The sequence below is a fragment of the Cryptomeria japonica genome, chromosome 5, assembly GCF_030272615.1.
Source record: "Cryptomeria japonica chromosome 5, Sugi_1.0, whole genome shotgun sequence".
NCBI lineage: Eukaryota > Viridiplantae > Streptophyta > Pinopsida > Cupressales > Cupressaceae > Cryptomeria > Cryptomeria japonica.
Genome location: NC_081409.1, coordinates 46526181 through 46598269, shown reverse-complemented (window position 1 = coordinate 46598269; position 72089 = coordinate 46526181).

Below are 72089 nucleotides of genomic sequence, written 5' to 3'. Positions count from 1 at the left end.
CTAGAGGTAATATCTTTCATTTGAATAACAATGAAAATACATGCTTAATTGTACATATAGATGAAAGTTAGTTATGGCATAAGAGACTCTGTCATGTAAACTTTGATTGCATGGTAAAGATCAGTACTACTAAGGCAGTTAGAGATTTACCTAAAACTGTCAAACCTCAGAATACAGTATGTAAGGAGTGTCAATTTGGAAAACAAGTTAGAGCTAGTTTCAAAAGTATTCTAGAGAAATCCAATAATGCTCTTGATTTGATTCACATTGATTTATGTGGTCCATCTAGAACTAAAATCTTACAAGGTGATAGATATTTCATGCTAATTATTGATGACTATTCTAGAATGTGTTGGGTTACTTTTCTCAGAGAAAAATCAGAAGCACTTGGAAAGTTCAAACTATTCAAAGCAATGGTAGAAAATGAAACCAGTAAGAAAATCAAATGTTTAAGATCAAATCAAGGAGGTGAATTTACATCTAAGGAATTTAATACATTCTGTGAAGTGAATGGAATCAGAAGACAGCTATCAGCATCTTAGACACCACAGCAGAATGGAGTTGTTGAAAGGAAAAACAAAACTATCTTGGATGCAGTAAGAAGTATGTTATCAGAAGAAAACCTACCACATGTATATTGGAGAGAAGCAGTCAGTACAATGGTCTATACATTCATCAAAGTTCACATCAAAGGTGAAACCGGTAAGACCCCTCATGAACTATGGTTTGGTAATACTCCCACTCTTAAGTATTTCAGAATTTTTGGAAGTAAATGTTATATTAGAAGAGATGAGTATATTGACAAATTTGATCCTAGAAGTGATGAAGGAATATTTCTTGGTTATTCATCTAAGAGCAAGGCATATAGATGTTTTAACAAAAGATTGCAGAAAATTGTTGAAAGTACAAATGTAAAGATTGATGAACAATTCAGAGGAACTTCAAGGTATATAGACTCTGAACCGGCAACAGAAATTTTGACAAATGAACCTACACTGAATCCACCAGTACAAAATGAAGATCCAATTACCCCGGTATCATCTGAGGATTCCACAGTAATTGAGGAACAACAACAAACCAAGACACCTCGGTATGTAAGACTGAATCATTTTGAAGATCAGATAATTGGAAACAAGTTTAAAGGAGTTATGACAAGAGGAAGATTGACAAATGAAGAGGTATGCCTTATTTCTTAAATTGAACTATCATCTGTTAATGAGGCATGTGAAGATAAATCTTGGATTAAAGCTATGGAAGAAGAATTAGAACAAATTGAGAAAAAAAACACTTGGACATTAGTTCCCCGGCCTAAAGATAAAAATGTAATTGGAACCAAATGGGTATTTATAAAAAAACTTAATGAAGATGATAAGGTTGTCAGAAATAAAGCAAGACTAGTGTGTAAGGGATATTATTAGAAGGAAGGAGTTGATTACAATGAAACCTTTGCGCCGGTAGCTATAATTGAGGCAATCAGATTATTTTTGGCTTTTGCAACACACAAGAACTACAAAGTTTATCAAATGGATATTAAATGTGCATTTTTGAATGAAGATCTTGAAAAGGAAGTATACATCGAACAACCTGATTGATTTTCTTTGACAGATGACAATAATATGGTTTGCAGGCTAAGGAAAGCTCTGTATGGACTAAAACAAGCTCCAAGAGCTTGGTATGCAAGATTGGATAAGTATCTTTTAAAGATTGGTTTTACTAAAGGAAATGCAAACAACAATTTATATAATAAAGTAACTAATGATGACATCTTGATTATAGAAGTATTTGTTGATGATATAATCTTTGGAGGAGAAGATGGACTATGTAAAGAATTTTCTATTAAAATACAGCAAGATTTTGAAATGTCTATGATTGGAGAAATAAAATTTTTTTTAGGATTGCAAATTTCATAGACTGATAAAGGTATATTCTTGAGTCAATCCAAATACTTAAAAGAGTTACTAAAGAAATTTGGGATGGAGAACTCTAAATCGGTAAGAACACCTATGACAACAAATGACAAATTATCACAAAGGGATGAATCTACACCTGTTAATCCAACTAGATACAAATCTATGATAGGAGGTTTACTATATTTGATACAAATTAGACCTGATATTATGAATGCAGTATGTATTGTTTCAAGATTTCAAAGTAATCCTAGAGAAAATCATGAATCAACAGTAAAAAGGATTTTCCGGTACTTACAAGGCACTATAAATCTTGGATTATGGTATCCTAGAGATGAAAACTTTGAATTATGTGCATACACAGATGCAAATTGGGCAGGAGATGTGGATGATAGAAAAAGCACCACCGGCGGAACATTCTTTCTTGGAAACATATTAGTTTCTTGGTTGAGTAAGAAACAAAGTTGTACATCTTTATCAGTAGTAGAAATAGAATATTTTACAGTAGCAACTAACTGTACATAGGTACTATGGCTTAAGAAAATGTTGAAAGACATAAAGGTAAAATGCAAGGAACCTATTACTACCTATTGTGATAACACTGCAACAATTGATATATCTAAGAATCCGGTATTACATTCTAAAACCAAACATGTTTCTATCAAACTGAATTTTCTAAGGGAAAATGTTGAAGCAAAGGAGATAAAATTGGTTTATGTGAATACTAAAGAGCAGATTGCAGATATTTTCACTAAACCTTTGTCTAAGGAGACTTTTAAATATCTCAGAGATTAGCTTGGAGTCATACCACCACCGGTAGAGACTTAGAAAGTTGATGATTGTCATCAACCGATAGAATTAACAGAGAAATCTTTATTCCAGTCTTTGATGGGAAGCTACTTCTCAGGGGGAGTAGTTGGTATACTGAATTGATTGGTATTTTGTATATGAACTTGGTTTTATTGTAACTTTGGCATTTGATGTCAAAGGGGGAGAGATTGGTATGGAAAAACTTTGAGAAACACAAGGAAAACACATGTTGCTCCAAGGTTGAGAGATTGTTGTTACTCTCTGTATCTGTATTTTAATTTCTGGTTTTGATCTTTTTGGAGATTGTTGGTTTTTGGTACTTGGCATTTTTGTTTTGGCACTTTGATAGTTTTTCCATCTCGTGTTGCCATCAATGCCAAAGGGGGAGATTGTTGGTATTTTGTTACGGTTTTGTCATTGATGTCAACACCTACTAAACTCTTATCAACTCTGGCACTTTGGAGAATCAACAACATTCACCGGCAAGCAAGTGACTCATGCACAGTCACCGGTATCTGGTACACTAGAAAGATATAATGATCACCGACACTTGGAATGATATGGAAAATACATGGCTATGTCGAAGACATCATTTGGACATCTTGTCCTGGAGTTTTGTTCATTGGTATATTCATAGTTGCATATTTGCTGTTACCAGCAAATAGGTCTAGGGTTACACCGGCAGGTTTATCTTTTCCAGATCAACATGGCATGCTATGGAGATGATTAATTATTGTTGTAAATGCATTAAGATGACATGTTCAATCGGTTATTGCATCAGATATTATATTGTTTGTAAAATGTTTTTATTGTAATATCTTGTAGAGCCGACCTACTAAAATTGGTCTTAGGTTATGGTATAAATGTAAGATCTTATTTGTAAGATCAAATATGGAATGCGAAGAAGGTTTTTGTGAAGGTATATGCGAGATTAAGCAGAGTTATACATGCAGACATCATTTGAAAGTGAAGCTAGGTTTTTGTGAAGACAATCAGCATTACACTAGTACTGAATCCAGCATATGAAGATGCTATTTTGAGTAGTACATTCTTATTGGATTTAACCATCCAATTGTAGTCAGTGTGACTCCCATTTGTGTTTGAGCAGTGAGCTCTAGGCGCTTGGCCTTTCTGCATGTGCAGACCCCATTTATGTACACTTACTATTTGCAGTAGTATCATCTGATTGTGGGTAAGGTTTCCCACCGTGGTTTTTCCCCTTACAGGGTTTCCACATACAAATATTGGTGTTATGTGTTGTGGATGACTTTGTGTTTATGTTTCATGCACTGATCCTTACTGGTATAGCAATTAACTATTAAAACTGTCTACCGACATATTGAACTGGTTTACTGGTATTAAGCATTAAGTTGGTTAAGTTGTTTTTGGTTTGAATTTATATGACAACTGATTCACCCCCCCCCCCCCTCAGTTGTCTCTAGGACCTAACACCCTCAAGGTGTGTGCCAATGTTGATCTTGCCAACATTTCCATCCACTCAAGCACACTTCTTCCAATTCCCTATCCATTATCCAATGCATATTTTCCTTCCTTTCGTCCCTCTGATAGAATATTTTGGACAAATCCTTAGCTTATTCCCATGGATTTCATTTCTATGCCATTATCTTGCCAACGCCTTTGAGCACACTTTAAATAGTCATGGTCCATTTTTCAAGTCTACTATCCAGACAACAAGATGCTTGAGTCCTTTTTCTATCCCTTATCATGTGTCCAATGTTTGCTAAAAAGTCAAAATATAAAAAAAGGTGAAAAACAAAGAAATCATCACCTTGGTGAAAACCTGGCGAATAGACGCCTTGGGCAAGTACCATGATGAAAACCTGGCAAACAAGTGTCATGCATAATCTATGAATTTATTTCGTAAGCTATGTACTTCAACTAGCTCTTTCTAATTCCCTTGTGCAAAATGTACACATATAGATACTTTGGTCCAAACTCTTCTTACTTTTGCACCTATAGCTCCCATGACATGCCCAATTGATGCTAGTATCCATTCTTCTCCCAAGAAGAATGTTTCTATGACTAATAGTAGCTAAGGAGGAAGAATAATGCCTTCACTAACTTTAGGAATGACTAGTAGAAAAATGATATGGTTTGGTTAGCTCCTTATTTTTAAACTAAGCATATTATAAGCATCACATACATATATTTTTATCCTTCAACAAACCCTCAAGTGGCAAAGTTCGGTTGATGCACACCTAGTCCTTAAAATTTTTTCTCTTGGTCAACTTAAAGTGACTTCCCAAAATTTTCATGTATACATCACTACCTTGATAAACTATTTTTAAGAAATAGATGAAAAGGATGGGAAGCCTACTCTAACCAAACTTACTATTACCATTGAATTTTTTCACACTTTACCTCAATGTCATGTGCACACGTGGCAAAGATAAACTTAAGTTAAAAATTTCCCCTTGTAGGTTTTTTTGTCTTTCTATTAAGATTTCATTTTGCATGTGCTCAAATGATCCAATTCTTTTGCATGTGCACCATTCTCTTTAATCCTTCAATCAAAGGGATTGCCTCACTATTCAGGTATTGCTTACTCATCCATTGTTAAAGATTTTCAAATTCATTGTCAAACTTCTCCAATTGGTCAATAGTAATACTAGTTAGTGATTCATCCACATCATCAGAATTATGAGGAGAATGAAGATAAATGATGTCATTATTTGGATTAGAGAAAGCACCAACATTCTCATGAAATAAGTGATCTAATTGAGGCTCTATACCTTTAGTAATTAAACCTTGGGAAGCATTAATTCTAAAACTTCTTCTCATGGGAGTATTCTATGTAATTATTATGGTGACAAAACTCATGCACAAGGAGGGAACTTTGAATGCACAAATTAAAAACTATGATAAAGCAATGAATTTTTTTGTAACAATGATTGATTAACTAGTTAAATAAGTAATTTAATTGTGATTTGAATGATAAATTCCTTGAGATCATAGCATAACATGTCCCAATGATCAGATCTGAAAATACACTTGAAAAATTATGCAACCCACAAATTAATTTTAGAATAATAAATTACGGTTTTTATGAATTTAACCTCTTAATGTATGAAATTCACTTGAAAATAACAATTGTGAGTGCAAATTTGAATTTTAAAATGCATAAAAAATCAAATATGAGACAATAAATCAGAATTAGGCATGCAAGACGTTGGGCTCACCAAAATGTAAAGTGGTCAATATTGCGAATTAGGGTTTAAGATAATAAAACCACTAACTAGCCCAATTAACCTACTTACATTAAAAGAGGGTTAAATCCAATAGATATAGGCTCAATCCTTGTGGAAAAGAGATAGAGATTCTGATTGGATTCAACTAGTTTATTTTGACTTATCCTCTTTCTTAGTTGAATTTGATTGATTATGAAATTAGGGTAAAATGAATTATTGAAGCAATTTGACATAAATAGTAAGCTATAAATATCCGACTGAGTGACAAACTTGGATCTAGGCAAAAGAATATGTGTCAAACCTATTCCCAGTAGTTCTTCCTAATTTGATAGGACCGGGTAGCACAAATCTGCCCCGATCCTCCAAATTTTCCACCATCAGAAGCTGAACCTATTCATCACTGTCGATTCTATTAGATTTCCCAAGTACAACTTCACACCTATTTCCTACACACATAAAGAATGGGAAATATGTTGGGAATAGGGTTTTGCCTTAGGTAAAACCTTGGTTTTGGAATTAACCATGAAATTGAATTGACAAATATAATTAAAGGCTGAAATAAAGCATCTTCCTTTTGAGGGAAAGATTGAATTGAAATGTAATACTTGAAACCACAATGATTACCTTGATGAAGCTTTGTTTGTCTTCACATGAATCTTTTAGGGTTTCATGTAGGATGTATTCATAAAAAACTGATCACGAATGCCATCTTTAATTCTTGAACTTGACTTCATATTTTCTCCAATTCTTGATGAGTGACTGATTGCTTGGTCACTTGAATTTGCTGGAGTGTAGATCTTGATTTCAATTTGTTAGGTTTAAAATGAGAGGGGTAGACCTCCTTTTATAATTGACCATCAAAAATCAAATTGAATTTTCACAACAGGCGAACATGGGATCTAAATTCTCTCATTAAAGATGACCATTAGGAGGGTGCAATTTGGGGCCATATTAAGAGGCCTAGGGCATTGTACGCCTTGGTCCTAGAAATCAGGACTCCAAAAATTGGGTGAAACTGGGAAATTGATGAAAATACAAAATAGGTAAGTGATGTGAGCAAAATCAGCATTGCAATCAGGCCTTGGAAATCAGAACACCAAAATGAGGCCTAGGTGAGGACAAAACTATAGGCGAGTATAGTTTAGGATGCTACATTCAACCCCCACTTTAGAGGGAGTATGAGAGTAAGCATACTCATGGAAAAGTAACAAGTTGCATTGAAAGACTTCTATCAAGATATCAAAGAGACAAGACACATTAAGCCTCCAGAGACTTCAGGATCTCACAACCCTAATATCAAGAAAAAAGGGACAATATAAGAGGAGAGAGAACACATGATTATACTGACATAGTAATATTTACTTACTATGAGTCATGGAAAAGAAAAATACCAAATTACAAAGAAAAAGACTCAGTTTGCAAAGTAACTTGAGTATGAAAACATGTCATAGCATGTGCAAAAGGTGTAACATTGAGTGGAGTGTATGCCCCCTTGTTAAAGTGATTTCATACACCCTATCATGACCAATTGATTTAAGGTATCATGCATAAAAAAGACAATCATGTTACCATAATGAAATTCTCCCAAGAGAGGAGAAATCAAAGGATAATGGTCACAAAACATGTCTGAAAAAGAACATAAGGGATCCACTAACTCTATGGTCAATATGCTCTTATGATAAATAATGTATATCAAAGATATTTGTATTGAATTGACCTCATTCCCCAAAGGTAGTGGAAGTACAAACAAAATGGAACAAGAGAGCATGTGTCTTTTTGAGTCAACATGGAAGAGACGAAAAGATATCTCAATGCTTTGCATCATCCCCAAGTAGACAACACAAGGGACAACATATAGAATAATTGAGATATAAATAGAATAATGTCATAGAAGATTTGACCTTTTTATAACTTACACCAACAGAGTAACACGGGTCATCTAAAGAGAATCTAACATAACACAAACATATCAAGCAACACATCATGGGGGAAGTACATTGCAAACAAGCAAACACAAAAGAGAGGATGTACACCATAATTGAAGCTAATCAATAAAATCATTCACTCCCCAATATTGATGAACATTATTTAGGTAAGGTGGACAAGATACAAGAGGAGCCACTTCATGCACAATAGATGTAGCTATTGCAAGTTCCGAACAAGGACCATTCTTTAATGATGACTCACTTTGTTTTTCGCTAGAAGCTAGGGTTAATGTTTTTGAGAAGTGTAAAGATAAATCAAGATTAACATAAATAAGCTCATACATATAATCAAAATCATTAGAATCAACATTTTTAGCATGAACAAAATCATCATCTAGATTAATAAAAGTAGGATCTCTAACACGAAAAGAGCATGAACCATCATTCTTCTTAAGAATTTTTAATCTTGGTGATTTATGTTGAACTTCCTCCCTAGGGTTAAAGACTAGACAAATGGGACCAAGTCAACATTTGGTGTCTTTGAGGAGGAAATGGTTTGGGAAGAAAATTCATGAGCCTTAGCATGACATCTTCATCATTGTTCTCTTGCACAACAGTTCCTTTTAGTTTTAGCTGAGACTTGTAAAGTTTGAGGATCAATGGACATAGGCTTCTTATATTCCTTTTAAGGAGGAACATGAGAGGCCTAGTAGGTTGAGACATAGAATATGCCAAGCACTTTCCTTTGTAAGATGTAGGAGGTGAGACTAAGGCATAAATGTGAGGTATAGAAGGAGTAGAAATAATCCAAGGTCTATTATGATGAGGAGGAATATCCATAGGTATAGGATCTCTAGGCTTACTCAAGGACATGATCATATTATTTTTCCACTTTTGATAAAATAATAAAAGAATGTCACTTTGAGGCTTAAGAGGTTTGAGTAGTTGAGGCCAAAAGTAATCAAGGGTGAAATTACCACACTTCACTATGGGTTGGTAAAGGCTATGATTAATTGTTATGATAGTGCCATTATGAGGTAATTTTAAATATTTATGGATTGTAGAAGGAATAGATTTCATGGAAGAGAGCCAAGGGTGTCCCAACTTCACACGAAACTGATCCAATGTAGGAATGATGGAAAAATTAACATCTAAGGACTTCGTACCAACCTCAATAGGCATAGTAATAGAACCAATAGTAAGGCAAAATAAACCATCATACACCTTCACCATAACATCAGATTTATCATATATAACTTGATGCAATTGCAAAGTATAAATATATTCTTTAGTAATCATATTCACCGTATACATTGGACCAATAAGAACTCATCATTAGATTGTCTTTGATATTTGTAGATATATACAATGGGCCATCATGTGCAATAATAGTTTCACTAGGATCAAAAGTAATGCATAGATCTTTAGGAGGTATAGGTATCCACAAGATTTACGATAGTATTAGATTCCATACCAAGGTCATTGGGAGAAAAGGAAAAAGACTCAGACTCAACAACATTAGTACAGTGAGAAGGTGAATGATTGGTGAAGGTTTGGAGGTTTTGATTAGGAAGAGCCACATACGTGTTTCCCTTTTCATTCACATCGGCTACAGATATATTGTTATCAATGCAATCGTGAGTCTTACTTCTTAATGTATAACATTTCTCAATATCATGGCCAGGTTGATGGTGATATTGATAAAAGGTTTTGGGATCATGGTAAGATGGTAAAGGTTTAGAAGTATCAATTGACTTGATGGGAGGAAGTTTCAACACATTAGCATTTATCAACCTCAACATTATACTATGCAAAAAAAAAAAAGAAAGAGGAGTAAATTATTTTCTAAAGTATTTGGATAAAGTGGCCACACCTGATGTCGTGGCTGCCACTTGAGTGTTGATGTTGTCATTTATCTTGATGTAACTCTTATTCAGTTTAAACTTTACAAATGATTGTTGAGTATCCTCATTATTATCAACCAAAGCCATTGAAGGGGATGATTCAAATTGACTCACTCAAAGTTGATAATTATGAAGCAGTGCACACAATTGTGTAAAGGAAGTAAACTTAGAATCAACCACTTGATAAGCAATTTGAGAATGAAAATGTTTATATCTATCAATGAAATTAGTGACTTTTTCTTTAACTCCTTTCTTACAATGAATCAAATAAATCAAAGTAATTTTAGGATTGATATTATTTTAAAATGGTTGAATAAAAGCATTAGACAATTGTTGAAATGATGTAATAGAATAAGGAGATAAATAACAATACCATTGCAAAGATTTATCTCTAAAAGTTCAAGTAGACAATTCACCCATAAGTCTTTGGTCATGAGAAAAATCACTACACAAAGTTTGAAATGTCTTCACATGAGTCAAGGGGTCACCTTTTCCATTGTACAACTCTAATTGAGGTACTTCCATATGTTTAGGGGGAGCCGCACATACAATATCATCGGATAATGGGCTCTCTACATCAAATGTGGGCACATTAAACTTGGATTGAGTAATGGAAGCCAATTGTTGTTTTAGGGACGTAATAGTTTGGGATAAATTATTGATGGTTTCTTCTATGGATGGATTAAAATTGGATATGTTGGATTGTGATGGTGGAGTAACATTGTTATATGTAGGTGGAGGTTGAGAATAAGGAGTTGGAACACTATGGTATGTTGGTATGGGAGATGATTGAGATACAAATGGAAGACTCACAAAAGGAGGAATGTAAGAATATTGATTAATGAGATTTTCCCCATGACTAACATGTGTGGGATTAAAATTTTGCGTGGGAGTAGCCATGATAGAAGATGTAAACGTAGTGACGCTAGTCAAGGATGTAGGCATATGAATGGAATGATTGGATTGACTAGTGGGTTGAGAGTGACCAAGGACTTCAACACAAATTTTAATTGGCATGATATTAGCGTTAAAAATATGAGCAAGGCTACACAAAAAATCAACACCAATTTTATCACTTTGCACCATTCTCTTTAATCCTTCAATCAAAGGGATTGCCTCACTTTTCAGGTATTTTTTACTATGTCCATTGTTAAAGATTTTCAAATTCATTGTCAATATTCTCCAATTGGTCAATAGTAACCCTAGTTAGTGATTTATCTACATCATGAGAATTATGAGGAGAATGAAGATAAATGATGTCATTAGTTGGATTAGAAGAAGCACCGACATTCTCATGGAATACGTTATCTAATTGAGGCTCCATACCCTTAGTAATTAAACCTTGGGAAGCTTTAATTATGCAATTTCTTCTCATGTGAGTATTGTATGTAGGACTAATGGTAACAAAAGTCATGCAGAAAGGAGGTAACTTTGATTAAACAATGCAATTTGTTGTAGCAATGATTGATTGACCAAATAAATAAGCAATATGAATTATGATTTTGAATTTGATAAATGCCTTGAGATCATAACATAACATTGATAGACTGATAAAGCATTGAGAGGGGGGGGGGTGGGTGAATTAGTGATAGCAAAGACAATAATACTTTAATTGCAAACCAAAAAAAATACTTAACCAACTCCTCTCTATCTCTCTCTGCTGCATCTCGAAATTGATAACAGTGGAACTGGCCAACACTGATTGTTTTAACTGCATATATCGGTTGTCTACATATACCAATTTAGACATCTTCATATCAGTTGAAATTACTCTATACAAATGATACTGGTTAACAATAAATATGACTTAATAGTAGTACTGGTTTAACCTTAACTAAGATTACTATGACAATCAAAACATATGTGTGCCATCAATGGCAACACATAAATTCATCAAATACAAAAATAATCGTCATGCCAACATTCTTCCCCTTTGGCATTGATGGCAACACTTAGGAAAATTTTGACAACTAAGTGTGCTTACAAAAATGTACAGACTCCCCCTTAGTAGTACATAATTTTTTTTGACTCTTAAACTAATTCTACTCCCCCTTTGACAACAATTCCAAATAGAAGAGTAAAATACATACATTACATCAAAATTTGTCATAAAAAACTGCATATATAGATAAAAGAGTTTTGAATTCTTTACAATGCAATTCTCAAGAAAATGTAGCTGAAATGAAACTTTAACTGCTTAAGGTCATTATCCCATGTTTCTAACAGTGTCTCAGCGATTTCAACATGTGTCAAAATCTATGTAGCAGATTATTCCATAATATCAACAATGCTCATCTCTAGGATAGCCAAAATTACTTCAGAATTCTTGTATGCCCTCTGTAAGATTTCAACTTTTAGAATTAACCGATTCTTCAGCTTCTTCAAGGATCTTATCTACTTCACTTGTTCAAAATCATAAACTTCTAATAGGTGTTGTAAGGCATCAATAGATTTACCAAAATTCAAAGCAAAATCCTGTACCGATAGGTATGCATCACTTATCCTCTCAAATTCCTTCTCTGTATCTTCTCTCTTTTTCTTTAAGTCAAAACAAAATAATGGAACTTTAGATATAGTAGCCAAAATTTCACCGCTAGTTTCTATACTGGTTTTTAATAGATCTCTGTTCAGTGTTAAAGTAATCTTGGCTTTGTCAATTTCTGAAATCAATTTTTCTCCCCTTTTCTTCCTATAATATTTTTCTGCTAAGGCATGAGCTGCCTCTTCGAGTGATTTTAGTTGTTTACTAGCATCAACAACTAACTATCCAAGCTTAGCAATAGGGGTGGATAGATTACCTATATCAGTCTCCAGTAGGAGAATTGACAAAATGTCAACAACAGTTTGAATGGTCTCTGCTTCTCATTTATGTTCTTTTATCCTCTTCTTGTGTGCTCTAGATTGCATAGTAGTAGCAATCTCCATTAATTCAGAGGCACTTAGATTGTCCATATCTATAGGACCTTTAATGTTGATTGAGTCATCATCATCATCCTCAACATTTATTTTCTTCTTTGTCTCTCTTTTCTTCTCTTAATCCTTTTTCTCTTCTACCTTCTTATCTGGTTTCTCTTTTTGTTCCTCCTATGTTGGTGTAATGACCAGTGGTAGTTGAATTTCAACATTATGTTATTATTCCGGTGGTGGTTGTATGTCCACACTTTGTTCAGTAGCCGATGCTTCTTATTCTTTCTATTCCTTAACCATATCTGGTTCCTGCTCTTTATCTTTAACCTGTTCAATATAGGTACTAGTTGTATCAACACTATCTTGAACATCTTCAGTTTCATCCATAAAGAATATGATAGGTGATGAAATAGTGTCATCCTTATCCTTGACAGGGTAGACTACATCCAGTGGAATAATTTCTTCAGTGTCCAACTTCGATGGAGCTCCAGTATCAGTCCGATCAGGCTTATTGTGATAGTTCTTTAACTGAACATTCATTCCATGAATAAATTTAGCTGCCCGATGAGTATCATCTTCAACTTCCTGAATTTTTCCTGCCAATAGTTTCATTCTCCTTGATCTTGTATAAAATTGTCCCTTATGCTTAAAAAGCATTTCTAACAACTCTTCATGAGACAATTTAGGAAAATATTAAACAAAAATTCTATCAATCATCTCTTGTTCCTGATCAATAATCAACTTCCATTTATTTTCAATTTTAAATTTAAAGATCAAATATTTCTTTATGAATCTCATGTGGTAACCAGTTATATTGACATAGGTAATTGATTACCTCTTTTAGCACTTCTTGTTTTTGAACTTCATCAAAAGGATCAAAATATTCTTTTACATTACTAAATTGCTTTCTCTTTAATGTTTTCAGAGTCCTCTCAAAATGAGTCATTGAATTGAAAGATGCAACATCGATAGAAATATTTTGCTGAGGGATTTCCCCTATTGATTTAGATTTCTTATCAGTTGCCTTTAGCTTCTTCTTTTCTTCCTCGGACTCAATATCCTCAGATTCTTCTTGTAGGATGAGATGTCTGCCTCTCTTTCTAGTGGTAGTCTTCTTCTTTGTGTACACTTTAGGTACCGGTTCTTTCTTGGTTTGAACACTTCTTGTTACTCTAGTACCAGTTGGCACATAAGCTGCTTGATCATCTTTCTTCTTTTTCCCTTTCACACTACTGGGCTATGCAGTTGCAATCCTTTCTTGATAAGTACCAAGTATCTTCTTCTTTGTGTCCTTAGGAGATGCCAGAAGGTTGTTGGCATAACCGATCAACACTTCATAATTGACTTCATAGCCCATTTGCTCTATTTCTTCTTCTCTTGGTTCAATAGCCTCCATAAGGCAGAAATCGATGGTCACAGTGAAACAAATGTCTTTTTCAAAGTGTTTCACCACTTCATCTGATAACCTTAGTCTCATGCTTAGCTTCTTTTCGAATTGATTGAAATACATGTTCATAGCAATTGTAAATGTGTTCTTTACAACCTTTATACTATTCTTAATTTGGGTTGAAACAGGTGTATCATTAGACAATTGAATATCTCCAATACCTAGAATAAAATTCTAGAAATAGAAAAACAAAGTGATCAAAAGTTGTCCAAACTTGAACTTCTGATTGTTGTCCTTCTTGATCGATTCAAGATTCAACATAATCTAACTTCACATTGCCTCACACAGATCATAATCTGCATTTTCTTTAATCATCTGGTAGGCGGTGTGTACAACAACTGATGGCACACTATTCATCCGACTAGAATGAAATATCCGGTAACTGATAATCATTTTAGCATATCTGACTGCTTCATCTTGAATGTTGCTAATAGACATGGCATGACTGTCACAAGTGGTCTTTGTCAGTTCAATGACAGTATTCTATGAGATTTTCCTTAATTTATGAACTTTTTTGGTTTCTGCCCACGATCGAGGATGATCTTGACATGCTCTTCCTCAAAATCTTCAAGAAAATAAACCGCATTATGAAAACCTTTCTCATAAACCCTAATGTACTTGGGTTTGATCTTCCCATTCTTATCACATAAAGATTTCAACTGGGAATAGATTGCCAAAGATCCTAAATCTTCTATCTCACAATCTATGTAGCTCGACAAATCACCCTTAATAAAAATCCTTGGGGTACTTGTAATAATGCATTGTACAACTCTATCTTGTTTGACTCCATTGAATCAGTAGTTTCAGCAGTTATAAAAAGACTCTTTGATGGGGCAAAAGATGAAGATGCCATTCCAAATAACTTTGATTCAAGAGAGAAGATCAACCAAATACCTTGTTTCCTTCATGTTGCTAGGGTTTCCGGTTGCTCTCTCGCTTGCACACCTGATTCACCTTTCTTAGCTTCAAATATGATTTAACTTCTCAGTCTGTAGCACAAATCCATTCACAATCTTCTAAGAATGATTTGTTTTTCTTTGCAAGTGCTCACAAAATTCTCTTTGAATGCAAATAGGGTAAAAATGACTTAGTGAAATTATTTTTTTATTAAATTTATCGACTGCATTTAATGCACTACCGAAAGGGTGAAAAACCCTAATTACCACTTAACAAACTCACCTTTACTAGTAGGTATACTAACCAATTGATAATCCTCTAGAAAGTTAATAGATAACAATATCAAAAGCTCTTTTAACTCAAAATGCATACTTTCTTCAAGGGGTCCAGAATTAGATTTACTGATATGCTCCCCCTAGGCTTATTGAAAAACTCAGTTTGTCAGTGAAGGATTCTCCACACTAGGTGAAATATTCAATTATTCTGATGGATTGTCCCCACTTTTCTTTTTCCAGATGCTATTCATCTCAGCTCTAGTTTCTTCAACATCTACCTTCTGCTTTCCTTTTAGATATGCATTGTGACTTATCGGTTGGTTCTTCTTTGTTCTGCAAAACTTGACAATGTGTCTCGGTTTGTGATAATGTTAGAAGTCCATTCTAGATGCTCTCTAAGGTCCTACATTACCTCTTCCAATTATTATTATGTAGTTCATAGCCACATGTCCATAGTTGTTGCAAATTGAGCAAATCACATTGACTCTCTTTTCCATCTCATAAGGACTAGACCGGTTAACATAGGGTCTTTTTGTTGGCATTATGTTGTCATTGATGTCAACTGGTATGAGATGACCACTGGTAGATGAGATGTATGTGCAAAAATGATATGAAGGAGTACAATATGTCATAGCTTGGATATCACCTTGTGTTGCTGAACACCGGTAAAGGTAAAGAAGATGATCACATAGGTCATCAGTATACAAGTTATCACCTGACTTGTGTAATGAGATAGAAAGGTGTTTGAGTAATTATTTGTGATGAAGAGTTAGAGTGTTACCCGAATTACATCAACACTGGAAGAGAAGAATGAACCGGTATGCTAAGAGGTTGCAGAATAGCAGGACTTCCACTAGATGAAGAAGCAGTCATCATGCGAAGCATTGACTGACAGTAAATGTGCTTACATAAGATCACATGAAGAACATTGCAAGATGCAGAAGACAAAGTGTTATTTCATCTAGCAAGTGGAGCTTATCTCCTATTATGCATTGAGTGTACCATAGTTTCGAAAGATTAGAGTGAGGAAGTAAAGGCATGATGCTATTATAGAGGAAGTGTGAAGTGTTTGTCATCTTGACAAACCGGTTGAGATATGGTCAAAGCTAATGAGGGAAAAACCAAGGTGCAGATGTAGAAGACCTCCCCATTATGGGAATGAGAATACTTAGGAATTATTAGTCTGGAGATTGATTTGAGTGTGTCCATCGACTATTCAAGTCAAGAACAAATATGAGAAGGTAAATGGTAGAATGGTTGAGACCGGAAGGGTTAGAAAACTGACCGAAGTAAGGAACCAGTAGGGTGGTTGGTCGGTAATCCTACTTGGATTGACTTGAAGTGCCAAGTTGGAAGATAGTCGACATGGAGTCAACATGGCAAACCCACAGCTGGATAAAGATAGAATGTACAATGATAGGATTGTTGCAGGGTTGGTCAGCTTTAATGAAAGACCCCACAAATTATGGACTTGCTGTAGAGTGATTGTAGGGGTTTGAGGCTCGAGGTATAGAAGACAACTACAAGACAACTAAGAGATATTGAGAAGATCAAGGCGATGAAGGAAACAACCTAACATATCTTTCATGACTAACCAAAGGATTTGTTGTGAAGGTAAAAAGAAAATCGCCGGGAATGAAAGGCGCGATCGAGGAGATGCGACTATGGCAAAGATGTGCATTGAGATGTCAGAAAGATCAAATCATGCAAGATCTGATTGGATTTGGTTTGCCTCGAGGATGGTGAGGAAACCCTAACCACCTGAACTTTGAATTAGCTTTTGGCAAGAAATCTAGGCTATAAGTAAAAAGGCCAAAGAGATTGTTTGAGCTGCTGAAGAGGTGAAAATTGTGTTTTTGCGAAGTGGAATACTTTTGCAAGTAAGAACAAGATCAGCCGAGTGTTTAATGAGCATCTACGAAGAGAGTGAGAGAAAACCTAGTTGAAGCCTTCAACCGATTGGAGAGAAGAACAAGTAGTTCTTACACCGATAGAGTGTGATATCAGTGATGTGCAAAGAGTAAGTTATAGATCCAACAGAGAAGCAATAGGTGCAGAGAAGGAAGAAGAGTGAGTCGATAAAGGAAAGGGTACTCCTCCGACAGAGTAAGGCATTTGATAAGGTTGCAAGATTCACTTGTAACATGATAACAACTTATGTATTTGAGGTTTGCATTATGAACACTGAGTTGTAGCTCGGTACAGGGGTTGAAGCTCCTTTGGGTTGTAGCCCATAAAACTGATAGGGGTAGTAGCTCCTTGGGTTGGTGCTCTAAACTTTGTAACTATGTTTTATTGTGAGGTTGGATTGGAGCAGTAGTCTCCAGCAACATTTCTCACCGAGGTTTTTCCCATCTTGGGTTTTCCTCATATATAATGGTGTTATGTGATGTCTCCTTGTGTGTGTGTGTGTATTTGAGTTAGTCTCTTTACTAACCGGTAAGCTTACATTGTTCTTGATTCACAAACCGGTGTTTCTCACAAAGGATAGCTAAAAGGAAAAGTTTTGAGAACCACTGATTCACCCCCTCCCCCTCTCAGTGGTGCATTGTGTCTAACACTTTTCCAATTAGTGTTCCTCTAGTCAGTGATATTTCTTCTCTAGTCACCAATAGGTCTTGGATGTGAGGTGCTGGATTGTTTGCTCCATATCTGCATTCAACTAATATATTCCCATACATGTTGCATGTATAACAATAAGCTTCAAATCTTCTAGGAATATACCTAATATTAGGTCTATAACCAGTATTACCATCAGATCTTCTTCTACAAACATTAGTAGTATGTCCTAGTTTATGACAGTTAAAGCAAACAAGTTTGTAAGCTTTCTTACCAGTAGGCTTCTGAGCCTTAGGAGCAGTTTTACCTTTATGCATGTTGCTCTTGGTATCAGAAGGTTCGCCCTTCTTAGATGTATTGTATCCTAAAGATGTATCGCCTTTCATCATTTGAGATTGGATATGTTCATCCAACATAGTATAACTCTTGTTGAATCTATCAAGCTTTTGATTGGATTTAATAAGCTCTTTAGTAAGATCTTCATTCCTTTTCATCAGGGTCTCTCTAAGAGACATTGCCAATTCAAGATCTGACTATAATGCTTCTTTTTCTTCTTTCTCTTCATGCCAGTGTTCATGCAAAGTTGCCTTCTCCTACTTGACCTTAAGGATTTCATGATCTTTCTCTTTGATCGGGTCTTCAACTACCCTCCTAGCTTCAAGTTCTTGACTCATACAGATTGTAAGGGCTTCAATTTATCTCCTCGAGTTAAGTTTCACACCATTCATTTTCTCCACTTCTTCAACTAGTGCATCAATGTTTGTCTCATCTGAAGAGCTATTGTCAGAGATCTTTAATAATTGCTCAGTCATTTCTTTCCTTTTTTCTTGTGAAAACTTGAATATGCCTCTCAAGGTTTCTAGCTCATCCCTGGTTTTAGCAAGTTCTCTAGCCATCTCTTTATAACTCATATCCTCCATAATGGCTTTATGGTTTCCTTCCAAGCGGTTAAGCCTCAAGGAAGTCAGGCTCTAATACCAATCAATAAACTTATAAAGCACTGAGAGGGGGGGTGAATTAGTGATAGAAAAAACAATAACACTTTAATTGCAGATGGGTAAAAACACTTAACCAATTTACCAATGACTTTGCATATAATCCAAAGTGTTATAAAACAATTCACTATAAGGAAAACATTCACCATAGCACAAATATTTATACGTGGAAAACCCAACTGGGAAAAACCACGGTGAGATGAAACTCACAAGTTAATTATCTGCAGAATAAGTAACTGACCAGTTAAGGTCTACAAATGATTTGTTTGGAGAAGATCCTGTTAAATATCCCAAGCCCTGTTAGGAGCTATACCTGGTTAAAGGTAACCTTAGTGGAGGATTTAGATCCAAGTCAATGAATCACCTTGTTAGAGGATTTATACAATGAATCTTGTTAGAGCTTACCCGGTTAGGGGATTTAATTGTTGTAGTGATTAGAAAACAACAAGTGGTATGATCTAAGAATAACACATTCTACTTGTTTAGATCCTTTTCTGCTCACACATTACTGCATCACCGACATACTCTGCAACTCCTTCAACAAATCACATCTACTTCAACTCATAACATCACTTATATCTTTTATTACAAATAACTCATCACAGCATTTTTTTATAGACATTAGATTTCATGTGGGCTCTTGAACCTTGACACAATTTCCTAGGTTCAGTGAATCTAGACAATCTTCCTTAACATGACACAAATCACCGCCATAGTGTTGGTTGGTGGTAACACATCACAACCGGTGATAACTCATCATATAAATTGGGAAACTAGTTGGAACACCGATACCGGTTGATTCTTGACTGCATGAAAGTCACAGACCAATTCACTTCAAATGATACTGAGTGATTGTCTCCATGCACCTCTTTGTCCCTCTTTGTTGCATCTCAAAACTGGTAACAGTGGAACTGACCAAAATTGATTGTCTTAACTACATATACCGGTTTAGACATCTTCATACCAGTTGAACTTATTCTATACAAATGATACCAATTAACAATACATATGACTTAATAGTAGTACCAGTTTAACCTTAACTAAGATGACTATGGCAATCAAAACATATGTGTGTCATTAATGACAACACATAAAGTCATCAAATACAAAAATCATCATCATGCCAACAAACATGTCCCAATGATTAGATCTGAAAATACGCTTGAAAAACTATTCAACCCACAAGTTAATTTTAGAATAATAAATTATAGTTTTTATGAATTTAACCACTAAATTTATAAAATTCACTTGAAAATAACAACTCTGAGTGCAAATTTGAATTTTAAAATGCATACAAAATTGAATCTGAGACAAATCAAAATTAGGCAAGGAAGACACCAAGTTCACCAAAATGTAAAGTGATCAATATTGAGAATTAGGGTTTAAGATAATAAAGCCACGAACTAGCCCAATTAACCTACTTACATTGAAAGAGGGTTGAACCCAATAGATCCATGATCAACCCTTGTGGGAAAGAGATTGAGATTCTAATTGGATTTAGTTGGTTTGTTTTGACTTATCCTCTTTCTTAGTTGAATTTGATTAATTTTGAAATTAGGGAAAAAATGAATTATTTAAGCAATCTAACGTAAACAATAAGCTATAGATATCTCACTAAGCCAAAAACTTAGATCTAGGCAAAAGAAGATATGTTAGACCTATTCCCAAAAGTTTAGCCTGATTTTTTGGGACTAGGTTACACAAATCCGCCCTGGTCTTTCGATTTTTCTACCATCGAAAGCTGAACCTATTTGTTATTCTCAACTCTATTGGATTTCTTGAGTACAACTCCACACCTATTTCCTACACATAGATAGAAAGGGAAATATATTGGGAATAGTGGTTTGTGTTAGGGCAAACCACAATTTTGGAATTAACCATGAAAATGAATTGACTAATGTAATGAAAGACTGAAACCAAGTACTTTCCTTTTGAGAGAAAGACTGAACTTGATATGTAATGCTTGAAACTTTAATGTTTACATTGATGAAGTTTTGTTTGTCTTCACACAGCTTTTAGAGTTTCATGTAGGATGTCGTCACAAAACATTGACCATGAATGCCATCTTCAATTTTTGAACTTGACTTTTCTTCTGGTCCAATGCTTGATGAATGACTGATTGCTTACTCACTTGAATTTTCTAGAGTGTAGATCTCAATTTCAATTTGTTAGGTTTAAAATGAGAGGGCGCTACTGTATTTGACTCCAAATTTCAACGAAACAACCATACAATTTTCGTTGCAATTTTTTTGTTTCTTTTTCGATGAAATTTATATACGTCAAAATTTTGATGAATTATCATCAAAAAGTGACATGGTCATTAGAATTGATTTTCATTGGTAAATCGAAGAAAAGTTCATCCAAAATAATCACAAAATATTGTACAATTTCTCTTTAGTCATTGATTGCTGTTAGCTAGTCATTGATTATTGTTAACTGGTCATTTATTTAGTCATGGTAGTCATTTATTTAGTTTAAATAAATTCAAACTTAAACTATTGAAATTTAATATAAAAAATTAAATTATTTAGTTATTGATTGTTGTTAACTAGTCATTTATTTAGTTTAAATAAATTCAAACTTAAACTATTGAAATTTAATATAAAAAATTAGACTTTAATTTTTTTTATTGAAACAATGCAATTACAAGAATAAAGCTACCATCAGGTAGTTGAAATAAGTAAATATTAAAATTTGCATACACCCCCCCCCACACACACACACACATACTAAAAACTTAACCAAACAAACATACATATATCTATATATACTAATTTTTTTTTTTAAATTACATATATATATATATATATATTATATATTATAATATATTTTTTACTTTTTTTTTTTTTTTTTTAAATTAAAAAAATTTGGAGCTGCGATCTCCATGGAAGCCACATAACCCACGATGGGGATTACGACCTCCATGGGGGCCACATAACCCATGATGGGGACTATGACCTCCATGGGGGCCGCATAACCCATGATGGGGACTACGACCTCCATGGAGGCCGCAAGTCCTCATGGCAAGGTTGAAAGGGAGGGGAATTTCAAATCCCTTCTCATAAAAAAACAATAAAAAAAAATATAAATCCTGCAAATTGAAAGGAAACAAAACCCTATAATATTTTCATGGATACCACTCTTTTCTAGTCCACACCTATGAGATATATGCAAAAACAAAGAAAAAATGCAAAAAATTAGATCTAGGGTTTCACTGAGAAAACAAGAGGGAAAGAAAAAATAATCTCAAAATAAAATGGAGATTTTGATCTCCCACAAATGCCTATGGCCACCACTCCTTCCCAACTTCTACAAACAATATAAGAGAAAAATTAAATCAAATCTAGGGTTTTAAACATACTATAAGAATTGATTGGGTGAAATCTTTGATCTTCATATCTTATTTGATGAAGCCAAAGCCTTTTTGAGAAACCTACAACAATGGCTTCCATGGATGAGGCTAGGGTTAGAAAGCTTGAGAAAATGTTCAAATGAGAGAATAGGGTTACTTTCCATCATAATAGATGTTAGGGTTTTCCATTCAAGCTCTAAGATCCAATGGTAGAGATTAAAACAATCTAATGGATGAGATTGTTTGCACAACACTGTAGCATCCTAGAATTACGACCCTCGCAATTTTGACCACATCTTAAGCCTCACCTTTGCAACTGCATCTCTCCATTCAATTGAGACCTCTCTCTACACTTTCATCCCGAGTCTCCTCCTATTTCATCCCTCATGGTTCCTTTAGACCCTGTCCAGGCCCTAAGATAGGGTAGGACAGGGGCATGGTGCCCCTGTCCTCCCCCTTAGGGAGGCCCTAAGATGGGTCCCTTTGGCCCCTTTTGCTCAATTTTCTCTTCAGGGATTTCAATCTCTCTTGGTCAACCTTTGATGGATGAAAATCAATTCTCTTGGGCATGTATAAAAGATTAAATTTCCTCATTCGATAAGGTCCAAAATACATGATAGGCGAGAGTAGGCAAGATAAGGATAATAAGCAAAATTCATACAAAAGGTATTCATCAAGCATTCATGTCTTCTTCTTCTTCATATGTCTTCTTCATTCATCCATTGGAGCAACATTACAACATTCATTTGCAAGCATGTGTGTGTGTTAGGGTTTTGTCATGTTACATGCCATTTCATACAACATTTGTGATTACATTCAAGAAGCAAAGCAATCATCATCATCAATTGTAGATCTACAAGGTATACATTTCCATTATTTACATTTAAGCATTTGTAATTACTTTCTTTGAAGGTTGATTCCTCAACTGGGGTTTGACTGAGGCAAACCCCTATCCACAACCCTTCTTACCTTCTTTTTTGTGTAGGTTGCATGTGCACAACTATAATTGCAGGTCTGGACTCCATTTGTAGAGATGGAAAAACCCTTTTTGACATGCGGATTTTTCGGAGGACCGTGTGCACTTTCAACATGGTCCTGATGACTTTCCTCCAAATTTGTAGGGTAGATCTATATCAGTCTGGATATCTCAAATTCGAAATTAAAACACAATCCCAAATAGGTAGCTCCTCATTTCATTCATTTTATCTCTCTTTTCTGCATAGTCGACAAGTTAACATATCTATTTACAAAAGAGGGCAAATCACTTTCCAACCCTTGCAATCCACTTGGAATTCACATCCTTGTTCCTCTTGGATTTGGATCTAGTGGATTCAATCCCCTCTTTTGAATGTAAAGTTTCTCCCAAATGAAAATCATCCTAGTGACTTCCCTTCTCTCTCCTAGGTGGGGAGTCACTAGGGTCCAATTTCCCACTTTACATTTTGAATGTAAAGTTTCTCCCAAGTGAAAACCATCCTAGTGACTTCCTTTCTATCTCCTAGGTGGGGAGTCACTAGGGTCCAATTTTCCACTTTACATTTTGGTGAACCCAATGTCTTACACTTTAATTATGCTTTCTTATTGTTAGATCTGAATTATTGCAATTTGAATTTCAAAATTTCATTTCCAAGTTTAATCTTTTTGTAAATTTTAGAAGTTAATTGCATAAAAACCCTAATTGTACATTTTAAGAAAATTGAGCTTGTGAATTTCAAAATTTCATTTCCAAGTTTAATCTTTTTGTAAATTTTAGAGGTTAATTAAATAAAAACCTTAATTGTACATTTTGACAAAATTGAGCTTGTGAAGTGTAGTATTTTAATTGCTTGTTTCGGATCTAATTTTTATTTCAAAATTGCAATTCAAATATGTCTTTTAATCTCTTAATTCGACCTTTGACTACTAATTTGATCAATCTAGACATCTCCAAATCGGCTGTTTTTTGGGATTCCGCATTAAAATCATAATTGATCATCCTTGAAAATTTCAAAAAAAGTTGGTCGAACCAAGTACACTTTGCACACGGTCCCTAGCTTTTTTCCCAAAATTTTGGGAGCAAGAAGTGACTGTATTTTTCTGCTTAAATCCAGAAAATTGGCCTACTTTATCAATTTTTGCACCCCTTAAAGTTGAATACAAATTTAAATTATCACACTCTTAAATTTTAAATTAATTTTTGTAAAAGGTCCTAATTTTAGATCTCTTTTTCAAGTAAATTAATTCTTTAATTAAGAGACTTTCAATGGCAATCAATGGATTGGATTTATTTTCTATTTCACAGATGATTACAATATTTTTAACATATATTTATTACAATCATGTTTTGGATAATGACTTACTTCATTTCATGCTGCTTCTTTTCATTCATAGCACTTGGTCATATTGTCTTGCTAGGATTTCAAAGTCATTTCCTTTCCAAATTGATCTCAGGGCTTTGATGTATCATTTTTGTTACATTATGGTAATGTTATTAACAAAATGCATTTAATATGTTACTCACCTTAAGACTTTTGTAGATCCCAACCCTAGAGATCTTAATCTTTATAAATGTCCTAGGGTATCTTGTGTGAATAAGATGAGAGATAATATTATAACCAATGATCTCTCTAAAAAAGAGCGAGCATTGGACAACGATATAGATCCACCTTCTTCTAATACACATACCCTTAAGAAAGAGGGGAAAGATCAAACTATTAATACTCTTACCTCTTTAGACCCTCCTTATTCTCCTACAACCTATCTTCAACACCAAAACATATGTAGAGAGAATGATGTTATGCATTTTATTCACGATCTTTCCCCTAAAATAAAATTGAGTAAAGATGAACCTTTAGATGATGAATATGTTTATCCCCAATCTCCTGAAAAGGATAAGAATGACAAAGGAAAGAAGATTGTCCTTTCACATGATATTCCTTCTTCGTCTACAAATCCTTTTATTCTCCCTTACATATCACATTTCAAATAAATTCATGATCCTATTCTTCCAACCTCCCTGTTGCGACATTCTTATAGTCATGGCTTTAATATAATAACAAAACAAGGTTTTAGAGGACATGGAATTGGAAAATTTGAACAAGGAATTTATGTTCCTATAAACCCTCCTACACAAGCTACTACAGAAGGCCTAGGAAACAAGACTCCTCTCTCTAACGATGAACTCCTTAGGCTTGAAATTTTTAAGATCTATCTTCAAAGACATCAAATCAAAAGAGCTCACAAGAATTCTTCTTCTTGAAAACGTCCTTTTTGCTCATTTCATCAAACCCATGATCATAATGCTGATGATTGCCTTGATTTTAAAAAATCTATTCAAGATGGCATAGATAGTGGAAAAATTAGAATTGTAGATGATAAACCTTCTTCTTATAATAGTTATCCTCCTTCATGTCAAGAAAATGAATTAAAAAACATTTATCATCCTACAAGACTAGCTATACGAATCTATTGGAGATTGAAATATGATAGGACTATTTATTTTCCTCTTAAAAGCAAACACAAGAATCCTAAGGAAATAAAAGGTAAGGAATATTGCATTTTTCATGAATCATATTCACATCCTCTTGGGAAATGTTAAACATTTAAGAAATTTGTTCAAAACCAATATGATCATGCATGTATTTCTCTTACAATAGATCTAGTTGTCTTCCTTGATATGAACATAGTGCCTTAGCACTTCTTTTCTTTTTCATGTTGCTCTTCATCCTATGATATAACTAGCCAACTTAACTGGGGGCTCTTTATCATTTGTGGTGGTATTGTTTCAATTTTAAAACACTCCGAGGTAGCAACATGAAGTTAATTCTCCTTCTTCTTTCCATTGACTTATCTTTATCTTTATTCATTATTCATTATTAGATCTCTTTTCTTGCATAGGTTATTCCTATGTGAGCAAATAATTATTCTTTGGGTTTCCTCTTTGCTTGAAGAGGAGCATCTTTTAATGAGCAATACACTTTTTTTTCTCTTAATTCCCTTAGAAAACTTACCTGTTTTATGGTTTCGATTATTTACAAGTATGATATGCCCCTAGCATGGAATGGTCTCCTATGAAGTACATGACCCTTCCTTGAGAGAATTTGTTCCATTAGGAGGCATATCCCTTGAAGATGATCTCCATTAGAAGATGTGTAATGTTTCTCCTTGTTCTTCTCACTTGGGGGGCAAGGATTTTGTTCCTTTCTCTTTCTTTCTATCCAATTTATCATTATTTCCTTTAAGGGCTGCATTTTTCATAATGGAATGTTCTTATGACTAAATCCCTCTTGGGGAATATGTGATTTTCTTTCTTTTCTCTCTTAGGAGATTACCACTTCTTGAGATGTGTATTTTGCATATACTAATGTTTTTTCTTGCATATGTTCATTGTACATTTTCTTATGCTTAATCTCTCTCTAGAAGATTGTGTAAGCTCTTCTCATTGTTCCTACACTTGGGGGGCATTGATGTTTTCTCATTGATGCCAAAACTAGTTGTTTGGATGCTTTACTGACACCCTTTTGGTCCCGATAGGTCGAGTGGATTCTGGTTGATTTGGATCCGGCATGATACAGTATGATTTGGTGATGAAATTGGCTTGTTCATGATACTTATGCTCATATTCATTATGTTGGTTTTGGTCTAGTGATCAAATGCTATCTTGCTTGCCTAGAAGCTTAGTTTCTGGTTCTAGTGAGGGTTTCACTGACAGAGCTTTTGATGAATTGCATAAGTGGTGTTGGTGTAGCTTCTGGTGGAGTTTCACGATGTTGTTGGTGATCATGTTCAAGAGTTGGTGGACGAAGATCATTGTTGGAATGTGTGGACCTATACTCGGCCCCAGTTGATCTAGGTTATGGACCAACTTTTATGTAACGTGTGGATTGGACCTCTTGATGTGTTTTAGAGATGTCTTATGTGTTGGATATTATTTTTTTGGTCTAAGATCGACATGGTTTGTAATTATGTAATTGGTTTATTATCTGGTGGCTGACCTAATTGTTTATGGTTGAGGGTTTGCATATATAGATGTAAGATCTCATTGTAGATCATCATGTTTATGTTAGAGGTCATGGTCAAGGAATGCAATGTGCGAATAATGTAACATCATTTAGGTAGAGGAGTTGGTCGATGACTAGAGATCAAATTGGGTTTATGTAAGAGGATTTAGTCCTCCGGTATTGAGCTTAACCAGAACTATACTCATGCATAAGAGATGCTATCTTTTGCAGTTCAACACTTCTCTGGACTATAGTCTGGATTTCTATGTAGTCAGTGAGGCTCCTTTTGTGATGAGAAATGCGTTCTATACTATTGGCCTTCTCGCAAATGCAGGCCCCTCAATTGTAATTCACATACTTATTGTAGAAGTATTATCTGTTTGTGGGTAGGCTTCTCACCATGGTTTTTCCCTTTACTGGGTTTTCGACATATAAATCTTGGTGTCATATGGATGGTCTCTATTCTATGATTACTGTTTATGCTTAATTAGTTTAACTATTATTTTGGTATTTGGTTTAAGCATTCCGATATTTATATTTTAGGTTCTTGTATTAAAGTTTTAAATTGCTAATAGTTTCAGTAATCTAAGACAACTGATTCACCCCCCCTCTCAGCCATCTTCTGGTTATTTGAATTGTCTAACAATTAGTACCAGATATTTGGTCCTCTCTATAGAAAACTTAACTACTCGAGGAAGATCCTATGGTGACTAATAGTTCAAGTTAATCCAGTTTTTCTAGAGCTATCTTTCAGAGGGATATTCCGAGGCTTGATGGAACACATTACACAATATGGAAGATTCAGATGGAGACTCATTTGAGATGTCTTGGAAAGGAGATTTGGGAGATCACACAGAATGGTGTCACACCTTATAATCCGGGATCTAAAAAATCCTCCTCTGACAAACCTAGACAAGGAGATTGAGAATGATTATAGAGAAAGAGAAACCCTCTTGTGTGCACTATCTGATCAACAAATATTGGGATTAATCGACAAATCATCTGGAAAGTCTATATGGGATAAGTTGGAGAATCTTAATGAAGGTGACCCTATAGTGAAGATTGATAAACTTGATGGCTACTAGGTGTGATATGAAAACCTGAAGATGGAAGAAGATGCAAGGATTACTGCATTCATGAAAAGGTTAAATGAGATTGTTATGGGAATTCAATGTTGTGGTGGAACTCCGAGCGAAGATGAAATTGTTTCTAAAGTCTTGAGAGCCCTACCATTGGCTTACAAAATGAAGGCTACTGCTATTAATGAGTAAAGAATAATGACTAATACATCTGTCAACAAAGATAATTTGGTTGTGAAACTATCTGCTTTTGAGCTTGAAGAATTTGGACCTTCTGGAGCCCTGAAGTCTGAACCTTCTTTTCATGCATGTACATCTTCAATCGGTAAGCAAGACTAGAAAGCTTTGTATGCAAAAGAATTAGAAGATATGAAGAGAGAAGATGATAAATTTTAGCAACTTGAAGCACTATTTTCTAGAAGAGTACCTAAAGGACTAGTAGGAAGTAAGTATGAAGGAAAATCACCTTTTAAATGTTTTGCATGTAATAAAATTGGTCATTTTGGATCTAGATGTGCTGAAAGGAATTCAAGATTTGAAGAAAGAGTTAGAAGATCATTTAAGCCTAACCCTGGATATCAGAACAAGTATAAGTACAAGAAAAATAGAGACAAATCATGCTACATAGTGGATGAGGAAGGCATTACTGATTCTGACGATGAATTGACAAAAGACTTTGCTGGTGGTTCCAACAATGAGAAGGAATGGGTGTTACTGGCTATCAAGGAAGATGATCTGGCACTGGAAGAGAAGGTAATCACTGCTAAAATTGAAGACAAGGATGAATGGGTAATTGACAGTGGTTGTTCACATCATATGCCTAGAGATAAAGGGAAGTTTCTATCTTTGCAAGAATTTGATGATGGTATGGTTAGATTTGGAGATGACAAAGCATGTATGATCAAAGGAAAAGGAACTATAGCATTGGATGGTAAGAAAAATAATGGCAATATTTATTATGTTGAAGCTTTGAAGCATATTATTTTGACTATAGGACAATTGGTAGATAAGAGATTTCAATTACAGTTCAAGGATGAAAAATGCAAAATCATTAACATATCTGGTTTGGAGATTGCAACCAGTACATAGACAAAAGGTAATATATTTCATTTTAACTATAATGAGAAGAAATGTTTGATTACACAAATTGATGAGAGTTGGCTATGGTATAAAAGGTCGTGTCATCTAAATTTTGATTGCATTGTAAAGATCAATTCAACTAAGATAGTTAGGGATATACCTAAGATTATGAAGCCCTATAATCTGGTATGTAAAGAATGTCAAATTTGTAAATAGGCCAGAACCTATTTTAGGAGTATACAAGATAAATCAAATGATGTTCTTGATCTTATTCATACTTATTTGTGTGGCCTTGCTAGAGTTAAAAGTTTTCAAGGTGATAGATATTTCATGCTAATCATTGATGATTATTCTAGAATGATGTGGGTTACTTTTCTTTAAAAAAATTTGAAGCATTTGAAAAGTTTAAAGTCTTTAAGGCTAAAGTGAAAAATGAGATAGGATTGAAGATTAAATGTTTGAGGTTAGATCATGGTGGATAATTCACATCCGGTGAGTTTAATAACTTTTGTGAGAAGCATGGTATAAGAAAATTTTCTGCTCCCCGGACACCTCAGCAGAATGGAGTTGTGGAAAGGAAGAGCATAACTATCTTGGATTCTCCTAGAAAAATGATGATGGAAGCTAGTTTACCTCATATCTACTGGAGAGAAGTAGTGAGCATAGTGGTTTATACATTCAACATAGTACATATCAAAGGAGAAACCGGTAAGACACCTTATGAATTATGGTTTGATAATACACTTAGAGTTAAGTATTTCAGAATTTTTGGTAGTAAATGTTGTTAGGATTCCCAAAGATACTAAGAGGGGGGGGTGAATCAATATCTAGCCGGTTAATGAATTTACTTGAATGAAAACATGTAAAGCATATCAATATTGTGTACCGGTAAACCAAAAATAATGCAATAAACAAGAATAACAACAACCACATGAAAAGAACACCATAACACAATAGTTTAATGAGGAAACTCGGTGTGGGAAAAACCTTGGTGGGATTTGTGACCCACAATATTCACTTACTGGCCAATAAGGGAATATTACTATTATACAAGAGGGGCCTGCACATGCAGGAAGGCCAAGTGCCTAGAGCTCACTGCTCAATTACAAAGGAAGTCACACTGACTTACAAAAATGGATTTATACAAATCCAATGTCATGTACTACTTCAAATTAGCATCTTCTATGCTAGATCCAGTACCGGTTTTAGCTCTGCTTCATATATAAACCCTTAACCTATATTTTGCATGTTAAGTCTGCATAATTTCACCTATCACCTTATTATCTAAATGTTCTACAATGATCTCATACATATATGAGTCATATTACAACTCGCCATGTCGGCTTACAATGATTTTACACTTAATTACAAAATATATTATCAAAAAAATTCTTGTCGGCCAGAGTGCCGGTACCCATCCTTTCACTGCCGGTGTTCTGTGTGCCGGTGTAGAGTTTGTCGTTGTTGGTGCCGGTATATTTATCTTGCCAGTATCATATGATTGCAAGGTTGCCATCAATGAAAAAACCTTCAATCACCTACAATTTCTCATTGGAGTGTGCATTTGCCAACAATCTCCCCCTTTGGCATTGATGGCAACACTCATAAGAAAAATAAAAAAGTGTTAAAAAATGATATCCAAAAATAGTCTACCAAAAGTGTCTTACCAAAACTGTATGCTCAAAATTGTGTGCTCCCCTTGAGTAGATGAACCATTTTTCTCATTCCTCTATTCCCCCTTTGACATCAATGACAAAGGTTGTCATTCGCTGTCAGTGGAGTCCTGCCGAGATTTTTGTAACCGGTGGGTTACAATCTGAAAAATGTGTATCGAAACTACATTTATTTCATTGCTAAATGTTTTGCAGTCTTTTATAGCCTCTTGAGTCCTCTGCACTATACCAGTGAGTATGTGCATTTTCTCTTCTAGTGTCTTTAGTTCAGGAACCAAAGCCTCAGATATTTCTTTTTGCAAAGAAATAAGATACTTTAGTCTTGGACCAAGTCTGCATTTTAAGTCCTTTTCTTTGTCCTTTATTCTTTGTTTTTCATTTTCTAGTTTCTTGATTTTCTCTTCCTGCTCTGCAATTTTCTTCTCTAATTCCAAAAATGACTTTGATGTTCCAATCAGATTATCAGTAATATTATTAATCTTATCCTGTGCTTTTCTGATTTCTTTGTCAAGGTCTTCTATTAATATATCCAATTTGCAAGTGTCCCTATACAATTTCTTGAAGTTAGAAATGATTTCAGTGAGTTCTGGTAAAAGAGTATCCATTTCCTCTTTGTTATTATTCACAATTTCCATAAAGAATTTCTCTTTCTCCTTTATTAATCTCTCTTTAAATGTATCCTCATTCATTTTTTTTGGTGTTATTAGGTTGTTGGTTATATATTTAGACAATGTGTCTAATTGGCTCAAAGAATCTTTATTCTCAACACTGCACTTTGGTGCTATCATCTTCAAAATTGGTAAAGTGTCATCTATATCCTTATAGGCTTTTGCATTGCACTTTGTTATTTTCTTTATTGAATCTAATAAGATCTTAGTTACATTAGTAGGTCTGAATTCTATTGTGGATGTACCAGATGTTTGTCCAACAATTTTTACAATCTATAATCCACCGGTTGTAGTTATAGGTTTGCTTTCCTCTTTCTCTGGAGGATCTGTTTGAGTTTGCATTTCTACAAACAAAGTTTTAGGCTTTTCATTTTGGGCTGGTGGAACTGTCTCTATCTGTACCTGTGCTTCAACCTGTACCCGTGAAACAGCCTATTGCTCTGTGTTGTCCACTACCAGTTTTTCCTCTGTACTGCCTGTTGCTGGTGACTCAGTTGGTTTTTCAGTTTCAGTAGTTGCCGGTGGCCCAGTGGATGCATCAGTATGCACATCTATGGTTTTTGCCTTTCCAGTGTCTAGGGGTTCACTTGATCCTTCAGTTTGTTTTAGTTCCCCAATTTCAATGTTTTCTACTACAATATTTCCAGCCGGTGGCTCTGTTACCACATCTGATTTCTTAGTTGATTCCTTATCCACCACAATATTGACTTCCTGAGTGTCAATGTTCATTATATATAACACCTCAGAATCAGGATTTGCATCCTCATGTGGTGTGTCCATACTCTCAGTTTCTAGTTGATTGTCAGTAGTGTCTACCAGTGGAGTATCTAGAGGCGGTGGGGGTAAGTTGTCTGTTATCTTTATACTAGGAGGTCCACCTACCATACCTTTTCCTTTGTCCCTATCCTTTTGATATACCTTGAAGGTTTTAGGTTTTTGATACTCTTCCTATTTCTCTTTTTATACTAGGAATATGTCCCATGCATCTATTATTTCCTCTGTTACCTGATTCACTTCCTGCCATCAGTGCTACATGCCGGTGAGTAGTTGAGAATACTGACTAGTTAGCCTCAGAGATTAATTGATCTATCTCATCAGGTGAGTTAATAGGGTGTACTGCAAGTAGTTTTTCAATCGTTATTTTCTTATCTAGCTCAACAATAGCTACTCTTCTAGCTTCTAGTCTATTATATAGATCTACTAGTATTTCATCAACAACTTGCATAAAAAATTTCTTGAAAATATCTAAGTGTAAGGTTACACTATTCTCTACTTTCTCTTTATCATGAACAGATAGTGTGTCATATAATTTGTTGATGTTATTCAACTTTCCATCCTCTGTAATTTCACTAAGAAGTTTATCAATGGGAGAAATAGTTTTTTGTGTCTTCTTCTTTGGAGTCATCTTATTTTTCTTTGGAGTTAATTTCTTTTCCAGGGGCCTCACTGCCTGTTGCTTCTATCTTGTCCTCTTTGGTGTAGGAGAAGGTGCCAGTGAAGGTTTTCTTTTCCTTTCAACTCTCCTAGATATAGCAGGTATGTCACTTTCTGAAGAAGTTCCAACCGGTGAAAGATGAGTTTCCAGTTGAAGTGCTTCCAACTCATTTTCAGTTATACCGGTTTGTTTTAGCACATCTTCTTTAATAGCTTGTGCCTGCCGGGTTCCTTTTCGAACAGTTGCCTCAACCTTCTTAACTCTTTTCCTTGATTTAACTTGGCTTTCTATAGTTTCAGCACTACCAAATGATTTTTCTTCTGGTTCCTTAGGAGCTTCTAGGAGGGCTTTTGCATAGGTTTCTATTATGTTGTCATCAGTCTCATACCCCATTTCAGTAACCTAGATGGTTCTAGGAATAACTGCCTCCATCCAAATTTCATCTTTCTTTATCACAAAATAGATTTCCTTTTGGTACTTGTCCACAATAGCTTGTGATAGCCTTACTCTTGTTTTCATTCAAGCCTTTAGTGCTTGAAAGTGCTCATTTATGGTTTTCTCCCTATTTTCTCCCATATTGTTCAACAATTTTGATAGTTGTTTTCCTACCAGTATATCAAATCCAAAATCTTTAGCACCAATACCGGGTACTTGTTTGGTTATGTATAGAATCAGACAAACAAGTAGGTTTCCAAATCTGAATGTTCCTTTCTTTTCCCTTTTGATCTTTCCTAGATTGTCTATTAGCTCATCTTTAAGCCATTCACATATGTCTATCCTTGCATTATCATTTACCATATCATAGGCACTCTTAATACATAGGCTAGAGACTGAGTTTAACCTATTTGCATGTGTAGCCTTGTAACCTAAGATCATATTGATAAATCTGATATTTACATCCTTTACATCATTTACCCTTAGTGATCTCTTATCAAATATTGCACTGGTTAGGCTTGTCACTAGGTCATTTGAGACCTTCTTAGTTTTGTCAGGTCTGCTACCGGTGGAGGGTAACCCTGTTAGTACTTTTATTGCTTCTTTTGTGATCTTGTGAATCGAGTCTAACCGAAAAAATTCACCATGCACCTTGCTTAGCACAATCCTTATGATATCCTTGGGAAAATCTGGGATACTAAGAATTTCTGTGAAACCTAGGGTTTTTATTGTCTTGTGTTCAGGTTTGACATTTCCGGATTCATCACAGATTACAGTCTCATACATATTTTTAATTTTATCATCACCTAGTTCATCAATATGATAATGTATATACATTCTAGGGTCTTCAGCATATACTACTCCTTTAGGGATTTGGGAGAATGCACCTATGCCGTCATCTTTCTTAGCAATTTCGTGAACTAGTTGAAAAATGGGTCTAGGTTGCTTAACAACTTCAACAAAAATAGGGTTTGCAATAAATTTAGGAGTGGATGAAGATGCCATAGCTATAAATACCTCAATCTTCCTTAAGGATGAATGCTTTGATGGATTACTTCATTTCTTTTCTTGGAGTACCTTCGCTTAGGAATTTTTGCGCTCTCGAAGATTTGAATGCTCGATGAATAAAAAAGAGCCAAAACACTTGCTTTATAATGTTATTTTTGCCAACTACCACATTTAATGCTTACTGGTTAAGTCATAACTTAAGTCATTTGCCGGTATAGAAGTAATTTCAACTTCTCACCATCAACCAAGGGAATAATAGCATTTTTTTCATTTTGTTGCTAAACCCCCCAAAAAATTTCTTCAGTTAGATGAGGAGTCTCCTGCCGGCGGAGTGTTACTCTGTTCTGCCAGTGGAGGAGTATTCCCATCAACATTTTGATCTGACTTTTTGATCCATTGTTTTGAGAATTCTTTCTTTACCTCTTCAACCTTTTCTTTACCTTTCAAACTAGGACCTTTGTTATTTGCCAGTGATGCCTTACTTCTGCAAAATTTAGCAATATGTCCGATCTTGTTACATGCATAACAAGTCACATTGTTCTTTTGAATAGCTTTCTCATATCCTATGCCGATATGTGTTCTGCATTCATTAGATAAGTGCCCAAATCTTCCACAAACATAACATCTCACATTCATTCTACAATTTTCTGAATTATGACCAACTTTTTTGCATTTAGAACGTTGATCGGTGGGTGTATTAGTGTTCTGATAATTTCTAGATCTACACTGATTTGCTTTATGACCATACTTTTTACAGTTAAAGAATTTGCCATTAAATTTATAAGCATTTGGTTGCCTTACCAGTTTGTTATGATCATGTGTGTTTGCAGTACCGGAGCTTTCACCAACTTCAAAGCCAAGGCCATTAGTGTCACCATTAGGTTTCTGATTCTTTAGCATGTCACCAAGTTGTTCTGAGATTTTCTTGAATTTCTCCTTGTGTTGATTTGCAGTAGCTAGTTCTCTTTCCAAGATTCCTTTCTGTCTCATGAGCTCAGTTCTGTCATTTTGTGTGTGCATTAGATCTATCTTCAACATATCATTTTCATGACTAAGTCTTGTGTTTTCATTTCTAGCATCATTTAGTCTTCTGGCCAAGTCTTCTTCATTCTTCTTCCTATCTTCAATTTCTTTGCAAAATCTCATAGTCATATCCTGCATCTCATTTTGTGTTGTACTGATCTCTTGTCTTAGCTTGTTTACCAGATCATTTTCCTTTTCATCATTCTCATTCTTCATATTTTCAAAAAGTCTCTTCTCTTATTTCTTGCAATGGTAAGATTTTCTTGAAGTGCTTGAATGATATCCCGAGCAGCTTTTAGATCATCTTCAAGTTTGATATTTTTCAACTTTTCTGCATCATAGTCTTAAAGAGTTGTTTTCAATTGTTCTCTCAAGTTTTCCATCTCTATCGGTGTCAAGATCTTCCTCAAGTTGTTAGGCTTCTAAAAATAGAGGGCCAGGCTCTAATACCAATTGTTAGGATTCCCAAAGATACTGAGAGGGGGGGGGGGTGAATCAATATCTAGCCGGTTAATGAATTTACTTGAATTAAAACATGTAAAGCATATCAATACTGTGTACTGGTAAACCAAAAATAATGCAGTGAACAAGAATAACAACAAGAAAAACACACCATAACTCAGTATTTTAACGAGGAAACTTAGTGTGGGAAAAACCTCGGTGGGATTTGTGACCCAAAATATTCACTTATTGGCCAATAAGGGAATATTATTGTTATACAAGAGGGTTCTGCACATGCAGGAAGGCCAAGTGCCTAGAGCTCACTGCTCAATTACAAAGGAAGTCACATTGACTTACAAAAATGGATTTATACAAATCCAATGTCATGTACTGCTTCAAATTAGCATCTTCTATGCCAGATCCAGTACCGGTTTTAGCTCTGCTTCATACATAAACCCTTAACCTATATTTCTCATATTAGGTCTGCATAATTTCGCTTATCACCTTATTACCTAAATGTTCTACAATGATCTCATACATATATGAGTCATATTTCAACTCGCCATGTTGGATTACAATGATTTTACACTTAATTACAAAATATATTATCAACAAAATTCCTGTCGGCCAGAGTGCCGGTATCCATCCTTTCACTGCCGGTGTAGAATTTGTCATTGCCGGTGCCGGTATCATATGATTGCAAGGTTGCCATCAATGAAAAAACCTTCAATCACCTACAATTTCTCATTGGAGTGTGCATTTGCCAGCAAATGTTATATTAGAAGACATGACATCATTGGAAAATTTGATCCTAGATGTGATGAAGGCATATTTCTTGGTTATTCTAATGAAAGCAAATCATATAGATGTTATAACAAGAGATTTCAAAGAATTATGGAGAGTGCTAATGTAAAAGTAGATGAGCTGAACATAAGTCAAATAAGAGTTTATGAGAAGGAACCGATAGTGGAAATGATTATATCTAAACTGGTAGCACATTTACCAGAATAGAGTGTTGAACCTGTTACTCCAATAGTATTAGAGAATTCTATAGTAACTGAAGAAAAATGAAGAGGAACAGAAAGTTTGAAGAGTCCTAGGTATGTGAGATTGAATCATTCAGAAGATTAGATCATTAGGGATAAGAGCGATGGAGTGATGACAAGAAGAAGACTGATAACTAATGAGGTATTTTTAATTTGACAAGTTGAATTAGTGTCAGTAATTGAGGCATGTAAAGATGAATATTGGTTGAAAGCTATGGAAGAAGAATTAGATCAGATTGAGAAAAAAAACACATGGACCTTGGTTCCTCGACCTAAAAATTAAAATGTTATTGGAACTAAATGGGTTTTTAGGAATAAATTGAATGAGGGTGGTCAAATTATAAGGAATAAGGCAGATTGGTTTGTAAAGGATATTCTTAGAAGGTAGGAATTGATTATGGAGAGACTTTTGCACCTGTAGCTAGGATTGAAGTTTGTAAGATTATTTCTGCCTATGTCACTTATAAAAACTACAAGGTTTATTAGATGGATGTTAAATGTACATTTTTGAATGGGGATATTGATGAGGATGTTTATATTGAGAAACCTGATAGTTTTTCACTATCAGATGATACAAATAATGTTTGCAGGTTAAGGAAAGCTTTATATGGATTGAAACAAGCACCTAGAGCTTGGTATGCAAAGTTGGATAAATATATTTTGAAGCTTAGTTTTACTAAGGGTAGTGCTAACATTAATTTATATTATAAGATCACTGATGATGATATATTGATTATTGAAGTATTCGTTGATGACATTATTTTTGGAGGTGAAGATAAGTTATGCATAAAAGTTTCTAAGAATATGGAGAAAGAATTTGAGATGTCTATGATTGGTGAGATGAAATTTTTCTTAGGATTGCAGATTACTCAGACTGACAAAGGTATTTTCATCTATCAAACTAAATATGATAAAGAATTGTTGAAGAAATTTGGTATGGGAGATTCTAAACTCGTAAGTACTCCTATGGTTACAAGTGAGAAATTGACAAGAAGAGATGTTTCTGCACTAGTAAATCCTACATGATACAAATCTATGATTGGAGGTCTTCTTTACTTGACTCAGACTAGGCCTGATATTATGAATGTTGTTTGTGTTGTTTCAAGATTTCAGAGTGATCCTAGAGAAAATCATGAGATTACGGTGAAAAGGATTTTTAGATCCTTGCAAGGTACATCAGAATATGGCTTGTGGTACCCTAAGGATGATAACTTTACTTTATGTGCATATACACATGCTGATTGGGCTGAAGATGTTGATCACCAGAAAAGCACCTCTAGTGGAGCTTTCTTTCTTGGAAAGAAGTTGGTTTCATGGATCAACAAGAAATAGTCATGTACTTATTTATCTACTACTGAAGCTGAGTATGTTGTTGCTACTACTAACTATACACAAGTTTTATGGATGAAGAAAATATTGAAGGATATAAAGGTGGATTGTGATGCACCAGTAGTTATTCATTGTGTTAACTCTACTGCTATTGATATATCAAAGAATCTAGTATTTCATTCTAAAACAAAGCACCCATCAATTCCAAAGGGGGAGATTGTTGTCCATTTGGTGGAATTTATTATGTGTTCCATTGATGTTTTGTCATTGATGCCAACACTAGCTATTTGGATGCTTTATTGACACCCTTCTGGTCTCAGTAGGTTGAGTCGATTCTGGTTGATTTGGATGCAGCATGATCCAGTAGGCTCTGGTATGATTTGGTGATGGAATTGGCTTGTTCATAATACTCATACTCATATTCACTAAGTTGGTTTTGGTCTGGTGATCGGATGCTATCCTTCTTGCCTAGAAGATTAGTTTCTAGTTCCGACGAGGGTTTCACCGATAGAGCTTTTGATGAAGATCTTTGATGAATTGCATAAGTAGTGTTAGTGCAGCTTCTGGTGGAGTTTCAGGATGCTATTGGTGATCTGTTAGAGACTTGACAGATGAAGATCATTGTTGTAACGTGTGGACCTATACTGGTCCTTGTTCATCTAGGTTATGGACCAACTTTAATGTAACATGTGGATTGGACCTCTCGATGTGTTTCCAGGATGTCTTATGTGTTGGATATTATTTGTTTGGTCTAAGGCTGACATGGTTTGTAATTATGTAATTGGTTTATTATCTGGTGGCCGACCTAATTGTTTATGGTCGAGGGTTTGTATATATAGATGTAAGATCTCATTGTAGATCATCATGGTTATGTTAGAGGTCATGGTCAAGGAATGTAATGTGTGAATAATGTAAATATCATTCAAGGAGAGGAGTTGGTCGATCATTGGAGATCAAATTGGATTTATGTAAGAGGATTTATTCCTCTAGTATTGAGCTTATCTAGAATTGTACTCAGGCATAAGAGATGCTATCTTTTGCAGTTCAACATTTCTCTGGATTGTAGTCTGGATTTCTATGTAGTCAGTGAGGCTCCTTTTGTGATGAGCAGTACACTCTAGGTTGTTAGCCTTCCTGCAAGTGCAGGCCCCTCAATTGTAATTCACATACTTACTATAGAAGTATTATCTGACTATGGGTAGGCTTCCATCCGTGGTTTTTCCCTTTACTGGGTTTTCTACATATAAATCTTGGTGTCATATGGATGGTCTTTATTCTATGATTAATATTTATGCTTAATTGGTTTAACTGCTATTTATGGTAAAAATAGAAACAACAATATTGAAAGACAAAAATAGATTCAACCACAAAACCCTAGCCTAACAATCAACAAAGATCCACCATAACATATGAAGATTACCTAAGACAATGCAAATCAACAAAATCACAAACATTATACCATCACATCCAACAAGGTTTGAATTTCCATTCTTCCTATCTACATTGATCTTGCTTGATATATTTGCTCTCGGATTTACGTGTGCACAAGAGCTCAACAAAGAACGTAAATATGGTTGCAAGTAGGTTTGATTGCATATGAAATTTTGAATGCTAGAATGCTTGGGAAGGATCGATACTGAAAGAAGTATCTCCTTATATAGAAGACACTATAGGAAATGGAGGGATAAGATTGAGAGGTGTAAAAGATAAATGGTTGGCTATGATTAGAGGCTAGGTAGAAGAAATAAGAAAATAATGAGAGGGTAGGTAGTGTAGGAATTAAGAGATGAATGACATGTTTCATAGGTAGAAAAGGCTAATGAATTAATTAAATAAATAAATATTTATTTAATTAATAGAGGAAATGGGATCAATTAAATAACTTAAAGTATTTATTTAATTTAGGGAAGGATAATTTAATAAATAAATGTATTTATTTAAATGAGGAAAGGCTTAGAAGAGGATTGATGAATTAATTAAATAAATAAATATTTATTCAATTAATAGAAGAATTAGGCTTAAATAATTAAATAAATAAAAATATTTATTTTATTAGACAAGACAATTTTAGGTGTCTACATTTTGTCCCTCTTTGAGACAATGTAGCTTGTCACATTGTTTCAAAGAAGATAGGATGAACTGATACAAATTTGCCCCAAGATGGGAATGATATGCCCCCTTGAGAGATTAGATGAATTTGTTTGAAAAGATCGTAGACAATCTCTCGATAAGAAAGAAAGGCGAGAAAGGACTGACAAGATACGATAAAGTCATAGAGTCATGGGATAAAGAAGATTGACATGGGAGACTAGGGCTAGGGTAGTCTATAAGATAGACTATGAGGGAAAATATCTTCATTGTCATCCACACACCTAAGAGATCAGAGTGCAAAGAGAGCAGAGAGCAGTCAACAACGGTGGCATTGGTGCACAAATTCGATCGCATTCACCAATATCAAAGGTCAGCAGATGCAGGAGAGCCGGTAAGTACCACAAAACCTCCTTGTACCTTTGTTGCATTAATTATTATCATAAATGCATGTTAGGTAGGTCAATAAATACATATTAGGTATGCTGCAAAAAAATGTCAAGTGGGCCAAAAGACGGGAAGGCGCATTCGCATTGGTGTCAGGCGTGTCTGGGTAGGTTAGGCGCGTCTATGTCAAGTGCAAACACATCTATGATTTCAAAGACATCTATGTTAGATGCGAGTGCATTTGCGAAGTGCAGGCGTGTCTATGCAGGGTAGGCACATCTATGTAGAATAGAGGCACATCTGTGTGTTTCAGGCACGTTTGTGAAATGCAAAAACATTTGTGAAGTATGCAAGTGCGTTTGTGTCATGAATGCATGTTTATGTCTTCAAGGTTGAATCAACAGTTCTATGATAAACATACACTATTGATTGGATAAGCTACTAAGAGGATACACTTAAACAGGTCCTCTAGGGAAGACTAGGATAGCCGATAGGGCTAGGATTGACAATTCAGTGATAGAACATACATTGCCAATCAGGAAACTACTCAAGAGGATACACTCAAACAAAGACCTTAGGATAGGATAGAGCGAGGCACTTTGTGATGAATAGGGAGTACCAATGAAATTGACAATTCTATGATAGAACATATGTTGTCAATTGGATTAAGTTGAAATTGACAATTCTGTGATAGAACATATGTTATCAATTAGATAAGCTACTCAAGAGGATACACTCAAGTAGGTGCCCTAAAAGATAAGATAAAAGAAGCACTTTATGATGAACATGGATTACTACTAGGATTGACACAGTTGATTTGCTTGACTATAGGAGGACTTACCTATGCTAGAGTCACGAGAAAGATACCCTTCGACTCAGAGTTTGCGAGTAGAGTTGACATTTGAGGATAGAGCGATAGTTGAGGCTATGGGCTTGCGATACATTATGTATATGCCTAAGTTTCGGGTGAACATGGAATCACTAACTGCATTATCTGAGAGATGGCACTTAGAGACATGCATTTTTCATTTGTCGATAGGTGAGATGACAGTCACCTTAGAGGATGTATATAGGATATTGAGGACACTGATCGTTGGAGAGTTGGTTCCTTACGATCGAGAGGGAGACATGGATGCACTAAGATGAGTGTTCCAGGATCGAGGACTAGAGATGAGGGCAGGACATGTGGCCTAGGACACCATGATAGCTATAGGATTAGTGCTACCGGTGGTGCTAGCAGGAGTTATTGGTGGGTTCCTCTATCTAGACAGGGTAAAACGAGGGTTAGTTGTGGGATGGGGGAGGACTCTGGAGACATTGGTGACTGAGCACACCAGGTTTGCATGGAGGCTATGTCACCCGACATACTTGTATTATGAGCTGCATCGGTTTGTGTATCATGGATCAACAAGATTGGTTTGCTTATGAGCATCTTTCAGTTACACGACCGATACATTTTAGAGGCAAGGGACATGGGCGCAGTTTTGTGCATCTCTATGATATGATTACTTTGCAACCACAAATTGGGAGGCTAGAGTATTGGCATTGGGTTATTGATGAGATAGATAGTGTAGTATGGAGGCCTTACCGAGATTGTGAGGAGTGGAAGGATGATGCAGTGGAGCTGCCATACATGTTCAGGAGTAGGTATTTGATTGGGTGGACACCATATGTCATCGAGCGACAGTTGATATACAGGGCATGTAGGCAGCTCAACAGGATACAATGGATGCCATGGGGGTTAGGGATGTATGCACAGACATTGAGGGATCAAGTGCATTTAGGGCCATTATTATCTTATGATCAAGCTGTGACACATATGCTGGAGATGGTTCCCATGCCTTGGGATATTTGGGAAGATGTGGAGGATGCAGGGATGGATTTAGAGTACAGTGCATATTGGACAGAGCATTTGTTTCCACGACTAATGGATCCAAGGGAGCTTATAGAGGGTGATGGTGGAGATGGTGGGGGTGATAGTGGAGATGCTGGAGGCAGAGGCCATCAATGGAGAAGAGGTGTAGTGGTAGAGAGGAGAGTGGCTCAGAGGAGAGAGAGCAAAGAGGAGAGACAAGATCATGTAGTCAGGGGCAGAGGTGGATTGTCGTTATAGGTGCCAGTAGCACATGTTCCCAGACAGGTATATGGATAGGGACAGGGACAGGGGGAGGAGTAGCTGTAATATCCTAAAAATGGTCATCTAAACCATGAGCCCCTAATCTCGACAATGTCACCAAGGTCCTAACCAAAGACAATTAAATCAATCTTGAGCACGCAATTAATTTCTAAAATCATCAATGTCACATGGCAAATTAATCAACCAATATTAATTATTTAATTAATTGATCATTCCAAGTAAATCATTTTTAAATAATTATCCTATTTATTTTATTGAATATCCTAGCATATTTAATTAAATAAATCAATTTGCCATTAAATCGTCAAAAAGAGGAATTAATTGACAAAAAAAAGAATTAAAAATTGAGAAAAGAAATCAATTGGAGATAATATTGAAAAACAAATTAAAAATTGATAAATAATCTCAAAGAAAGCAATTAAAACATTTAAATATTAAGATTGAATGAAATAGAGAATAAATCAATTTTTTCCTGATTTTATCTTAATTTTAGTTCAATTTCCTTTAAAACTGAGAAAAGCATCCAATCACATCAATTCACTTGGATTGTGTTTACTCTTGGAAAATCTTGACCACTCATCATCATTTGATCTCAGCCATTGGTTTCTTTTTGAATTTTCTATAAATTCAGGCTCTCATCTCTCATTGAAAAATCATGGAGAATATATTGTTATTATGTTATTTTTGCTCTAGGTTCATTGATAATTTGCATTGAGATATTGCATATTAGTTATTCCATATTGCTTATATCATTTAGTTTAAATATTCATATATTTCTTAAATCATGTTAGATTAACCTTGCATATCTAGCTTAAATCTTGCATCGATTTAGCTCATATTCATGCTCATATAGATTTAAAAACCCTTCTTTTAGGTGTTGTCTAGTCACTAGATAGCTTAGCAATCTGAGAGAAATCTAAACTCGCATCTACTAGAAGGAAATGGGTCGCTTTGTAATGGTTTATTATTCATTGATTATTGATTTACTAACCATGCATCTAATGACTTAATTGAAGTGTTGTGTATTTCAAATACAAATATCGGTCCACTTTTCACACACACATTTTTGGCACCCACCGTGGGACAAAAGACTACTTTTTTTTGGTCTCAAAATCAGTTTTTTCTATCCTATAGGTCTCATCTGTACAGTCGCTGCTAAATATCATATGAGTAGTATTACTACATCGTATGACATTCTATCAAGATCTTTGTTTTATCGTACGAATCAGGAAATTGACTCATACGAATTTCTGCTCTGAATATCCGATTCTATGTTTTGTCATTTTATGCTCAGTTATAACTTGTACAAAAAAAGACTTTTTTCATTTTATTCTGTGAGAATTGTCATACGAGGCTGTATTCTGTTGGGTTAAAACAAGTTTCATTCTTCAGGTTTTCTGTTCAATCTTGATTACACTGACGCTAACCTTGAATTGTCTTCTATCTACCTGAGATTTTCATAGCCTAACCAGTTTCTTGCAGAATGCTTGTCAAAGAATTTTTTAATCAAACATATGCATGTCAAAGAATAAAAACAACATGACTACTGATGCGTTGTTTTTGCATGGTACCTAAAGAGAATCAACCAAACATCATGTATTCTTTAAATTCATTTTTAGGCACCTAACTTTCTATCTGGTTAAAGAACAAATTTGTATTTTGTGTTTTAAGAGAATTCTGAGAGGCAAGAGAGTATGCTCTTGTCTGTATAGACAATCAGAAATCCAGACCCTTGAGGCATTTGCTTTAAGTTTGAGATTTTTATATCTTTAGCAGGCCTGCCCTCCCAATGAGCTAATAACTCTATAGCCATTATGACCGATGAGAGGGGAACAACCTAAGTGGGAATGGTTAAACGCCAAGTACTCCAACCCACTATAAAACAAATGTGATTTGATAAAAATCAAGTCAACGAAAGTGCTCAGGAATAGCTCTCCTTTGTACCTTCGGGTATAATATACCTTAGTTTTCAAGGTTGGGAGACCTCTTAATTGATTTTATACCTCGATGCGCCAAACGGACCCCTTACTACTTCCAATTCAAATTAGAAGCTACCCGGTTCACCTCTGAAAGGTTGATAATATTTGTGAAAGAGAGATAGTAACTCTCCCAAGACACTTGCCATATCATGCCCCCATTAGTGTTTGGAGTCAGCTAATATGACGTTGAGAATCCATTGCATGAGACTCAGTGGCCATATTCTGATTAGCTATTAGATGTGTACCTAAGTCAGCAAGCAAAGGTTTTCTTCTCTAAAGAAACTTCCATAGGGTTTGCATGTTGTGATTGGAGTTATTATTCATATTACGTGTTTTTTGTGTTTTTATCCCTGAAACTAAAACTGGAATACCAAAAATGGAGAAAACAATACCAAATAACTCAGTGATAAACTCTATCAGTGTCCAAAACTAGTCCTTGTCGGTCATTGAAAATCAGTCCTATATCAAAAATTGGTCCTTGTTAGTCAGTACAAACTCAATCTGCCTCAAAACTTGTCATACTCAGTCATCAAAAACTCATAATTTAACCTCTGTCTAGACACAGTCGTACGAGTCTTCTGATTTATTGTCCTGCTTCATATTCTATTACGTATGATATTCCATCAGTCCTAACAGTCTATCGTTTGAGCCTGAATTATGTGTCGTACGATACCTAATTATCTATTGTCCTATTTAGGGAACTGTCATTTTATCCTACATTTTGTATCGTATGATAAATCATTGCATTCAATAGTTTATTGCTTCAAACATACCCATCTATTGTACGGTACTAGGCAGCAACTCTTACGAAATAGTATTGTCATTTTTTTGAAGCTTTTACACTGTCGTTTGGTCTTGGAGAACCTGTCGTACGAGTCTTTGATTTTGTCAGTCCAGAACAATCAAACTTGCCTAAAATAGTCCACAGCAAGCCTAAAATTGGTTGTCATCTTCTTGAGCATAAACAACCTTGATAGTGTACCCTTGCAGTTGCGTTGCACAATTTTGTCGATCATCTCTAAGCTAGTTCAAACAACATCTTATCAAACCTAAGTTAACTTAGATAACATCTTACACAGGATAGATCATTCATGAAACCAGACCAGATCTTAGTTACTTCACTTAATCACTACGTTAAACAAACAACTAGATACAATTTGATCTTGACTTCTGCAACACATCTAGCTCTCAGTCCCATTGGTTGTAATGCCCATTCAAACTAGAAGTTCTCATAGCAAAATAGAAAAAGGAAAATAAACACCCTTTTCATCAAATGATAATCCATTCTTTGTAGAAAACCTCGTCCTGAATAGATCGTCATCATCACAAATACCAGTTTACGATCTACCAATATTTGGTTAGCCCCTATCTCCCACCATGTCTGGAGAAAGGCAGGAAAACCAAGCTACTAGACACAAAAATTATGATGACATCAATATCCATGATGCCAACAGTGATTCCTCATCAAGTGAATCTGAAGCCTCTGAAGTTCTAGAAAAGGATATCCATAAATGTCAAAAGGATAAAGATTTCCGAAAAATGATGAAGGTTATCATGGCTAGAGAAAAAGAAAAGTGTTTCCTAGAACTAGCAAAACAAGGCGCTAAGCTTCCTACTGGTTATGATGTGTAAACCCTCATCACTAAAGAGGAAGAGACACCATTGGGGATGGTAAACAAACAATTACAAGTATTGCAAACTGAGATCACAGAACTGAAAAACAAAGATAATCACCAAAACAATATTCTCTGGACACAATATGCCCATTCCCATTTGACAAAAACCTTTACATGCCTTCATTTCCTTCAAACATAGAAATTCCTAAGTTTGACAAATATGATAGAAATACAGATCCTCAAGATCATATTAGAGAATTTTGTGCTTTATGTATGGAGTTCATGCACGACCAAACGTATCTCATGCACCTTTTCCCGAGAAGTTTAGGGGGGCAAGCTATGGAATGGTTCTTAAGTCTACCTATGGGAATAAAAACTTTTGAAGAATTAATCCAACTATTCCTACAACAGTACTCCTATAACATTTTTCACCCAGTCACTATGATAGAGCTTTACAATACCAAACAAAAAATAGGAGAACTCTTTCTCACTTTTCTCCAATGATGGAGAAAGATGTTCTCTAGGTATTCACAAACAATTCTAGATTTTGAGAAAATGGATATCTTTGTTAACAAATTAATCCCTGAATTGAAATACAACATCCAAATGCAAGTACATCCTTCATTCAATAAAATGGTAGATAATGCCCTCAGAATGGAAGATGTGCTTATAAAAAAGGGAGATATATCACTTTGGAAAGAAGCATCACAAGGTTCTAGTTCTAAAGAAAAGAACAAATACTGGAAATATAGAAAAGATAACAACATAAATGTTGTTATGATGGAGTGGTAGACAATGTTAAAGAAAAAATAAAATCCACCATAATTAACTTGGCTAGTGGCACACAAGCACTCAAGGTAGCTGAAACTGCACCAGAAAGTCCTCCGAAGAAAGCAAGAGAATGGTTTAAAGAGAAACCTTGGCTTTCAAAGCCTAAGCGTGACTTTACTCCTCTAGATGAATCATATGAATCAAATTTTAAAACTTTATTAGCAAATGATCTGATAACATTGCCAAACAATTCTAGACCATATGATCTAGAAATTAAACCCAAATGGTGGAGAGAAAACAAATACTATGACTACCATCGCAATAAGGGACATAACACAAACAATTGCATGAAACTCAGACATAAAATTCAATATCTCATCGACGCTAGCAAGATCGTTGTTGGAAATCATGTGACTAATGTTGATCATAAGGCTTTTAAAGATCCCTTACTGACTTATGAACAAGGAGATTCCTGAAAATCCAAGGGAGCTGCTAGTATCAACTAAGTCATATTTACGTCAGTGAAACCTAGTCGTCCACTCTAAGTTAGTCACTTGTCTCCTGACTACTGAAGAGTTTTATCACTAAGTACACAAGCAAAACAAAATTAGTGAAAACAATCACTAAACACTTTGAGCTATGCATGAAATTTTTTGTGTGCTGTCTTTTATATTGGTTTTCGATTATTACCCCTCTGAATAACTCGAGGATGTCTATCTTGACTAAGAGGAGCAAGGATTGGGGGCATAATATTTTCTTTGTTTTCTACTTGTAGGAATGATTTTGATGATCTGGAAACATATAAATTAGTTGGGTGTCTATGATAAGAGCCTTCACATCAAGGTGAAATCGCCACACATACCTCGACTCTGCTTATTTGAATGCTACAAAGAGGTTCACATCATTTCTTTGTCTGTTTTGAGGGAATTTCTTTATCATGCAATCCAGGTCCTTGTGAAATCTGTCCAAGGATATGAACGAAAAAGGGTCATTGCAGATGAGATAATTAATATTGCACATGAAAAGAAAGGAATTCTAATCTGCCTGTTATAGTTGTAAAAAGCTCAATGATGAATATTAAGCATTTCAAATCTAGTGACTAGGTTTAGGTTGCATTTCATTCTCCACTTTGTGAATTGAGAGTGATTTCGGTATGGTAACAATGATCTCTTTATCTTTTGAATGAAAGTTGGAAGCATCATCATTTCTTAGCTAAGTGGTCTCTTTTTCATTATTTCTTTGATCGAGTACTTGTGTATTGAGATGTTTAGCTGCATACATCAACATTTTATATTGATTCATACATTCATTATCACTCATTTACATTTATTTTATTGCATTCAAAAATGAAACAAATTTGTATTACTAGTTACTCATTCTACTCATTACTCATTTGCATCATCCATTTTATTTGCATATGAAAACAAACAAAAATAAACAAAAACAAACATCCATATTCATCTACATTACATACATCCATACTAAACAGATATGCATACATATAGAATAAAGCATATAGAAAAGCATCTCATAAATCGATTGACACAAGTACAATGAAGTCAAATCAAGATCTCATATATATAAAATGATCAATTCTCAGGGTACAAAATAATGTCAACTAACATATACAAACTCCCATCAGAGCAAGAATCGTAAGGGCTACAAAAAATGGGGGTGTCTACAAAAAATCTCAGAGCTACAAAATTAAAATCTATCTCTCCATCTCTCCCTCATTGCCAAGTGGTGGAGGAGGTGGAGCCTGCTGACCCGGATCCTACCTAGGTGCCTGAGCTCCCTCCGATTGAGCCATATACTAAGAGTACAATACAACCTACTGCGCTACTAGAATTGCTACGCTATAAGCCACAACATAACAGGTTGCCCGACTCATCTGATGGAGAACCTCTAGCTGAAGAGTGTCTCACTCTGCCCTCATCGCTGCGACCTAACAATCATGCTCTGCTCTGAGCTTAGCTAACTGACGATCTCTCTCCACTCTAAGATCCTCCAGCTGTTAGTCTCACTTTGCCAGCTAAGTCTATGCCACTGTTAGTTGTGATTGCAAACCCGCTAAGCATTCTCTCATCGACCGCACTACGTCAGCCCCCTAATCCCTTGTAGGCTCTCCGCCTCCATCGCCTCCTCCCTCTCAGCCTCCGGCTCCCCCCCGGTCCTCTCTCCTCTACCAAACATGTCTTGGAGATGCTCTCTCCTCCTCTCCACCACCCTCTTCTACCCTCACTCTGCTCAACCTTACTCCAACCATCCCTAGGGATCCACCCTCTCCTCTCTGCTGCCTACCACCAATTGGTACCCTGCTGCTGCTAGCACCAGGATCACCACATGCCCACCTTAGAGCCTCGACTCTTTGTCCCTACCTCTGTCCATGTCCTTGTCCCTATGCAGGGGCATCATCCTCTACCTCCTCTATGCGAGGTGCCTGTTCTATTGGATTCGTAAATCTTGGGAATGGATGTTGTTGAAACCAATCCCTATACTAGGGCAATACCCCCACATATGCAATATCATCTAGATAATCCCATCTCAGTTGCTATAACCCAATCAGCTCCTACATGCCCAAGGCGTATGATAGCCTAGGTCCCCATCCTTGCCTCTCCTCATCTGCATAATGCACGTATGCAGTAAACTCCTGCGAGATCCCCTGAGGTCTACCATACTTCCTCATCACTCAAGTAACAATAAACCGCTCGACCACTATTTGTGATCTGCCAATGAGAGGCTATGTCATGAAGAGGTCTCTATGAACAACTCTCCAATCATCCCAAGGCTCCAGACCCCTGTAAGGTCTCCATGTGACAACTATCAGATCATCTAGCTGCCGTCTCCAATAATTGGTCTTGCCTAGATGAGGCTGCATCACATATCCAACATATCTATAAATAATGGGTTGCTATGGATCTCTGGCCTCATCAACAATCAACTTGCATATTAGGAGATACTCCCAGGCCCATACGTACAAAATCAAAACTCTGGAAGCCATACTCTTCCCCTCCCTGTAGATGATCTCATGCATCTCATGATACATGTGTGCCAGTATACATGAACCCCATCCTAATCTCTGGGGGTTCTCCACAAGTCTCTCCAACATCCTGCCCCATCTGCATAAAAACCCCTACTGTCCCCTATCTGGCATAAGAAAATAGCCAATGAAACCTGCCAAGATGCAAGCCAATGGAAAGTCCTCACTATATCCAGTCATCATCTCATCCCAATTGATCGACTGTGTTAGAGTGTCCACATCATGAAATACCTACCCCAGGGCTAGAAGGCCAGGACACTGTGCTGAATCATAATCTACCTTATCACCAACAAAAGGGATATGGAGAATCCAGTATACATTCTCAGGAGTGATGGTCATCTCCCCAACTAGCAAATGAAATTTATTATGCTCTGAATGGAACCTCTTCACTAATGCAATGAGCATACTATGATTCACACGGATATCAGGCAACCCGAGAAGATGAGTCAATCCATACGAATCAATATGTGCCTAGTCTATATCTGATAACTGATGCACTAAAGTCATCATAGGTGGATATACAAATCTAGATAATACATGGGGCAATTGAACATGCAAAAATCTGCCAAAAGATCATCAGGAAACATTCCAAATTAGCCTATAAAGGAAGAAAACATCATGCAAATCCAACTACATTAATTGTAAAATTAGAATTTTTAGTTTACACCTTCAAAAATGCTCATTGTTTTCCAAATGACAAAATATCATAGAGGCAACAACTTGTATGAGTCAAGAATTGGTCTCATACGACAAAACAGGCTAATACGACACATGAATAGCCCTTAAATGACAAAATGAGCTCTTTTGAAGGTTCTCGTACAATAGAAGGGTAGGTCCAGAACAACAAAACTAGTAGAATTAAACGATAAAACAAAATTGATCAGTTTGTCATACAAGACAAGATCCTATCTTGCATGACAAAATGAGATTTCCTGACTTAAACATCCCCCAAAATTGAAAAACTCAACAAAAAAAATTCAAAATTGAAATGATTAATAGGCTTAAGATCAATCACTTACCTCTGGCTCATAGTTCTGAGGTTGATTATGTCATCTCTGGCACTTGAATCAATGCACATGAGTGGGAACCACCATTTTTCTTCACAGGAAGCTTTTTGAATTTTCAAACTTGGAAGGTTAAAATGAATTGAAAATGACACTTTTACCCCATATATAGCCCAAACCCTAATTTTTCAACTTGCTCCGATGGACATGAAAATTGTACCCTTAGCTAATTTTCCTGTCCTAATTCTATTTTTGAGATCGAAATCGAAATTCAAGATCTTTTTGCTAGTCAATTTCATAAAATTTGGACCACTTAGCGCTTTTCATCAAAATCTCATTCTTTCTTCAATTTGCGCTCAATTTCTAATAAATCAATGCTGAATCTCAATTTACTCTACAAATCAACTTTGTGCTCAATTTCTCATCAACGCCAAATTTTTAAAAATTCCTCTGAATCATTTTTTGTGTTCAAATCATTATCATCGCTAAAAATTGCCTACAATCACTGTGCAACCCTCACTATCTTTTGATTTCACTCCGGAAGGGGCATACTCATGACCTCAAAGTTGAGAATTTCTTTCAAAATCTTCATTACAAGTCGAGCAGCTACGCTTCATCAAATCAATCTCTAGGGGCATATCAGTTTCATCGCCTCATATCAAGCTGATATTGTCTTTGTTTGAATCAGTCTCTTAACATTAATCAGTTTCATAGCTTTTCATCAAGCTGGTTATTCATTTAAACTCAATCAAGAGTTTAAAGAGTATCTTTGATCACACTCAATATAAGAAGGTGTTTAGTTTCATCACATCGAATCAAGCTGGATAGTTTATCTTTGCTCATCGTGTCTTGATCCATCAAGTTCAAGATCGATTTTCTCTTCGCTCACCATGTCTAGTTCAATCAAGTTCTAGATCAGTAAGATCTGCTTCTTGATCAATCAAGTTCAAGTTTGGTATCTTTGCTCTTCATTGATCCTAGTTCAATCAAGTTCGAGATCGATTTCACTTTAATCAACTCTGTTTAGTTTCATTGCTTCAAAACAAGATGAATACCTCGCTCTTCATCTAGTTCGTGATCAATCAAGTTGAGAAATGGTATCTTCTAGACATCAACTATTCTTTGAACCAATGTGCTGCTCGCACATTAATTCAAACAGGGACAAATGTAATACCCTAAAAATGGTCATCTAAACCATGAGCCCCTAATCTCGACAATGTCACCAAGGTCCTAACCAGAGGCAATTAAATCAATCTTGAGCACACAATTAATTTCTTAAATCATCAATGTCACATGGCAAATTAATGAACCAATATTAATTAAATATTTATTTAATTAATTGATCATTCCAAGTAAATCATTTTAAAACAATTATCCTATTTATTTTATTGAATATCCTACATATTTAATTAAATAAACCAATTTGCCATTAAATCATCAAAAAGAGGAATTAATTGACAAAAAAAAAGAATTAAAAATTGAGAAAAGAAATCAATTGGAGATAATATTGAAAAACAAATTAAAAATTGATAAATAATCTCAAATAAAGCAATTAAAACATTTGAATATTAAGATTGAATGAAATAGAGAATAAATCAATTTTTTCCTGATTTTATCTTAATTTTAGTTCAATTTCCTTTAAAACCGAGAAAAGCATCCAATCACATCAATTCACCTGGATTGTGCTTCCTATTGGAAAATCTTGACCGCTCATCATCATTTGATCTCAGCCGTTGGTTTCTTTTTGAATTTTCTATAAATTCAGGCTCTCATTTCTCATTGAAAAATCCTAGAGAATATATTGTTATTATGTTGTTTTTGCTCCAAGTTCATTGAGAATTTGCATTGAGATATTGCATATTAGTTATTTCATATTGCTTATATCATTTAGTTTAAATATTAATATATTGCTTAAATCATGTTAGATTAACCTTGCATATCTAGCTTAAATCTTGCATCCATTTAGCTCATATTCATGCTCATATAGTAAAATTCCTTCATTTAAGTGTTGTCTAGTCACTGGATAGCTTAGCAATCTGAGAGAAATCTAAACTCGCATCTACTAGAAGGTAATGGGTCACTTTGTAATGGTTTATTATTCATTGATTATTGATTTACTAACTATGCATCTAATGACTTAATTGAAGTGTTGTGTATTTATGAAATAAATATCGATCCACTTTTCACACACACAGTAGCCACAGGAGCAACCGGAGGGACAGGGTGAGGGGATAGGAGAGGAAGAGGATGAGTTACTATCCGTGAGGGAGATCTGCTAGGGATAGGCAGATGAGATCCAGGATCTGGAGAGAGATATGGCTAGGCTCTAGAGATAGCTGAAGGACACTGAGCAGGAGAGGGATCTGGCTATTCAACACTATACAGAGGCTAAGACAACACTAAGGGTAGGGAGGTAGGGAGCAGAGGACATAGGGGTTGGATATGCCTATGTTTTGCAAGAAGGGGAGGAAATAGCTTACTCGGAAGACCTGTACTATGGAGTGGTACCACCAGACTAGTGGGCTAGGAGCTTCTGAAGACCACCGTGTACTACGACGAACTCTGGAGGGAGAGACAGGAGATAGGCATCTAGCAGTGGGGTCATGGGTCCTCCACCACCACCAAATACAGGGGTCAAGAGAGATCATTCTGGGGTAGGTCCTTCTAGGGCTCAGACTCTATTGAGGCTAGCTAGCTCCTAGGGAGAGAGTTCATCATAGCCTTAGAGGGCTCCCAATGTATCAGTTTTGTACCATTTTTATAAGATGATGTAGACACCTTCGGGTGATTTTGTAGCCATATGTATTTTGACATTATTGTATCATGACACTTATGATTTTGAGATATATATGAGATGATTCATCCTTGTGGCAGCTATATGCATGTGTACTTATGTGATGCATGTTTCTATGTGATGCTTATGATATGGATGCAAATATGTACATGATGATATGCAATATGTTTTTGTTTTTTTATGTTTTTATATGTTATGCATATGTGAATGTATGAAATGCAAATAAATATGATAATGCAAATGATGAGATGAATGATATGTATATGATATGCTAATCAATAGTGTGTGCAGGATATGGTGCAATTTTGATATCTATATGTATGTATGAAATGCGAATATGTGGCAATGCAGGTGCAAATTACATGAAATGCAGATATTTTTGGTGTGTCATTATACTCAGCCATGTGATAGCAGGCTACATGGACTCAAGAAAGATGATGGAGGTCAATCAAGAAAGGGGGATGGAAGATAGAAGATATGGAAGTGAAAGAGCTTCTTGTGCTATTATCATCATTGATCTTTATTATGACAAATAGGTTGTGACAATCCAGGTATATGTTCGACCTAGAAAGTCATTGTACCCTTTTGCATGGAGATCAGACAGTCACAAACAAGGAATGCCCTAGTTCACACTAGACTTACAATGTCCTCATATCCTTGGACAAGTCGTAGCATTACTAAGAAACAATCCACAGACAACAAAGAAAAATAGGTGATGATACCCCATCCTCTCCTTTCTAGTCAAAGACTTCCTAGAGATAAAATCTCTAGTCAGAGACATCTCATAAAAGCTAAAAGACATGTCACAAAAAGATAAAATCAAAAGAAAACCAATACTCGACACCAACATTCACTTTAGTCCTCAAGTTTAGTGTCTCTTGTCTCTTGTATAAGTCTATTTGATTATGGTCACAATGTGTACTTTCACAAAAGGATAGATAGCACTGAACCATAATGTTGTCTGATTCTGTTGAAAGATTTGATTTGCTGAAGCCCATTGTTGTTGTTTCTCATCTGAAACTGACTAAATCCATGAAACTGATACTTTATCATAGAGAAGATGAAACTCTATTGCAGATCTATGATGCAAGTGATCTATTATTGTGGATTGTGAGCAGATAGATTGAAGAAAGCTGGAAGAAACTATACTCCTTAGAATGTGTGATGCTCTCAGTTCCACACCCATCACTAGACGTAGGATTTGCCTTAGCCATAGAAAGGAGATGATTTATTATGGATGGAAAGAGGTGAAAAGGAAGGATTATTATGAATGGCTAACCAATCCTAGGAAGACCAAATAACAGGCCATGATGGGAATGGGTAAGTTTATTATGAATGGACAGGTTGTGAGTGTGTGCAAAGTGAAAGGATGAGATTGAATCTTGAAAGAGGGAGGAGCAATGTCTCTACACATGGCGTCGATGACCCGGTTTTCACCATGGTACTTGCCTAGGGTGCCACCGAAGTGGTTTTCACCATTGGATGGATTTATTTCTCTTTACTTTTTTTTTATTTTTTTATTTTTTTGTGTCACAAGGTGCTTGTTTGCCTGGTTTTCATCAAGTAACGATTTTTTTTATTTTATGATTTTTTTTGTATTTTTGAATTTTTTGATTTTTTTGCATTTTTACATTTTTTGATTTTTTTGCATTTTGAATTAGGATATTCCAAAGAACTATGTGTAAAACCTACAAAGGTGCATGTTGTTGATATGATCCTCTAAAGTTTCTCCCTCTAGCATTGAAAGCTAATATGCACTGGATCCATAGGTTGTTGTAATGATGTAAGGACCAAACCAATTTGGTTCAAACTTTCCCTTCTTCTCTTTGTCTTGCTGATTTTTAGGATTTTCTCTGAGAACTAAGTCACCTACCTCAAATGTGGGAGACTTTACCTTGTGATTGTAACTGTGACTCATTCATTGTTGATGAGCCTTAAGATGATTAAAAGTAGTTTGTCTTCCTTCATCCAATAGTTCTAGTTCTTGTAAGTGAGAGACCTTGTAGTCTACATCATCGATAATGTTGTGCAAAGAGACTTGTAAAGATGGTAACTCAACCTCAATAGGAAAGATAGCTTTGGCACCATAGACAAGTGAATAAGGTGTGGCTCCTGTAGGTGTGTGATAAGCCCAAAGTGCAGGATTAAGTTATAGATGCAAATTTCGGTCAGCGTTATCGACTATCTTCTTGAGGATTTTGAGAACGGTTTTATTATACGCCTCAGCTTGACCATTACCTTGGGGGTAATAGGGAGTGGAGAAATGATGGGTAAAATGGAAGTGATCACAAATTTCATGAACATCTTGGTTTTTGAAGGGACGTCTGTTATCAGTGATGATGGAAAGAGGAATACCATACCAACAAATGATGTAGTTGAGAATGAATGTAGCAATTTGTTTTCTAGTGACTTGTGTAAGAGGTATTACTTCAATCCATTTTTTGAAATACTTTATGGTAGTGATAATGAATTTATGGTCATTGGAAGGAGGGTGAATCTTGCCTATGAGATCAAGTCCCCACTGACAAAAGGGCCAAAGAGTCACAATCGGTTGCAATTCTTGTGTTGGCACATGAATAAGGTCCCCATGAATTTTACATTGCTTACATTTCTTGACAAACTGATATGAATCTTTTTCCATATTGGGCCAGTAATATCTAGTCATGATGAGTTTATTGGCTAAAGTAGGACCACTAGAATGTGGACGACATATACCTTCATAAACTTCGCGTAATGTAATCTGAGCTTCGTCCCTTTCTAAACATCTAAGGAGAGTGCCATCTATACCTCGACGGTATAGGATATCGACTAGAATGACGTATCAGGAAGATTGGCAAATGAAAGTGTGGTGTTGGTGGTTGGATAAGTTAGGAGGAAGGGTGTTGTTACGAAGGTATGTGAAGATGGAACCATATATCTGGGAATCAAGACCGACAAAAATGGAAAAAATGGAAACAACAATATTGAAAGACTAAAATAGATTCAACCACAAAACCCTAGCCTAACAATCAACAAAGATCCACCATACCATATGGATATTACCTAAGACAATGCAAATCACAAAGATTATACCATCGCATGTCCAATCGGGTTTGAATCTCCATTGATCTTGGTTGATATATTTGTGCTTAGATTTTCTGTGTGCACAAGAGCTCAACAAAGACCATAAATGTGGTTGCAAGTAGGTTTGATTGCATATGAAAGTTTGAATGCTAGAATTCTTGGGAAGGATTGAAAATGAAAGAAGTATCTCCTTATATAGAAGACATTGTAGGAAATAGAGGGATAATATTGAGAGTTGTAAGAGATAAATGGTCAGCTAGGATTAGAGGGTAAGTAGAAGAAATAAGAAAATAATGAGAGGGTAGGTAGTGTAGGAATTAAGAGTGTTGGCTTTTTGGCATTAAGTTGTCATTGATGTCAACCAGCATGATGGATATTCACATGAGTGTGAGAAGAAAGAATGAAGGTCTACCGATAAAGTACAAATCAGTTTGAAGGTTGTTTGTTTGTTTATGATGAAGATGCAGAATGTGAAAGTTGTCAAAAACCACTAGAGGCAAAGATGTGTTACCGATATAGTGTGCTCTACCGGTTAACAAAAAAAGAAAGTTCTACCAGCAAAGGAATGTACCACAATGAGCTTGCTGGATCGACTGTGTGTTGGTGGGCCACATCTTAATCATTGTGATTACATGAGGAGCAGAGGTGGAAAATATATTGTGGTCAGTGAAGCCCCATCGATAGGGTCATTGCAATAGATAATCACCATTAATGAAATAGCCACAAATCATGGAATTGTATCTAACTATTGCGGCTTGAGGAAGAAAGGATAACATAGAAAGATCAGTGTGTAGTCGACACCTGAATCAATGCGAAGGAAATCCAATTTAGGAAGTCCTCAAAAAGGAAATAGCTAAAGTGTCTTTTATGTGTCGACGTATTTCAAGGTAGGAGATCTTGTTAGAGATTGCTATTTTCAGTAAATATGCATTGGAAAATGGAAACCATATATAGATGCATCCTTGAAGGATAGGTGTTCTATCCAAGACATGTTGGATCGGATCTCATGAAGATTATGTCGGGAAGAGGACACCCTAACTGCTCTGAAGTTTGAATTACTTTCGGGCAGGAAATCAAGGGATAAAAAGAGAAGAGCTCAAAACAGAGGAGGATGATGCTGTAGAGAAGAGGAAGAGAAAAGAGAGAGAGTTAGAAAGAGAGAATATTTGCTAAACCTTAGAAATAGTTCTAAGAAAGTTGTAGCGTATGTGAGCAAGTATATCGATGAGAGGATTCTACCGACATAACTACAATTTTGCATTTGAGCCTAACCGGCAAGATGTGGCAGAGAAGGCAACATCCAAGTGTGACATAGAGTGTTGAGAGACTATGTGAGAGAGGGAGAGAAAGATAGTAGAGGACGAGAATCAAAGAAAGTAATCTCACAAACGGTAGTGTGAGATTCAGTGGAGGAGAATGAGTTATTGGATCAAGAGTTGCAGAATTCATTTGCAACAAGAAGCCCTAATTATATTCAAACTATATTTCAATATACATCACCAAGTTGAAGCTTGGTGCAAGGTTTGGTGCCCTAAAAGTGCAGAGGTTGGTGCTCCTTGGGTTGGTGCCCAAAATCTTTGTAATTCAGTATTTTACCTATGAAGCTGGATTGGAGCAGTGGTCTCCAACAACTTTTCTCACCAAGGTTTTTCCCACATTGGGTTTTCCTCATAAATCTGGTGTTGAGAGTTTCTTTTGTGTGAATGATCCCTTTGGCCTTCGTTCTTGTTCTATTGGTTTGATTGGTTAGTGTTTAAGTGAATAAATGACATTCTGGAGTTTATTTTAAAAGTCAAAAAGGTTAGAAACCACTAATTCAACCCCCTCTCAGTGGCATTTTGTGTTCAACAATTGGTATTAGAGCCTAGGTTCCTGGTTATCTTTAAACCTTGGGTAGATTTTGGACTTAGAACACAATGGCAAGAAATGAGTCCGCTTCCTCAAAAGCCCCCATGTTTGATGGATCCAACTATGTCTTATGGAAAAGAAGAACAAAGACCTATATTTCCTCCCTAGGTTTTGATGTATGGATGTCTGTCAAGAACGGGTATATTGTTCCTAATGCTCCTCCCTCTGATCCGGATGCCAAAATGGAGTATGAGAATAATGCAAAGGCTAAACATGCTATCTTGAGTGGATTGTCTGATAATGAATTTGTCAAAGTCATGCATTGTGTTTCAGCAAAAGAGACTTGGGACAAATTGCAGAGGTTGTTTGAAGGAGATGCAAAAGTCAAAGAAGCCAAGCTACAAACACTAAGGGGCCAACTTGAAAGAATCAAAATGAAAGATGATGAAAAGATTGCAAACTATCTTCATAGATTTGACAAAACTATGAATACTATCAGAGGACTTGGAGAAGAGATTGCAGATGAGATTCTTGTCAAGAAGGTACTTAGATTTCTCACACCCAATTACGATAATAAGGTGTCTGCCATAGAAGAAGCCAAGGATCTGAAGACTTACAATGGATGAGTTATTTGGCTCTTTGACAGCCTATGAGATGAGAACAACTGGTGACACTTCCTCAAGGAAAGAAGCAACATTCAACATCACCAAAAAGGGCAAAGAAGCAGCTAATCAAAAAGAATCTAGTGAAGACTCTGATGTAGAAGTAGGAAAATTTGTCAAGAAACTCAAAAGAGGATCTAACCGGTACAAAGGAAAGCTACCACTTAAATGTTTCAGCTATGGGAGGGTAGGACATTTTACTGCTAATTGTCCTCATAAAGAAACCAATGGAGATGAGTCAAGAGAGTTCAGAAGATCTACTGGCAAAGATAGAGAAAGGAAGGAGAGGCTACCAGAACCAGAATAGCCTATATAATATCGAGGATGACACAACAGATGAAGAAAATGCATCAGAAGATGATTACCATGAGAATGTTAGAAAAGTCAATCTCTTCATGGCACTTGATAGACCAGTTGACGAAGATGAGGAAGAGGAGGAAATTGAAGCTGAAGTGGATTTGGAGAGAAAACTTATCAATTCTCTTAAGGAATTGAGTAAAACAAGAAGAGAATTCAAGAGGGTTAACCATGTTGCAATAGATGAACAAGATCTATTGAAGCAATCCCTGGATGATTCTAGTCAAGTTATATTTGACTTGAAATTGGAGTTGGAAGAAACTAAGAGGATATGTGAAGCTACAACCTCTGATCTAACAAAGAAGGAAAATGAGCATCAAGAGTTGGAACTATAAATAGTAAATCTTAGAAAGGATCTTGAAGAAAGTAAGGAAGAAATAAAAATAAAGAGCAAGTATGAAGGCAACACTGAGGCCTTAGACAAGATGTTGAGCAAACAAAAGCAATCCAAAGACACTGGTGGCTTAGGCTTTGAAGAAGGTCAAATTTCAACCCACAAAGAAACAATGTTCACCTCTTCAATTAAAGGAGAAGAAAAGAAGACATTCACTATAGGCAAGGATACCGGAAAAAAGACATATGTAGATGCTGTTGGAAATCGCCACTCAAATCGGTATACAACAATAAACTGAAGGTCACACTTCTTGTACCAACATGCAGATCCAAGGAGAAATGAAAGAATTGACTGTGAAGGATTTACCGGACTCAACAACATGAAGGGAAGACCCCCAATGAGGAAGTTCCATTCGGGACCAAGACAGCCTAACCGGTATGTTCCAAACTTTCATTTTTATTGTTATCGATGTAACAAATTTGGACATAGAATAGCTAACTATAGAATAATTAATAAGCCCTCTATGAGTTATGAAAGTAGAAATCCATTTAATGCAATCCGAGATATGAATGTTGTCTGTCATCAGTGCAATGGATATGGTCATAAGAGTTTTTATTGTAGAAAGAATAAACCAGTACCCTAGAATAATTTTAAGGATGTTCCCTGAAATGAAAATATAAAATGCTATAACAGTCAAGAGTTTGGACACATAGCAAAGTTTTGCAAAAACCAAAAGATCAATCAGAAGAAGACAAATCCGGATCAAGAGCTGGTAGCTGAACCTAAGCTCAATATAGTAGCTAACAAGAAGAAGGAGACCAAACCAATTTGGGTTGAGAAAGAAAAGGAAAAGGCAAAATCAAGTCTCATAGTACAGACTGCCTTACATGCTGAAAGGAAAAATCTATGGGTGGTAGATAGTGGTTGCTCAAACCATATGACTGGTGACAAAAATAAATTCATTAAACTTGAAGACTGGAATAGTGGATCAGTAAGGTTTGGAGTCAATTCTTCCATCAAAATAAAGGGAAAAGGAACTCTAAGCATTGATGGAAAACTGAAGGCACATGATGTATATTATGTGGAAGGCTTAAAGAACAATTTGCTGAGTGTGAGTCAGATGTGTGACAAAGGTTACAAATTCACCTTTGACTCAATCGGTTACCTAATAAAGAAAGATAGTATCGGTAAAGTTGTGACAAAAGGAAAGAGAACAGATGGAAATGTTTATAATCTGAAGGAATGCTATGAGTCCCAATGTATGTTAGGACAAGCAAATGAAATTTGGCTATGGCACCAAAGATTAGGCCACATAAGCTTTGATAACCTAGTTGCAGTAAGCAAAAAGGGGTGTGTGAGGAATATTCCACCCATCATCAAACTGGTAAACACATTTTGTGATGAATGTGTACAAGGTAAGAAAACTAAAGTGAGTTTCAGGACAAAAGAGCACAACACCTCAAGACCACTTGAAATTGTGCATACAGATTTGTGTGGTCCAACTAGGACAAGAGCACTTGCAGGTGAAAGATATTTTATGCTCTTAATTGATTTCTACTCAAGAATGACATGGGTCACTTTCTGAAAGATAAATCACAAGCATTTGAAAGATTCAAGATCTTTCAAAAGATGGTTGAAAATGAAAGTGGGTATAGGTTAAAGTGCCTAAGATTAGATAGGGGTGGAGAGTTTACATCAAATGAATTTGAAGATTATTGTGAAAAACATGGAATTAGAAGGCAATACTCTGCTCCTAGGACACCATAGAAAAATAGTGTGGTAGAAAGGAAGAACGAGATAGTCAAGGAGATGGCCAGAACCATGTTAAATGAAGCCAGTATGCTAGACACATATTGGAAAGAAGTTGTTCATACAACTACATATACCTTAAATCGGGTTCAATTAAGAACAAACAACAAAATGACACCTTATGAGTTGTGGTATGACCGAAAGCCATCGGTTAAATACTTCAAAGTATTTGGAAGCAAGTGCTTTATCAAGAAAGATATGGATGGTCTAGGAAGTTTTGACTCCATGAGTGATGAAGGAATCTTCCTTGGTTACTCATCTAACAACAAGGCCTACAAATACTACAATAAAAGACTAAGAAGAGTCGTTGAGAGTGTGCATGTAAAAATTGATGAAGATATGCACAAAGGATGTCAACCATAGATTAACTGGTATGATAACTCTGGTGATGAATATGATGAAGTACAATCTGATACCAAACCAGAGGTAACATCCAAGAAGGCCCCCAATTGATATGTACAATTGAATCACCCAGAAGAGCAAATTCTGGGAAATAAGAGTGATGGTGTGTAGACAAGAAGAAGACTTGCCTAGAATTATGAACAAGTCAATCTATGCCTCATGACTGAAGTGGAACCTAAAACATTCAATGAGGCCAGCAAAAGACAAGAATGGATGGATGCCATGGAAGAAGAACTACAATAGATTGAGAAGAACAATACTTGGGAATTAGTCCCTAGACCAGAAGATAAAAACATCATTGGCACTAAATGGGTCTACCAAAAGAAGATGAATGAAGAAGGTAAGATTGTTAGACACAAAGCCAAACTAGTGTGCAAAAGATACCCTCAAGTAGAGGGGATTGACTTTGAAGAAATATTTGCACCGATAGCTAGATTAGAAGCAATTAGAATATTTCTAGCCTACTTTGCCTACAAGGGCTATAAAGTATACCAAATATATGTAAAATATGTCTTTCTAAATGGAAATTTGGAAGAAAAAGTGTACATGGAGCAAATAGAAGGGTTTCTACTACATGATGATGAGACATTTGTGTGCAGGTTGAAGAAGGCCTTGTATGGTCTAAAGAAAGAACCTAGAGTGTGGTATTCAAGATTAGATCAGTACCTGAAGGAGTAGGGGTAAGTGCAAGGTAATGAGTCACAAATTCATGGAAGTCCGTGCGTTGGAAAACGTGCTCTCATAAACGGGGGCCCGTTTGTGCTTCGGGCTCCCGAGCGGAAAGGTAACGGGGGTTCGAAGAAAAAAAAACAGGCCCCCATTTTGTTCTAAAACAGGGGCCCGCTTTTAAACAAAACGGGGGCCCGTTTTTTAGAAACGGGGGCCCATTTTTAAAAACGGGGGCCCATTTCTAAAAACGGGCCCCCGCTTTGTTTAAAAGCGGGCCCCCGTTTCTAAATGGCATTTTTCCTTTTTTTTCCACAAGCCACCCTTGTTTGAAAACGGGGGCCCGTTTTGTGGAAGTTGATTCCACAACCCGCCACTTGGCTCGGGATTAGGTCTGGGATAGGCCTGGGATGGCCACACCTGAGACATGGACCTGCAAATTCAAATCTCTATGAATGAAAGCACAAATATGAACTTCAGAAATAGTTTACGCGCCTCTAATCAAAGAATTTTTATATGAAATTAAAACCCATTTCAGATTATACTGTCTAGATTCTAAATATGTAAATTTATTTAAAATTTGATTATTTTAACTATTTTTCATTTAATTTATACTAAGTCGGGTCCATAAATTTGAAATATTAACTAATTTTGTTAATTTAATAACTTTTTTATTTTAAAGAATTTTGGAAAAAAAATTATATGTCATCAATCTACACAAAATTCTTTTGTATTTAAAAAAAAAAAAAATCAAAAAATGTTAAGTTTACATCAAATTATGTGGGTCGTACACGTCAAATTTTTAAAAAGATAATTACGGCCATTAAAAAATTAATTAAAAAAAATATATTAGAAAAAAAAATACAGAAAAATATGCTCATCAATCTTCAGTGTGTTACAAACCATTTCCCAAAACGGTTTGAGAAAATAATTTTAATTGTGTCAAAAAGTGTGGGTCGTACACATGCATGGTATGGTCCTGAAACAGGCATTTTTAAAACATAGTTTTCAGAACTCCATTTAAAAAGTTATTTTTTATTATGTGGGTATTAAAATAAATTATATATTTGGAAAGTACACTCAGAGGGCTATCTTTTATATTACTGACTTTTTCCAAGATTCAATCTCTAAGTGTTTCAAAATTTAAGCTCAAATGAGACAAAATCTGAAAATCAGGGAAAACACTTCCACTTTTTGGCCAAAAAGTGGACTCATCTTCTTGCACTGACCCGTAGGGATTCAAAAAGGGAAGTGCATATAGCAATTTGTACATAAAGAAAGATGGGAATCAGATGATCATTGTGGTTGTATATGTAGAAGACATTATCTTTGGAGGAAACAAGGACACCCTCTGCAAAGAATTTGTTGATCAGATGTAGTCAAAATTTGAGATGTCAATGCTTGGTGAATTGACATACTTCCTTGGGTTGTAGATATTACAACAAGATAAAGGAATCTTCATCTCACAAATCAAGTATGTAAAGGAGATGTTGAAGAAATTTTGACTAGAAGACTGTAAACCGGTAAGTACCCCTATGTTAACCAGTAGAAAATTGAGCAAGAATGATGAATCACCGGCGGTGGATCAAACTCTATACAGATCCATGATAGGTAGTCTACTGTATCTAATTGCTTCAAGACCAGATATAGTTAAGGCAGTATGCTTGGTGGCTAGATTCCAAGCTACACCAAAGCAATCACATATGAATGTTGTTAGCAGAATTTTTAGGTACCTACAAGGGACACTCAACTATGGTTTGTGGTATCCTAAACAAGGGGATTTTATCTTGGAAGCATACATGGATGCTGATTGGGCAGGCTGTATTGATGATCGAAAGAGCATAAGTGGTGGTGCATTCTTTCTAGGTGATCGATTAGTCTCATGGCATAGCAAGAAGTGGGACTCTGTCTCTCTATCTACTGTTGAAGCTAAATACATTGCTGCTACTACATGTTTCTCTCAAGTGCTTTGGATGAAGCAGACTCTCAAAGACATACAGGTGGACATCACTGATCTTATTCTCATCCAGTGTGACAATTCGAGTGTAATCAACATAGTAAAGAATCCAGTCATACATTCCAGAAAAAAGCACAATGCTATCAAGTATCACTTTCTCAGAGAAAAGGTTGAAGGATAGGAGGTAAGGATGGATTATGTTCCTACTGGCGAACAAGTAGCAGAAATTTTCACCAAACCATTATCGGTAAGCACTTTTGAGTACCTCCGATAGAAGTTGGGAGTTATGTCATTTGTCTAGGAAGGCTTTACGTGGTTCATGGGGAGCTGATAGTGGTCAAAGGGGGAGCTTGGTATGGATCAAAGGGGGAGTGCACAGTAACCTTTTTCATTGTGTCAAAGGGAGAGAAATGTACCAGTATAGTGTGTCTTGTGAGAAGTTGATATCAATGCCAAAGGGGGAGATTGTTGGCTTTTTGGCATTAAGTTGTCATTGATGTCAACCCACATGATGGATATTCACATGAGTGTGAGTAGAAAAAATGAAGGTCTACCGGTAAGGTACAAATTAGTATGAAGGTTGGTTGTCTATTTATGATGAAGAGGTAGAATGTGAAAGTTGTCACAAACCACTAGAGGTGAAGATGTGTTATCGGTATAGTGTGCTCTACCAGTTAACAGAAGAAGAAAGTTCTGCCGGAAAAGGAATGTACCAGTATGAGCTTGTTGGACTAACTGTGTGTTGGTGGTCCACGTTTTAATAATTGTGATGCCATGAGGAGCAGAGGGGGAGAACATGTTGTGGTTAGTGAAGCCCCATCGACAGGGTCGTTGAAACAGATAATCGCCATCAATGAAACAACCACAAATCATGGGATTGTATCTAACTGTTGTGGCTTGAGGAAGAAAGGATAACAGAGAAAGATCAGTGTGTAGTTGGCACCTGAATCGATGTGAAGGAAATCTAATTCAGGAAGTCCTCGAAAAGGAAATAGCTGAAGTGTTTTTTTATGTCGACAGATTTCAAGGCAGGAGATCTTGTTCGAGATTGCTATTTTTAGTAAATATGCATTCAAAAATGGAAACCATGTATAGATACATCCTTTAAGAATAGGTGTTCGATCCAAGACATGCTAGATCAGATCTCATGAAGGTTGTGTCGGGAAGAGGAAAGCCTAACCGCTCTGAAGTTTGAATTGCTTTCTAGTAGGAAATCAAGGAATAAAAAGAGAAGAGCTCAAAATAGAGGAGGACGATGCTACTGAGAAGGAGAAGAGAAAAGAGAGAGAATTAGAAAGAGAGAATATTTGTTAAGCCTTAGAAATAGTTCTAAGAAAGTTGTAGCGTATGTGAGCAAGTATACTGATGAGAGGATTCTACTGGCATAACTGTTGGCATATGTACACTCCAATGAGACATTGTAGTCGATTGAAGGCATTATACCGGCAAGGCATTACACCGGCAAGATAGTTCACCGGCATCAAAGATCACACTCTACATCGGCACTCAGGACACCAACACCAGCACAAAGAAAGGAAGTATACCGACACAGAGGCCAACAGGATTTTGTTTATTATTGTAAAAACTTTGTAAGCTGACTTCGCATGTTGTAAAATGACTCTTATATATAAAAGAGATCATTGTAGACATTTTGAAATGAAGTTAAGAAAGTAAAGTAAGTGAAATATTATGGTAGACCTATTATGCAAAAAATAGGTTAAAGGGTTTATGTAAGAAGCAGAGCAGCAATTGGTACTGCATCAGGCATTATAGATGCTATTGTAAAGCAGTCAAGATATTGGATTTGTATAATCCACATTGTAAGTCAGTGAGACTTCCCATTGAGTAGTGAGCTCTAGGCAATTGGCCTTCCTGCATGTGCAAGCCCCTCTTGTAAGTAATATTCTCTTATTGGCCAGTAAGTGGATATTGTGGGTCACAAATCCCACCGAGGTTTTTCCCACACCGGGTTTCCTCATTAAGTCCTTGTGTCATGGTGTGCTTTTCATGTGGATGTTTTTAATTCTATTTATTTCATTATTTCTTGCATACTAGTACACTGTTATAATATGTTCTGCATGTTTTAAGATAAGAAATTCTATATACCAGTTAGATACTGATTCACCCCCCACCTCTCAGTATTTGTGGGAATCCTAACAATTGGTATCAGAGCTTGGTCCTCTATTTTCAAAAGCCTAACAGCTTGAGGAAGATCTTGACACCGGTAAAGAAGAGAAATTTGATGAAGCAACTTGAAGGAGCTCTCTCAGACTATGATATAGAAAAATTGAAAAATATCAAACTAGAAGATGATTTAAAGGCAGCTCAGGATATCATTCAAGCACTTCAAGAGAATCTTACTGTTGCAAGAAATAATAGAAGAGAACTTTGTGAAAAGATGCAAAATGAGAATGATGAAAAGGAATCACTTAATGTTCAGATAAGCAAGCTGAAACAAGAGAACATGACAACAAAGAATAAGAGGCAGGATATGACTATGAGATTTTGTAAAGAAATTGAGGATAGGAAGAAGAATGAAGAAGAATTGACCAGAAGACTAAGTGATGCAGCAAATGAGAACACAAGACTTAGCTATGAAAATGATTTATTGAAGACAGATCTGATGCACTCTCAGAATGACTCCAATGAACTGATGAGACAAAAAGAGGTCTTAGAAAGAGAACTAGAAACTGCAAATCAACATAAAGGAAAAATCAAGAAAAGCTTAGAGGAACTTGGCACCTTGTTGAAGAATCAAAAACCTAAAGGTGACACTTCTGGAATTGGCTTTGAAGTTGGTGAAAGCTTCGATACTGGAAATACTCAGGATCATAGGAAACCGGTAAGACAACCTAATGCTTATAAATTCAATGGAAAATGCTTTAACTATAATAAGTATGGTCATAGAGAAAATGAATGTAGATCTAGAAATTATTAGAATATCAACACACCCACTGGTCAATGTTCAAAATGCAACAAAGTTGGTCACAACTCTGAAAATTGTAGAATGAACGTGAAATGTTATGTTTGTGGAAGATTTGGACATTTATCTAATCAATGCAGAACACAAACCGGCATAGGTTATGGGAAAGCTATTCAAAAGAATAATGTAAATTGTTATGCATGTAACAAGATTGGACATATTGCAAAATTCTATAGAAGTAAAGGATCACTGACAGATAACAAAAGTTCTAGCTTGAAGGGTAAAGAAAAAGTTGAAGAGGTTAAGTAAGAATTCTCAAAACAATGGATTAGAAAAGCTGATCTAAATATTGGGAATACTCCTCCATTGGTAGAACCAGACAATGCTTCACTGGTAGGACAGAGTGATGCTTCACCGATAGGACAGAGTAGTGCTCCACCGGCAGGAAGTTCTTCATCTAATTGAAGAAAGTTTCCTTGAGGGTTTGGCAATCTAATGACACATGTGCTATTATTCCCTCGGTTAGAGATGAGAAGTTGGAAATTACTTATTACCGGCAGACAACGTTAAGTGAATACTTAACTGGCATGCATTTAATGTGGTAGATGGCAAAAAGACACTATAAATTTGAGGTTTTGGCTCCATTTCATTTTACCGAGATCCTACGAAGAGAGCGAAGATTCTGAGCTAAGGCATTTCGAGCAAGAGGCAAGAACACTTCAAGCAATCATCCATCCTAAAGGCAATAAAAGGTATTTTATCATGGCATCCACCTCTGCACTTGAATATATAGCAAACCCTACTATTGTCGAAGTTATAAAAAGACCTAGGCCCATATTTCAATTAGTTCCCAAAGTAGCAAAGAAAGATGATACCTTAGGTGCTTTTTCTCAAATTCCTAAGGGAGTTGTTTATGTTGTAGACCCTAAAATTTACATTCACTACAACATTGAGGAACTAGGAGATGAAGAGATTAAAACCATGTTTAAAAATGTCATATGTGATGAATCCATAAATGTAAAAGATGAACATAAGATCATTGAAACCCTAGGATTTACAGAGATCCTTAGCATTCCTAAATTCCCCAAGGATGTGATTAGGATAGTCTTAAGCAGGGTACATGGTGAATTTTTCTGGTTAGATGCAATTCACAAAATCACCAAGGAAGTTGTGAAAATTGTCAGAGGGCTACCGACCATCGGTAAAAGGCCAGACAAGACTAAAAAGGTCTCCAATGACCTAGTTATAAACCTAACTGGTGCCACATCTGATAGAAGGTCCTTAAGAGTAAATGATGTAATAGATATTAATGTAAAATTTATCAGCATGATATTAGGATATAAAGCTACTCATGCAAATAGACTCAATTCAGTTTCAAGTCTGTGCATTAAGAGTGCTTATGATATGGTCACGGATAATGCGAAGATTGATGTATGTGAGTGGTTGAAGGACGAATCAATTGACAACTTAGGCAAGATTAAGAAGGACAAGAAAGGAACTTTTAAATTTGGAAATTTCCTAGTATGTCTGATGCTACATATAACCAAATAGGTTCCCGACATAGGCTACAAAGAACTTGGATATGATATACTGGTAGGGAAACAACTAACAGAACTATTCAATAATATGGGAGAAGATAAGGAAAACAATATCCATGATTTCTTTCAAGCACTTAAAGCCAAAATGAAGAAAAGAATCAGATTATCACAAAAGATTGTTGACAAATATAAGGATGAAATATGCTTTGTAATCAAGAAGGATGAGATTTGGATGGAAGCAGTCATTCCTAGGATAGTTTGGGTAACAGAGATGGGCTACGAAACAGATGATCATATAATTAAACTTATGCTAAAGGACTTCTGGAAGCCCCTAAAGAACCTAAGGAAGAAGTATTTGGTAGTGTAGAAACTATTGAAAGCCAAATACAATCTAAGAAAAGAGTGAAAAAGGTTGAGGCAGTTGTAAGAAAAGGTTATAGGCAAGCAAAGGAAATCAAGGATAAAATAATGGAACAAACCAGTATAACAGAGGATGAGTTAGTTGTAGGTCTCAGGGACAACTGAGAGGGGGGGGTGAATCAGTTGTCTAATAAATTCAAACCAAAATCTTGTTAACCAACTTATTGCTTAATACTGGTAAGACAATTAATTGTGTCGGTAAACAGTGTTAACAGGAAATGCTATATCGGTAATAATTAATGCATGAAACATAAGCACAAAGTCAACCACAACACATGACACAAATATTTGTACGTGGAAACCCTATAAGGGGAAAAACCATGGTGGGAAACCTTACCCACAATCAGATGATACTACTGCAGATAGTAAGTGTACAAGAGGGGTCTGCACATGCAGAAAGGCCAACAACCTAGAGCTCACTGTTCAAACACAAATGGGAGTCACACTGACTATAGATGGATGGTTAAATCCAATGAGAATGTACTGCACAAAATAGCATCTTCATATGCTGGATTTAGTACCGGTGTAATGCTGATATGCTTTTACAAAAACCTAGCTTCATCTTCAAATGATGTCTTCGTGTATACCTCTCTTTAATCTCGCATATACCTTCTTATAATTCTTTTTTGCATTCCACACTTGATCTTTCAAATAAGATCTTACATTTATACCATACCCTAAGACAAATTTTAGTAGGTCAGCTCTACAAGATATTACAATAAAATATTTTACAAATAATACAATATCCGATGCAATAACCGATTGAACATGTCGGCTTAATGCATTTACAATAATAATAAATCATCTCCATAGCGTACCATGCTGATCTGGAAAAGATAAACCTACCAGTGTAACCCTAGATAACCTGGACCTATTTGCCGGTAAAAGCAAATATTCAAATAAGAATATAGAAATGATATTACTTCAAGGAAAAGTGTCCACATGATGTCTTCGACATTACCAAGTGTCTTCCATGTCATTGCAGGTACCGGTGAACATTATATCCTACCGGTTAACTATATATCGGTGATTGTTGAACAGTTTACTGATTGCTGGTGAATATTGTTGGATCTCCAACGTAGGTGTATTTAGCATGTTGACATCAATGACAAAACCATACCAAAATACCAACAATCTCCCCCTTTGGCATTGATGGCAACACAAGATGGAAAAACCATCAAAGTGCCAAAATAGAAATGCCAAATACAAAAACCAATTCTCCCCCTGGGAGTAATATGTGTTTACCCAAAGATTTATTTTCAATATCAATCTCTCATACCAATCTCTCCTCAAAAAGATAATGTATTTTTCCTTATATCTCTCCCCAATGTTTTTCCATATATCTCTCCCCAATGTTTTTCCATATATCTCTCCCCCTTTAACATCAAATGCCAAAGTCACAAAAAGGTCAAGTTCATACAAAATACCAATCAATTCAATATACCAACTACTCCTCCTGAGAAGTAGCTTTCTCATCAAATACTGGAATAAAAAGATTTGTCCATTTAATTCTACCGGTTGATGATAATCATCAACTATCTAAGTCTACCGGTGGAGGTAAGACTCCGAGCTGATCTTTGAGATACTCAAAAGTTTCCTCAGGCAAAGGTTTTGTAAAAATATCTGCAAGCTGTTCTTTAGTATTCACATAAACCAGTTTTATTTATTTTTCTTCAACTTTTTCCCTTAGAAAATTTAGTTTGATAGAAACATGTTTTGTTTTAGAATGTAATACTGGATTCTTAGATATATCAATTGTTGCAGTGTTATCACAATATATAGTAATAGGTTCCTTGCATTTTACCTTTATGTCTTTCAACATTTGCTTAAGCCAAAGTACTTGTGTACAGTTTGTTGCTGCTGCAGCATATTCTGATTCTGCTGTTGATAAAGATGTACAACTCTGTTTCT